Raw genomic sequence first — 72,089 nt, forward strand, 5'->3', positions numbered from 1 at the left:
CTATTTATCATGATTGATTTATGGTAAAACAATGAGAGCACTTTATAGGGTATAACAAATTTCACTAAGCACTCAGACAGCCCTGCAAAATGCGTACTTACTACATAGTGATTAGTGAGTGACTTCGGACACAGCCGATGTTTGTAATGATCTCTTTCTTTATATGTTGACTCTGAGATACACTGGCCACCTTTCCAGGATGCACCAGGCTTCTCGCCAAGTTTCAGCTATAAGGATGAGAAGGACAGATTGTAAACGGAGAAATGATTCACACTTTATTAGGATTTAGACAGAAAACAGCCCTGTGTATAAAAAACACCCGGGACCACATTGTTGGGGAGGTGCTGCTTCAGGTCTTGGTGATAAAAAAAACAAGTGCAATTTATTTTCTGAATCCAATAGTTGGAAGGTTTATCAGACACTAAAACACGGTAACAAGACAATTAACACATTTCCTGTGCTGCTTCCAAACCAACATCACAGGGATAAACACTGGAAAGTGAAGTCCAACACACTGACTCTAACACCCGACCGGTCAAAGGAATGTCTGCAGATTATTTGTTGCATTGTGGGCAAAGCTGAGATTGATATAACTGTTTGACCAGAGGACCCTACGTTTTTTTATTGGATTTCCAGACCCTCTACATCAGCGTCCACCACTCCATTATCAGACTGACCCCGTTTGTTCTGAGCTATATCAGCCCCCCCGTGACCACCGGTCGCTCTCGCCTGTAAACTCGCCGGTATCTCGTCCAGATGACACCGTTCTCTGATAAAGACAGTTTCTTTTTTTTCCACGGAGGTCTGTGAACTGCACTTAGCTCAGCTGCTCACCTGGGACTAAGCCTTCAGAGAGCTCACCAGAGCCGCTCCACCTGACGGCACGGCAGCAGCCGCGATCAAACGGGGAACCAAACAACCGGGGGGTGGGGGGGCGAGAATTGTCAACTTACTCGGCTCATTAAAAAAAAAAACCTCTCAGCAGCCGCGGTATTGTCTCGACTCATTTGGAGGAAGAGCAGGAGAAGTTACCCCAAAGTTGGTGCGGCAGAGTTATTATTATTCATTAAAGTCAGTCTTTCAGCAGCAGCCAGTCAGACCAACGCTTTATTGATTACCATTTGCATTGCAGCTTTAAAACAAGAGGAGAGGATACAGCAGTTTAATGGGACGGGGGGGGGGGGGGGGGGGGGATTATAAAGCCAAAGAGCATCTGACACTCCTGAAGCAGAACAATTGTATGCGACACGTCTGAATGTGATTCACAGCTCATCGGAAATCCTCTCAAATACGACATGTAGCTGCCGGCTGTGCAGGAGATGTGCTATGTTGTCGAAATGAGAGTGGGAGGACAACAAAAGACAAAGACAGAGGACAGTATGTGGCATGTTCTGTTCGGGGGGGAATATGTTTTCTCATGAGACATATGGCTGCACCAGCTGGAGCTCTTATATTGTTGCTATGATAAGTGGCTTTATTCTCGGTTCACTTCCTTTCGTTTCTCAGTTTTATTGGATTGCTCCCTTGCTCCCCCCCCCCCCCCCAATCTTTATTTCTGCCATTTCTCTTTATTGCTGCCAGGAAATTTAGTTGACTTGTCTCGTGCTTGCACTCACACGAACACACACGGGCACGATCGTTAACCAAATTCTAAACAGGAATTATTCATCGTTCATTACAATAAGATTAACATCCGAAGACCTATTTCTGTGTTTTAAATCCTTTTCCCAGTGAATTTTAAAAGAGTTTCGACGACTATAAAACATTAAAGCTTCCCGTGTGGGTGCTTTCTTTGTCCTGTCCCCACTTCAGGACACACCAGTGTCTAGTGACATCTTTTATGACGGCGATGAGCAGGGGAACAACATGAGTCTACTGTACAACAGCCTGCGATAAAACATTTAAATATATTTTATGATAAAGATACTGTCTTTTCCCAAAAAATACCTAGTTTGAAATAACATGAAATTTGTTAGAATCAAATCAAACCCAACCCACAAAACTTAGCCCTAAATTAACGTGTCGTAACATCTCACTTGAATGACTAACACACAGAACTATGATTTATGTGTTTTAAGTTTTCTATCCAAAGTATTCAAAAATATTTCAACGGATTACTTCCATAAACTGTAGATAAAGATGGACGATGACAGCTGCCAAATCAAATGATCTTAATCGCCCCCTGGTGGCGAGCAGCAGCATAGGTCATAAACCCTGCCTCCTCCATGTTAGTAGGCAGGACAAGGACCAAATTAGAAAGTTACATAATTTTTTCTCAAAGATTGTCTCTGTCATTTTAGAGAGTTTTTAGTCTTAGAGTGTTAGTTTGGTATTAAATAGTCGACCATGTGATTCAGCACTACTTCAAAATGGCAGCTCCACTCCACGATCCCCACTGCCCATACTTTGACTCCAAATAACGTCAAAAGTTTAAGATGGCGGCATCTGTATCTGGAATTCTTTAGCTTGGTTTATGTACAATGGGAAGTGGAGACACGTCGGCCATCTTCAGTTAGAGTCTATGATTACTGCTCAAACTCCTAAGTCAGGATTTTGTGTCCAGTTTTCTCCATTTGGTGTTAAAGAGAACAAATGTTAACACTCTGCCTTTGATCACACAGCACAGTCTGCTACACTTTCACACTTTAAACTGTGTGAAATTTGGTGAGATTATTAGAGATCAAATATTGACTGTTTTCCCACCAATGTTCAAACAGCGGTGTGAAATCTGAGTGCGGTCAGAAGTCAAGGCAAGCTTTTCTCTAATCTCTAAATTGTTTCCCCCTCTACTTACGGCTTCTTCTGACACACGGACCAGAGAGAGACAAGTATGACACAATATCTACGCACAAAAAAAACAACTGATATTGATGAAAACTTGAAATGTTTATAAATCCAAGAACAAATATGAATAAAGGAACAATAATAATTCATTGCATTCATGTCTTCTACTTAGCACTGCCTTTAGTCTGGCTTAGACTAGTTGTAGCCCCACAAATCTGTGTAGAGCCTTTTCTACGAGGTCCTGAGAGAGAGGACACAAAAGGCTGAATAAAGAGTCAACACAGACTCGGCCTCGGTAAAAAAAAACACACTAAATACATTCCTGCAGAAACACTCGACCACACATCTCTATAAAAAACATCCTCCAAATCCAAACATCATTGACTTTTGTGTCATTTTCACAAATCTGTCCTGTTGACAGATAAAAAAGTATTTTTAAAAGATCAATTGTTGAATACGGCACCAACAGGGATACGAAGTTGATTTCTTAGACTTTTGAATGCAACATTCAAGTTCTTCCACAAAAAGACCTAAACCAAACCATCCGAATACCAGAGCTATTGAGAAATATAGAGATATTTATTGAGAGATTTTCTAAATTTCTTGATAGACTAAAAATAAAAAGGTAAAAAAAGACAATGAAAAATATAGATTAGATTAAAACCAAAGTGAATCTCCATCTTATTCCGTTCCGGCCCCGTGTCTGAGATGGTGCCAGGTTACTTCAGATGGTGGTTTGTCTGCTGAAGAGGTCGAGCGTCACGGCAGAGAGGAAAGCCGGGATGCTCTTCTGGTGATGCAGGTGAAGCGCCACCATCTCTCCCAGAGTCTTGGAGAACTCGGTCTCCATGAGCTGCATGCTTCCATTGGGGCCCTGCACACAGAAACACAATAACATTAACACACATGCAATAAAAAAAACAACACACAATATTGAATAATGAGATCTGGGTTCTTCCACCACATCCATCTCCGGGGAGAAACTTTCAAAGTGAAGTAAGATCATTTAAAAGTTGTTATTGTCTACTGGGGATACGTCAAGAGTGTGTGTGCATTGTGTGTGTGTGAGTGCATTCACAGCAGGGTGAAGGTGTCTAAATCTGTGTGGATTAATTAAAAGGAATGAGGAGCAGCTCGGGGCGATGGAGTGAAGGAGAGAGGGATGAGGGAAACGAGGGATAAAGTAATTAAAGCATCACAGGCGGGGAAGGAAGGTAGCGAGGAACAGAGTCCCACGGCATGCTGGGAAGATATTGAGACATCCGAGAAATGTCCTGTGTCCATGTGTGGAGGAAACACAGATCATTGTTTGACAATTTTATCATGTGAAGGCTCATAAAATGTGAAGGGACAACACTGAGGAAAAAGTATCAAGATAAATGAAAGAGCGGGAGACGAAAAGGGAACGGGTTTGGAAAAGAAAGATTTAATACTGTAATACATCATTTAACACATGAACACTTACTGAAGGTCCAACCTCGAAAATGTTATATCATAAAGCCTGATTGTTGATTCTACCTAAACTCAGCAGAAGCAGCGGAGTTGCTGGTATGTTTCAGTTTGATGCAAGTAAAAAAAAGAGAAAGTAAATCCCACTAGATAAACTAATTAGTGTGCTTCCTCACACACAACAGGCGGAGGTGAACTCAGCTGTTCACTTGTGTGTGATCAGCCACAAATCTCTGATGGGTGAGAGGAGACGATAACTGAACTAATGACATTTGCTAGCTGACTGCACAATGCTAAACCGGGGCTAAATGCAGCATGGAGGGCGCCTGGGGGACGGAAAGAAAAGATTGGCTTGCTACTTCACTGTTCTTCAGGGACATGTACAGAACAGCATTAGTTTTAATCTAGCAAGTTGCAATTTAACGTAGGCTTTAAATGATATTTAGCAGAAAAGGGGGCTAAGGACAACTCTTGTCATCAGAGAACTGCAAGCATGTGAAAATTGAGCCTAAGTGACAGGTGAGAACACTTGTGTGAACATGTACACAACCTGGACACAACGACGAGGGCTTCCTGCGAGGATGGTAAAAACTTTAGGTTTATAAGAAACTCTGGTGGGACAAATAAGAAGATGACAGGCCGCCACAGTCCAGGTCATTAATGGAAAACACTGAGGGATGAAAACATGCAACAGCTGGATTTGTTATGGTTATGTGGTTAGAGTCTTAGACTACCAGGCCACCAGGACACTGGGATTAAAGATTAAATGTCTATATTGTCTTTCATTGGGTCATTATCAACCACAAAATAGTTTTATTAAAACAGAAGTCACCTCCTCCGTACTAGATGCATTCATAGTGAGGTGGTTAAAATAATCTTCTCGCATGAGGCTGGTATTATTATTTCCCCTCCATAATTAAAAGCGTCTCCATTAATCTAATTCCTCAGTTTGAGCATGAGCGACTTCAGGGACTTTCTCGGTGCATCTTTTTGTATATTTTAATAGCACTTAATGGACCAACTTTGACTGAGTCAAAGGACTGAGGATTCAGCCTCAGGGCAATATGGATATGTGTACCAACATGACTTCAGTGCACAAACTAACAGAATCAAACCAGACACATTCAGCACAGAGAACCAGCTCACGCACGCACATTAAGTCCATTTACAACACAGAAACAAGTGTCCAATTAGCAGACAGGTCTGTTAGGACATCACACAATCTCATGGATCTGGTCACGTGGTCTTGATTTCATTCTTACTGCTAAGGCCTGGACACTGAAGGGAGGCGCTCCGAAAGGTTGTAATCACACCATCTTTCTCCTGACTGCTTCTCAACTAACCGCCTCTCTCTGTGGCTTCTCTTCCCTGACGCTCCCTGGTGTTTTCCTTCCCTGCATGTCTGTCTGAAAGCTCTGCCATATCCTCAGGGTGCTGTTCTCTTCACATGCTCACACACCAACACGTGTGCACATGGATCTAGAAACCGCGGGAGCTCTGGGAACATGGAACACATACATCAAAGGAAGAGCAATGACACCAGTTACCATGGAGACATGGAGTTGTCTGAAACACCTTCTGCCAAAGTTTGTCGTCAGAACAGACTGGATGTGTGAGTGGGCGCGTGTTTGTGTGTGTGTCTGTGAGAAAGAGACACAGCGGACGAGCTTATGAAGGCCTGTGGAAGCTGAGGACGCCCACAGTGAGTCAAAAGGAAAAACTGAGATAACAACCTTAAGAACTGACATGCAAATCAGGAGTATATTCTTTTATTATCTATATGTTTTTAGTTGTTGGCGTCTTCCTGACTGAGGCCTTACATCTATTAAACTGCAGGGTTCAAAGTAGTTAATTGACAGACTAAGAGTCTGCAGCCGTGCTGGTGGAGGCTCGACCTATGCACAGCAGTGCCTGGAGCTGAATGCTAACATACAAGCTAACCTATGTTGACAATGCCATGACACCATTAGTGAAGCCAAGACTCTAACATCTGGTAATTAGCTCTGAACACAGAGGCTGATGAGGGTGCAATCCCTTTAGCTAGAATCTGGTCTTGAACCAAAGCACTGGTCAAATAAAAATGCTCTCTACCAAATTACAGGGCGGTCTATTCAATACATGTTGGTTGTTATCAGTTAGGGTGTAAGAGGTGGACCATGCACCCAACCAGCATAGTCAATAAAACTGTGGGATATATTGGATTTAAATGTCAAAGACCCGATGAAACAAAGAGCACACACTCGGATGAGATATATTCCTGAAAAGACATTTCAAACCGAGGCTGTTCTTCCCTGTGTGGAAGGGACTGAGAGCAAAATAACCAATGACAGCATAAGAACTTAATCATCTGGTGACACTTGATGTGCAAAGCCTTCACACAAACATCCCACACGGTGAAGGTTGTGACTCAGCTCGTCATCTTTTTCCACCAGCGCTCCTCTTCGTCCAAACCGAGCACCGAGCGCCTTTCTGGTTTCTCCGTATAATTATCTTTTCTCTCAAACATATCATTATCTCCAGGCGAGAGTTTACTGCCATTTGCAGTCGCATGGCACCAAATTTAGACCAAATATCAATGTAGATATGAATGTTTGTGGAGATTCTTCTGAGCTATGGATTTTTCTGAATGTGCTTTTTTTTTTCTCTTTCATTTTTGAGGTAGATCAATATCAGTGTCAAGGTGAGCTTTCAATATGTTTTTTTTTACAGTAATTGAAGCTGTCACACACTTACTGCTTAAATAACATGTTTTTGTTGAAAGTAGAAATATGCCCCATTGTGACAAGGCTTGAATTATTCTACTAAAATGATTAGAACGGTGGCATTTAGATGCAGTGGTTAGCACAGTGGCCTCTAAGTTTCAAACCCAGTTCAGCTAAGGCCTTTAAGTGTGGAGTTGACATCCCCCCCCCCCCCCCCCATGTCTATGTGGGTTTTCTCTGGATTCTACCAAAAAATACATGCAGATTATGGTCAGGTTCATTGGAGACTCTAAAGTGACTGTAGGTGTGAATATGAACTGTGAGTGGTTGTCTGTAGAGATGATCATTCTTTTACACTCAAACCCAGTTGACTTATTAAATAACCAGGTTACTCTTAAATTTAAGTTAATTGAATGTACAAATATCAGCATTTAATTGGATATAATTAATGAAAAATAAGAAATGGAAATTAGCATGCTTGCTGTGGCCCTACCTGGCTGCCACTCAAAATCTATTTGTAACCAAATTGGCTAATCTGCCTATTGGAACATTTTGCGACTCTGTTTGTGTATTTGCAGGTTGGGCAGATGTTTTTATCCAAATTGACAAAGAACAAAAAGGGACACCACAGAGCCTTTGAAGTACAATTCAATAAGACAAAGTGAAGCAAATGTAAATGTGCATAGCAAGTGCTAGTTAGGCTTGTTAAGTGGTTAGAGGTGTTAGGAGAGCAGGTGCTCTCGGGAGAGATGAGTCTTCAAGAGGTTCTTGATAATAGAGGGGGACACCCCTGCTCTGATAGCATTTGGTCGCTTGTTCCACCATCAAGGATCCACAAACAGTCTGAGCTGTGATTGCTTTGTGTTCAGGGAGGGCACACATCTGTGCAGGGAGGGCACACATCTTCCCCCAGCATACAGATGGAGTGGTTCCGCCATTTCAACTCGTTAGCACTGTTAAGGTCTGACTTACTCACCCATCAGTAGTTTGTGATTAAAATTAATCATCTTGTTTTATTGGATGGTTCCTCTAAAAAGTTTTATAGGAGGATGAAAGGCCTTTTCTTATTGTTATAAGGGAATTCTTAATTTTCCTTTTTTATGTGCCCCACAGGGTCACATGTTCAACATTGCTTGTTAAATTTTTGTTATAATTTTTTTCTCTCGCTTTTTCAAAAGATGTTAAAAGAAGGTCAGGGGAGTATTTTATTTTTTTTATCATCTTTATTCAAATACTGACCTTATCAATGGTTACTTGCATATTCTCAAATCCCTCAGAAGTATTTCAAACAATGTTTGACCTTTATTAAAAACAACTAGATTCTATTTACATAGAAGTGGATTGAGGATTTCCCTCATCCAGCAGCTGGATGCAGATTTCATAATTTCCTCCTCCAGACACAAGAAAACTTCACTAACCAGGGGTAAGAACCCAACTTACACACAATGTAAGAAGGAGCGGCCTCAACAATTGAGAGAAGTGCTATCCGATTCCTCCCCTCTTTTCATATGTCCATCCAATTAAAGGAAATCAATACTTTCTGGCTTGGGATGCAGGGAGGGGTTTGACAGTGACCTCATCCAACCGAGGAGTTGCATGCTGCCTGAATGACAATCACACACCTCTCCCGATGCAGACAGGGTCAAAGAAAAGGTGCACACCCACGGCCTTAGACAGTTAAGACAGTAACACATGTAAGACAAAAAAGAAACAAATGAAAGAGGCCTTTGTTTCCCTGTAAACATAAAGATAAGGAACAACTCTCCAGCGTGTTGCCTTTCTTTCTGACCTTGAAACAAGCTTTCCCTCTACATTTGGTGTGAGGTGTTTTGTAGTCTACGTGGGTAGACCGTCAACAAGCGAGTCCAAAATCTGAGGCGATTTCCAAAGTGAATGGAAAGGGAGAAGGGCTGGTATTGGGGTGAAAACCCTATTTTTAAGGAGTTGATGGGCTACTGGTTGAAATTGACAGGTTGAGGAAGTTGGGAACTTCTGAGGAGTTGGCTAATGTGTTTTTGGTTTGATCACAGACTGGAAGCCAAAGCGGAAGCCAAAGCATCTCAATTGCCATCTGGTCACTGGCTGAAGTATAGGTGATAAGTGCTGCCTCCTCCATGTTATCGGATGGGACATGAACCAAACTAACTTTTTGCATCTAAGAGTGTAAGAATAAGTAAAGCAAGACAGTTTGTGTTACGTCTAGAGTCTCTGAATGGAGTAGCACATCAGAACACAATGTCATTATCTGTCAAAGGGTTCAATGATCAGCCACCTTTAGTTATCTGCGGATATTGGTTCTACATGATGCAAAAATTTGGAGACAATTTCTCTATGCGCTGGTAAAATGGCTTTAATGGCTTGCCCATGCTGGCAGTTCTATTTGTAGGGGACAGAAACCACACACTTCAAAACCATGAACCATTTGAAGGTTAGTAACATAAAAGAAAGTGATGAGTTTTAAAAAAGGTAGCTCGCACTAAGGCAGAGAGAGAACTGGACCATTTAGCAACTCAATCACCACTCAGTCAGTTGACGGTAACGGAGACATTGAAAAGGCAGCAACACTCCAGCAAGGACATGAACCCACACTATTCTACCAGGGTGTAAATATCTCGGCTCACACGCATTAAAAGCAAACAATGACACATGTTGTTGGCCTTATGAAGGACGACATCTGAGCTCCAACTAGTTTTTTCAATGCCAGAATATATTTCTTCTACTGAAGAATGGCAAACGTATAAATCAAATCAGTGATTGGTACCTTTATGAGCGATCGTGATCGGCTCCATAACGTCCGACCGTGGTTCCTTTAAAGCCTCGATCAGACTGATAAAGATAAAACTTCTGCACTCACAAGACAGGCTTATAATTATTCAATAGAAAATTCTCTCTAAGTTTATTTTCTCCTTGCAGAGTCTCTCCTGACAGCAGTGCTTAATGAAAGCTTTACTGTCCTGAGAGACATGACATGCTGCTCCGCGCAGGTCTTTTGCAGCTGCACTGTGTGTGCATGCGTTGATATGACAGATGGCTCTATATTGAGGTGGTGACATGCAGTTCACAGATCAGTTGACCTCGGTCTCTGCTCTCCACCACTAATGAAGAGCCCTTTCTTCTCTGTCTTGTTCTCTTCCTATCACTGCTGCATAGATTTCTATCCAATTCATCTCCGTGCAGTGACAGAGTGGAATTGGAAAAATATAAAATAATTCAATTCTCATTTGCACCTTTGCCTCAAACCAGATTCCACCTTTACCCCCCTCTGCTCCCGCCAATCCATTCATACATTCATTATTCACACCCAAATCACCGTCCCACCATAGCAGCATCATAAACAATAAACAAGTCCATGAGACAGCGGAGCTGCTGATTGGTGGGGGTGAAAAAAAGCAGAAGGCACATTAATTGAATAATCAGAAATATGCAGATGAATAGCTTTCAATTTAAATGCAGATTTTGGCATTTTTCTGCGCTTGGGAGGAGGATGAGAGAGAGAGAGAGAGAGAGAGAGAGAGAGAGAGAGAGAGAGAGAGAGAGAGAGAGAGAGAGAGGCAGAAAACCGGAGGAGTGCTTCTCCAAAGAATAAATCCACAGCTATTCCATCCATATTTATATTCTAATGAGCTTTTTGTTTAAAATGTTGTTCATGTGTCTGAGGGATAAGTAACTAATGACTACATACTGTACATCTGCCAGAGTGGGACAATCAGCACCTTACGGAAACAACTGATCAACCTGATTCTCACTTGCATAAATACATAAAACATTGAATTAGCTACAGTTGTGAGAATAAGACTCCTTCATACACACACACACAAAAACTTTCTACACTGTTGTGAACTTTTCTGAAGAGTTTGAACAATTATACAATCGGCATAAATGATATGAAATAATTCAATGATGAAATTAAACTAGAATGGGAGAACGCAGGAGGTTATGACCCCCCCGTCCATTAGTTTGTTGATTGGTTGGTTTCTTTCTTTAAATGACCGTCGGTAGGATTAGGCAAAAAATACTGAACATAGGATGGGACAAGATCTCCACCACAGACCAACACAAAAGTCCCTATGCACATTCAGGGGAATATAAATGATTTATTTTCCAAGATCCCTGCATTATTCCCTGGGCAATTGGTGAAAATACCTAAAATGTGAAGAATCTTGCAATGTTCAAGCAAGTGGATGGATTCCAGTTTGTCTGGATCAGTGCCATAATTTAATGGGTTCTGTCTCGGCCAACGTTTCATCCTTCCAACAAGTTTCTTGGAAAACAGCTCAAAAGTTTTGCGTAATCCGGCTGAAAATCCAACCAACCAACGGACGGGGGGGACTACCTTCTTGTTGGAGGAAACAACTGTTAAATCCATTGTTCCTCGTGTTCCTTTATAACTGGTATTTTATCATATTTTCTTTTTTCACTGAGAGGAAAACTCTGCCCTGGGGGGGGGGGTCTCCTTTGACGGGTGACTGACAGGCCATTAAACAGCTAGCTAGACTTGAGATGAACAAGATGTAATGACCTCTGTGTAGTATTGAACAAAGCCTGGAACTTACAGAAGAAGAAAGGTCTATCGGGCTGAATATTTCCCCATTAGAACTCCAAGCAATGTATTCCAAGCGAGGGAAGAGAAGAGGTATTTATATGCAATATGAATTTCAGCCAGAACCCAGAACATTATATGCAGTATGCATGTCAGACAGGACTGAAAACAAAACAAATTGGGCTGGTGAACGAGATCTAGTCGGTGGAATTTTAAGAAGCTAAGCAACAGGCGAGTCTTTTTCCAAATAAACTGAATTGGCAGTGACAATGTGTTTGTTAATTCATTGTTACAGATTTGGCGAGACGTGTAATGCTGCAAATTGGCTTCACAAAACTAATACATCCCCCTCTTTGCCACACACACACACACACACACACACACACACACACACACACACACACACACACACACACACACACACACACACACACACACACACACACACACACACACACACACACACACACACACACACACACACACACCTCGCTTAGTCATTTATTCATTCATTTAAATGTAACACAAACGTGTCCTATAGTTCTCAGGTGAACTAACCTTGTATGGACATTTACCTAAAGGGAACTTACCACAGTTAGGTTGAACATGTTGAGGCTAATCTGGTATTTATGGTCCAAGGTTATTAAAAGCTCCCCCGGTTCATTTAAACACAGTTTATGGGAATAGCAATTAACTGTTAACTTCACAGTGCAAACGATGATGTAGGTTAGGTCTATAATTAATCATGTTTATATTGAAAGCTCAATTTGAAAGAGTGAAATGTACAAATAGCGGGAGACACAATTTTTAATTACAAGTTTACTTTATTAACAATGGCTTAATAAGGTTGCATTAGGGGGGGCATACTAATTTGAGGGCAGCCAAGAGTTGTATGGTTTTGTAGTATGGTCAGTCCACAGAATTAACTTGTGCGACAGTTGTTATGAGGACAGTTGTCATTAGAGTTGACAAAGTTGAAGATCGCAGATAAAATATTGTTTAAACTTGTTAAATAGAGATATTAACTTTTTCCTCTCAGACAAGTTGATATTTATTTCGACATTTCTCAAACTGAAAAACAAATCAACAACCGCAAAGCCGACTGCATCAATGTACACATAGAAAATAAATTTCAATCATAACCCTGACTCATAACTTGGGACGTCACCTGCCAGCTGTCTATTTGTCCTGTCTCCACCTTAGAGCCTTTACCACCATGCATAAGGAAGACAGCCTTGTAAGTGGTGCAGGTTTTATATTGTTATTATCATTACTTCTATTACTTTTATTATCATTTGTTCAAGTAATTTGATCATTTTATCGTACTTTTGCATTCACCAAGGAAAACAAATCTTTGATCCACATTTTTAAAACCAAGAACTTAAACGATAATGTGCACTTTAAACTATTTCACCTTAAAAGGAAACAACAGAGTGTAGCTCACTTATCGTGTTGCCAGGATAAATACTAAGAAGCCCTCTAAAGAACATTGAGACTTATCTGGGGACTTTCCGAATCGATTCCAGAGATCAGGGCTGATAGCGAACTCTATTTGTCAGTACACAGCCCCAACAGACCCCTCATCTGTATATAATACGCCAGTATTATTGTTAAACACCAAACTCAACTTGTCAATAGCAAAACATTGGACTGACGGTGCTGAGTATTAAATGAACTTGAAGACAACACTACTGGTCTTCTTCTCAGGAATATTCATGACCTCAGGTGGACGTGCGAGCGGTTCTGATGTATCATGTTACCATGGAGACAACAGGCATATGTTCTCAGCATCGACCAGAGGAGCTAGTGAGGCCGACAAGTGCATTCACAGACGGACACACACACACACACGCCCCGAGGGCGAGCGGGACAGGAAACTGTCAGGAGAGATCAGAGTCAACATCCTCTCCTTTCTCTGGGACTTCAGCTGCAAGATTTCTCTCCGAAGCTTTAAGTACACAAAGTCATATCCAGTTAATTTATTCACTCTTGTATTCCCAACAGCCCTTGTGCTTGCTGTTTATTAGTGCTTCGCTCATGTTTATCTTCGTAGCTATCAGCGATAGATCAGTGAGTGTTTTGTTTCGCTCAGTGAGCAAAGTGAAACTCAGTCCCATACAGACTTGTTTCCTTTCCAAAAATATTTCAAACACCCACTCGAGGATCCTTTTTTGTTTCACATTCATTTTATCGCTCTCAACTCTGACTTCTGCTCACGATCAAGAGCTCATGCAGGTGGGGTTTAAGGACGGGATCTTAATAGTATCTCAGTATTAATAAAAGACCTGTTTTGCCCGGGGAATTGTACGAGACAAATAGAGAGTACACAAATATCCATCCACAATCTCACAAGCAATAGTTCAGCAATATCTTGATTTTTCTATGATTGCATTGTCCTCGTGTCTGAATAATGACCTTGTCTGATCAGACCTGGCTAAAAATAGGTGTACCACCGTGCTACAGCGGGAGAATGATCTTCCCCGAATGACAAGTGTGAGCACATTATTCCTGAATGAAGCCCGACACATAATATGTGGTAAATAAAAACCAACAAATAGGCCGTACACGTTGAATGAATACTGAAGGGGGCACTTATTTAAGTGGTACTATGAATCTTTTTCATTTATCCAACATGCCAACATTTTTGAATCCTGATTAAGGGCTTTTCACTGAATAGTGAGTGTTATTATAAAGTTATGATTCGATTTCATTTGAGATTCTTTATGAATTACGCAAATGAGAGATGCTGGCTTTTTCCATTTTTTTTCAGATAATTCACATCCTGACATCTTTTACGGGCAAGTTAAAACTCTGGTTATGTGGCTTGTTGTTATCGATGGGTCAGTGCCCCTAAGGATGAATATTCGCTCTATTGAGAGTAAGCCCTTATGTTAAAAAGGATTTCCCATTTCTAAACAAATCTATGGCTTACAGCCCTCCAATTGAACTGTGCACTTAAGTTTTTACCACTTCTAAATTGCAGACAACTAAATTAGTTGTTCTAATTCGTTTTATTCCACTTTTAATCTTGCCTCACCCTCTTATCAGCCTTTATGTCTGAATTCAGTGACTTGTTTTATCCTACATCATAAGGTTTAGCAGGTTTATTATGGCATGTGATTTCAATATGTGTTTAATGTTATCCAGCGTGTGTCTGGTCCAAGACACATAGTTCAAATATCAACTCTAGAAAGAGCTGCTGCTCACTGATCATAACCTTTTTATTCAACCTGTCTTTCAACATAGATTCGCTGCTCAGTCAACATTTAAAAAGCTCTCGCGTATTAAATCACATCACTGCTGAAACATTTTCTGCAGCTTTTGAACCAAGGGTAGAGTTGAACTCTCATCCACACGTAGACCGTTTAGTTCAGTCGTTTCCCTCACACTGCTCCTCAGTTTTGAATGAAGAGGCTCCTATTAAAAAGGCGATATAAAACCTCTGTTAACTCATGCCACTGGTTAAATGAATCTATTTGTTGTTTCCGCTGTAAATGTCAGAGGGCAGACTGTTGGAATCCACTGAGCTTTATGTTCGCCGGCTTTATTAAAGAGACCTTTTAACTGAGCGAAACATGGAAAAAGTTTAAAGGGCTTCTTATTTTTGCCAATTTTATTTCCACTAGTAATCACAAACCCAAAGTCCTGTGTGACTTTAATAACACAGACTTGCCCGTAGTGATCTGCCTGATTTGTCGAATTAGCACCGAAGTATTTCCTATCATTCTTTGTTAATAAGATCAGAAGTGCTAATGCCAGCATTGCCCCTGCGTCTACTCCCCTTTCTACTCATCCAAATTGGCCATCAACTTTCAGGCCATTTCCAAACAAGGCAGGACCTAACTGAGCTGGTGGGCAGAATCAAATCTTCCTGTTTATCTACATCTGAGCGGAAAAATGCTCCAGTCTATAGGGCCATGCCTTTCTCTTCTACAAACAACTCCCTGCAATTTGATGGGTCTCACCTTATTTGTGTTATGCAGTTGTTCGGCCTCTTCTGTAAAAAAGCAAACCCTGATCCAAATGTCTACAGGCCCAGATCCAAGCTGCATTTTATTTCCCCAAAAAAAAAAAAAAGGTCCTTGCCAAACAGCTGCTCACTGCTGTGTTGACTGCACACAACAATTTAGATACATTCCAGGCAGGGTTCCTTCTGAGGCACTCCACCAAAACTGCTCTTCTCAGAGTCTCCAATGACATAATGATGTGTTCTGATGTGGGTGAGCGTTCCACTTTGGTGCTGCTGGATCTTAGCGCTGCTTTATTTTGTTTTTACACTGTGGATCACAGAATCAGGACTGAAAGGCTTGCACAGTGGGTGGGTGTCTGTAGAAGTGTCCTGGACAGGTTTTCCTCCCATCTCTCGGAGAGGAGTTTTATCTTTGTTACTGCAGCTCTCTCCTGTGGTGTACCTCAGGGTTCTGTCTTGGGTCCTCTCCTATTTGCTTGATATTTGCCTACCATTGGTAACATTATAACAAAATCAGAGGTTTATCCTTTTGCTTTTATGTTGATGACATTCAACTGTAGGTCTCTAAAGCCTGATAACACCTACAAAATCTGTTTTGTCACTACTTGAGCTGGAGATTATTATTGGTAGTTCTGTGCATTCCTAGCTGGACTATGGTAATTCCTTTTTCACTTGTCTTGGCAAATCATGTCTGAACTGTGTACAAATGATCCAGAGCGCTGCTGCAGGTCATATTCATTGGTTTATCACACATCACACCAATTTGAAAATTCTTCACATTAGTTTCCCAAAAGGTTGTGGTACTTGTTCTCCAATACAGAGCCTTTCATGAGCCTTTCTGAGTATATCTGTGACCTTCTCATCCCTATATGGGGACAGTGCCTTTGCAGTAGTAGCCCAACTAATTATGGAACTCTTTGCCATTCGGTCATTAGTCAGCAGAAGCTCTAAAAAAATCAAATCAAAGGTTGATAATTGTTTCTTTTCTAACTTTAAACTTGTGTCTTATGATTTATAGCCCTTGTATTTATTATATGTTTTTATTTGCAGGTTTTTGCTTTGTTGATGTCACTGCACCTGCTGCTACTATTTGGAATATGTGTAATACAGGAAGCACAATTGTTTTGTCAATGAAAGAAGCCAAATGCTACCACAGCCCAGAGGATAAACAGGATGGTCCTCATCTTTAAAATCAGCTGTATTGATATTTTCACACCTTGCTGAGTGCTGTCAGTAGTGCTGTCAGTAGTGCTGTTCTGGACAATGGATGTGCTGTAACTGCCATTCTCAATAAAATGAGCTCCCATTCCACTTTACTTAATAATCAATTTAAAAAAAAGGTTAAAGAAGAAAACACAACACCTTTATCAGTCCTCATCATTTTAAGTGGCCGCCTCACTGCCTGCTACAAATACCACTGTCAACACTCTAATGACTTCAGATCTGATTGGTTGGAAAAAAAGAGAGAGGAAAAGATAACAGGCTTATCAGGGTGAGAAAAAGTGACACCAGACAGCTTTCTGGCCACTGGCCCAGCTCGGCTCCCGACTGCTACCATGGCTCGGGTTTTATTGGCTCTGCAGCCACCAGCTGATGAGTTGTGCTTCACAGTTATTTTAAAATCAGGCTGTAACAGACATACAACTTAACAATTCAAGCAGTAATGGCTTACAATCTGTCTTACACATACACACATGCTCACAGGCTAACACACATTTGTGTGGCGTTAATCATTCCCAAGTGGCTGATGAAACTGAGACAGGTCATTTATAGTTGGCAGTGTTCATATACTGTACTAAATTAACTGCCCTTGTCTCCTCCCAATCTCACACATAGAAACAAATGATTTTGCTTTTTCTGAGGGCACGTCTTCATTGCTGCCATTTTTTTAAACGCTCTGTCTGCTCTGTGCACGCGTCACCTACCCTCCAACCATTTCTATATACATTCTATCCTTTCCCTCCATCTCTCCCTGGTGAGAGCATTGACAGTTAATTGTGAGTATATTTTAATGAGCTGGCCCTGAGACTATCTTCTCCTATCATTAGGAAAGGAAGACAGGGTACCAGTGTCAAGAACGTGAAGGAAGCAAAAGGAGGGATGGGATGGAAGGAAGGAAAAGGGAAGGAGAAGAAAAGTGACTCAATCAGGACCATGAGGTTTTAGTGACTGCTGGGGAGAGCAGAGCTCTGTGCCTGTGTTTGTTTATTTGTTAATGAGCTAATCAATACTAGAGGAGTGTAAACCCAGCGGTGGATCTGCTTCTGCTTACAGACACACAACTCGTAACACTTGTTTGTCTACAATATTCCTCTCTTGTGTTTCAATGGGTCTGACTCAACTAAACTTGCTCAACTGAAGTTTAAAGTTCTCTCACACACACACACACACACACACACACACACACACACACACACACACACACACACACACACACACACACACACACACACACACACACACACACACACACACACACACACACACACACACACACACACACACACACACACACAAAATATGTTTAATTTAAACTACTGCATGTTTAAAAAATATCACTTTTCTAAAACCTTAGATGAAATTAAAAGATACAAATAAACAAACCGTTATTTCTTGATTTGTGGCAAACAAATCAGTGTTCATTAAAAAATATGGCAAACAACATCTCTATACTGTCAGTCTGACTTTTTGGACTTTGTGTTTATCTGAATCTTTAAATGAGCAAATGTTAATATTTCCAAATGCAAGCCGCTCCTCCCTCTCCTCGAAACTTCTGGAAGAAAAAATCAAATAACAGCGAAGGTGTTTATCTCGCTGATTAGCAGAGACTCATAAATACCTAATCACTGATGCTAATCAGCCTTCTCACCTAGGGGTGAGCTAAAAATATAAATTACACACATGCCTGGCTTCACCTAAACACACAGTGTCTGTGTTTCCCCCTATCAAAATAATTCTGGCAGCACAGCCTTTTTAACATAACATTGCATTAATCCATTATTAATTGAGAAACACCATTTCTCCACATAGACTCGCTATGACTGAGCAGCTTCTGCACTGCACTGGTTCTTGTTTGCGATACTATAAAAAGAACCACACAGTTAGAGTCGACTCTGACACTCACAACTTTTGATCTCCCACTACTCAAAGATGGGCTGTTCACAGAAACACACAGTTGAGCCTCTGACTCGCTCCTAGAAGACTGATCAAAAACAGACAGCATGGCATTGCCAATTTAACGAGATTCCTTTTGACTTTAAAGTGAAAAAACGTATCTAAAAAGTGTATGTTTTCTTATAATAAATGATGTGGAGGTGTATGTCTCCATTAACCAGGAGACAAACTTTATGCAGCAATAAAATAAACAGTCTATATATATTCGCCATATGATCATTTAGATGCATAGAAACATTCAAACACTTTTTTTAAATTTTTGATTTTGTGTGTTAACTTCCATTACAGATGTTTTACATACATTATCTACAACTGAAATCACCTGATTAAAAGCATGTTAAAAAGCGAGTGTGAATACAGATGAAGAAATCATGTAAAGGGACAGCGCGACATAATGAATGCATGAGGAAAAAAGAGAGCAGGTTAAACAGCTTACACTGTGGGAGGGGGATTTGGGAGCCTCTGCTAGAGGGGGATATTAGCGGGATTATCTGGCAACCCTGTTGCTGAGGTGAATAACATTGGAATCCTATTTGTAAAGACGTCTATGCTTCCTGTCCACAATCCCTCATTTCCTCTCCACTTACTCCTGCCTCATCCTACAATTAGTCCACTTTATATTCTCATAGCCCAGATTACACTCACACACATGCCCAAAGATACATGTATATTTTATGCATGTTCACGTGTTCCTCTTAAGTGTGGTGGTTCTGTATGTGTGCCTGTGTGCGTGCGTGCGTGCATGTGCGCGGGGTAAGTGTCATATTCCATTAGTAGTACAGGCCTCCCTGCTCCCATAGGCCACCAGGCGTGTGTGTCATACACACTCAGACAGTGGAGAACACCCTGAATACTAATACCGGAGGTGTTAGCATCTTTGTTGTGTGTGAATGTGTGTGTATGTGTGTGTCTTTGTACATCTGTATGCATGTGCACCCAGCGGAGTGGGGGGTGAGGGGTGGGAGGTGCTGTGTGGTGTGACGGAGAGTGTTAAGATTGGAGTATGTGTGCAGTTATGCGCACTGTGTGGGTATTACGACCGTGTGTGTGTGTGCATGTGTTGCATGGACGCAGTCTGAGGTTAATAAATATTGACAGTGAATTATCTCTTCTGGCAGGGTAGCAGTGGGTTCGATGGAGCAGATTGGACACACCAGCAAGAGAAAAATACATGTGGGACACACATGCACATTGCTTTCTCTCATGTTATTCCCTATTCCACCTGCATTCAAGTGAGCCCTTGAGCAAAGCGGTGACCAGTTGCAATTGTCTACTACCTGACTACAACAGCCAGCTTGCCCTAAAGGTGTCTATTATCTTGCCAGTATAGATTCTCCCTGGTTTCTTTCCTTGCCCGAGGCCCACTATCCTAACACAACACAGCAAAAACATGGTGATCAGCTACTGCGACGCACTCACTCTCTGCGATGCGAGTGCGTCGCAGTGGGGGCGAGATAAATAACAAGAAGCAGATTAAGGGAGAGAAAGTGTGGCAGAACGGGATGGAGAGACAAAGAGGTAAGTGCAAAGGGAGCAGGATGCTTTCACTGTAAAGCTACTTAAGAAAAGGATTTGCTCAACAGCTAAGGGACAGAAATACAGTTTTTATTTAGCCCATTAAATGAGTGTATAGGGAGTGGTGATCGATTAATGCAGCCCAACCCCGTGACATTGCCCAGTCATCACTCTCTTGCGCACACACACACACACACACACACACACACACACACACACACACACACACACACACACACACACACACACACACACACACACACACACACACACACACACACACACACACACACACACACACACACACACACACAGAGAGAGAGACCACAACCATCTCTTCACACATTCAATACACACAGCAGGGAAGAGTCTCTGTCGGCCCAGTGTTCCTCTCACTGCATGGCCGGGTTGGGCACAGAGCTGTAACGTTGCGTAACGGTACATAAACATGATCGTGGGAGGGGGGACAGTAAAAAAAAGGGGATGGGGGGGGGGGGGGGGGGAGAAAAAACACCCTGCAAGGTCAAATTTGCACTTCCTGAAGCATTTGTGTGAGAGCTCAGGGAGGCAGCACTCACACGGATGCTGCAGCCTGTAGCAGCTCTGAAGTTTACAGTGTTCTCTCTTTGAACTTCTGTGTTTATGATCAGTGTGTATGTGCTTACAGAAATACACACTGCCAGTGGCTCACAGCTATCTGCAACCTGACAGCTGATCCCACTGTGAATGTAGGTAGAGGTGCATGTAAAGCTAGAACTACAGTGAATTCCTTCCAGGAGCCTGGACATCCTGCATTTTCGTTGAAACTATGTATATATGACTTGACTTGAGGAAGGTCGGGGCCATATTGGACTTTACTGACCAGCCCCTGCAGAGCGAGTGTGTGCTTCTACCTTCAGAACATGAGTTTCCACCCATAAGACAACCAAAAAATTTGCACAAATTACGCCATGAGCACATATTTTGCTTGCACACTGGACTTTGTCTCCTTATGCAAGATCCATTACCCTCAGTATTTAAATGTGTTTTTGTCCCTGTCTACTGTTGGGTATTTGTTTTTATATAAGTATTTATGATGGTTTGCTCAAGATTTGTTTAATTTCAAATTACAAAGAAAATAAAAACATAGCATTATGTCCCCCCCCAAACCAGACCTGTGCCATCAAATTTAAGAAAGTAATATTGCACGACTGCCAGAGAGGAGAATCATAAATATAATTATCTGCTTCCATCTTTTCGTACAATTGTCAAGAAGGGCTGCCAAGTTGCACAGAATTTCAGAGCAGACCCTTGAGGAGAGAACGTTATCTTCTCTAGATTGATGTATTGCATAACCCCTTTGATTCAATGGGAATACTTGGAGGGGAGAGGATATTTCCATCTGACTAGAAAGGGTCGCCTGGCCAACAAAGACCAGAAGGCCAGCGTGGTGCACTAATGGTTGTTTAGGTGTACGACACCAAAGAAAGCAATGAGAGGGGATGGATCCAATTGTTCTTTTATTTAGGTTTGTATGTATTTTAAAAAATTTCCTGAGATTGGATCATAAATTGGATCAAATTTAGTGCATTTGTGTCGACAATGCTCTAGCCTTATTTAAAGTATACGCACCTTTTTGAAGAGCAGGGAGTCGTCCATGTGCTCTGAATACACTGAGGTGAGTCTGTATTGGTTCTCAGTGGTGATATCGATCTGGTAGCCGGTCAGGACGTAGCAGACCGTGCGGAACTCCTGGATCTTTCTCTGAAACACCTCCTTCAGCCTCTGGTTCCGGAGCTCCGAGCTCTCCATCTGTTTACGTAAATCTGCCACACAAACAGTGGTTGGACGAAAAAGCGTCAGTCAGATGTTCACACACACCGAATGGGAAAGTTCACAGCACTCTTCATGTTAATGTACATATGTGTAAAAACGGATTATGTGCAAGATTCTGCTACATGTGTAAGATTTCCCCATGGAGCTCCACATGTACACATTCATCCCTCAGAGCGCATTCAGCAGGGATGGACGACTCCATATCAAATATCCACTCCCTGCAGCACTCCATCTGCTCACTCAGGGTCTACAAAACACCGTAATGCTCAGAGTGTAGTGGTGACTAAAGCTGTCAGCCACGGATTCTAGCTGGGAGCAGAGAGAGCCAGGATGGGGCTTGACTTTCATTTGTTGAAAATCAATTTGCGATAATTACTTTAATTTGAAGGCCCTGATTTTGAGGAGGCAGGGAAATGAGTTTGTCCGTGAAAAAAAAAAAAGAGTCATTATGGAGGGAATTATTTACAATGTTAACGCTGCGGCAAGTGTTAAAAAGGGAAACACATGCCTGAGCAACTGTGCATGAACATAATGTATCCTCGGTAATGGTGAAATGAAGGAGAACAGAACAACCGCAAACCGGCAAATGATTCCATAATGTTACTGTTCACACTGTGACTGTTCCCACAACCTATGATTAAAGTAATTATCCTGGTTCTTTCATTTTATGATCTCTAAATAGTTTTTTATGCTCAGATTTTCAGTTTTGTCTTTCTCTGTGTGTTTTGAAAGGTTGAAGGTTTGTTTGTGTGCAACTGGAACATTTGACCAAAGTTTCTGAGAGCTGAGGCAAATTTTTATCTCCACAGTGAAGGGCAAGCTGCTGTTTCATGTTCCAGACCGTTTCCTGTTGTTTTTCAAAAGGTCTCTGACCAGAACAATCTCCTGCGTTCTTCATACTCTAAAGGCAAACTCCAGAAAACATCCGAACCCAATGTTCCAGACATGGCCATCATCAGAAGTCAAGAAGATTTGTTTGTCATTTCAAGGATTTCAGTCACAAATACTGGTGCTTAGTTCGGAGGCTTTTAACACCAGGACAAAGAAAGGAGGACAGATTTAGTCTCAATCAACAATTGTCCTCAGTGTTGTTTTCTGCATGTAAATCACAGTAAATGTGGCCTTTTCCCCACCATTTGAAAAACTCTTTGATCAGGGCTGATATCAGGCTGACTCCTGAAAAGCTTTTTACATTGATTAAAAGTCATTTCAGTGGCTCAAATGCCTCTAGTTGGATAAAAACTATACTTAAACCAGTGACTTCTCCATTACATTGTTCCATTACACAAACCTTTCATTTACCTGTCAGAGCAGTTAATTGTGACGTTTTGGTGGTGCATTTTCATAGGACAGGCCTCTAGCCCTGCAATGATTGATTATTATTTCAAATCATCCCTCTTCTTTTCATATTTCACCCATTATATTTTGTCTGTCAATATGAAACAAATAGATTGGCTCGAAAGTCTGTCAGGGCGTCTGTCTGCGAGTCTCCTGGGTAACCGGGCTCCTCTGGAGTGTCAGTCAACGATGATAAATACTGTTTCAAGACTTCGGAATTGTGACAAAACTGTCACTTGATGACAGCTATCAAGCTGCCCTGATAGAGGCTGTTAATTCTCGAGTGACGGCAGGAACAAAAGGGCCAAGGAGCGTTATTGCCTTTACAATCACCAACAAGAACCTGTCCGTCCATGCTAATGTGTGTGTTGCTCTGCTAAATCAAAGTACAGGGTTAGAAGTCTTTTAAACCACTGTCAAGTTTTGAGAAAGTCAGCGACTTCCGACTTTTGCCCTTAATTGGTCTCTACGGGTCCGAGCACTGTCTCTTGAAAGCTGTCAAGAACATTCCACTGCTGAGGGAGCTTCGTATTTTTAGATTTTTGCCTTTTCTCTGTGCAACTTGAGCTGCTCCTCAAGTTTGTATTTGTATCCGCTTAGAAATACCATATTAAAGCAATAATTGCACCATTCTAATACATTATCTGTGCAGCTTGTCCTTTGAGCGTGGAGCAAATCCCATTTGACGCTGAGAGAAAGATGTAACACACCCTGAACAGGTCGCCATGTAGGGACAACATAGGAAAACAACAACCTTTTACACTCATTCACACATGAAGGCAATTTACAGGCGTCAAATGTGTTTGAACCATGGGAGGAAGTTGGAGTAGCTCGAAAAAAATCTGGTTCAACCCCAGAACTGTCTGAGGAAAAAGTGCTAACCACTTTACCACTGTACCGCAGGCCATATTTGTTAAAAAATATTTTTAGAAGTCATTAAATATAAAGTTAAACTATAGAAATAAAAAATGTCATCAGCATTTCGATGTTCTTTATCCTGTCTACCCAGGAAACTCAACACATGTGTAATGATGATTTCTATATTCAATCTTAAAAGGGAGAAAGGACAAAAGGACAATTATTCTACAGAAGAAAAAAAATCACAAACACACTCATTTAAATTGAATTAAAGATTATCAAACTCAACATGAGTTCTCAGTTAACATTAAAAAGGTTGAGACCACAACCATCTTCACACTCTGCATCTTGAATAGTTATGAGGCCATCGCTGTGGCCAGATCTGTCCAGACGTATAAAGCTGCCAAGGTACAATGTAAACTACTATGATAGTTCCCTCTAGAGCAGCTCCAGGAGCACATTCTGCCACGATGAGACACACACGGTGAAAACAATACCAGCCACACCGTCTAACTGGTAATAAGAACTTGAATGAATAAGTAAAGTGTTTTCACATCTGGAAAAAAGAAATCTCTTAGCATGAAGATGAAAAAAGAGATGGGTTATAGAAGTGAAAGTAGGGGTGGAGAATAATCTGGGACGATTATTCCGTGAGTGATATGGTTTACTTCCTGGCTCCATCATGAATACTGACAAAATGTTTTACTGAAATGAAATGGAGCCCTGGAGCAGGGAGACAGGTGAATTGAATGTTCAACCTCAATATGTTCAGTAATGTTTTCACTTCTCACTGCAGAAGAACCCTCAGGATGCTTCCAAGAAGGAAGAAAAAAGAAAAAGGAAAAACGACTTAATTCACAAAATGCAGTCATGTGTAAAGCTTGGAATAAGACTTCATAACAACAGCTAAATCCACTGGATTCATTTAATTTTAAAGTATAATGGAAGGATTTTTATTCTGGTGTAAAATTTAACTATATCTAAGACTAATTCCTGTCATTTCACGATAATTAAATTGCAGTTGTATTGGCTTAACGTTTTCATGAAAACTTGAACTCGGAAAACACAGGAACATCTATTTCATATGTTTTGCTGATTAAGAGGAGAGTGTTTGACTTGTGAAATTAAATGTGGAAAACTGAATTTTCTTTTTACTCATAATGTTCCATTTGACATTTCTCTGGATGAAAATCTAGTGTCATAATCACAAAGACTCAATTACCCACAATCCCTTGTTAGGCAAGGGATTGTGGGTAATTAAGTTCTTCTTTTCCAGAAGGGATAATATTCAAAAGATGTATTTCAGAAATGTAACTTTTCAAACAAATTTGATGGTGAGGTTCGCCCATTACGAACAGTGGGGTTGATAATTCATTTAGTCAAATATAGTACATGAAGTAAAACCTTTCTACATAAACTATCTCTGAGACATTAGAATCATCCCTGTGTTATTCATCTGTGATACTTTTCCAGTCATTGCACTTCTCTGACCCTGGTCTGAGGATAAGAACAGATATCACACATTAGGTCTGCATTACTTGCTGCAGCTTAGATTGAGCACAGCGGAAAGAAACTTAATCATTTCACCTGAAAAAGACAGAAAAACTGAAAGAGAAATGGGTCAGAAGCTCACTGGCAAAATTGAAACGCTGGGTAAGATGAGAAGAGAGAAGACAAGAGTGAAAGGAGGTGAAAACGTGAAAATGAAGCATGGGAGGTGGAAGACATGAGAGAGACTAGTTAGAGAGAGAGAGAGAGTGAATGAGTCAGACTGAGACAGAGGAAGAGAGCGTGCACTGTGGTCCTCGGGAAGACAAATTAGCCGACAGATTCCCAGCACTGAACTGCCCTGAACTCCAATTAAATATTTAACCCTGCCATAACGACACGTCCTCCCTCTAACTGTCTGTCATATAATCACATCCAAGAGGTGAAACACCTTGTGGCCTTAAATACCAATGAAGCCATGTTCTATGTTTAGGAACCCAGCCACCAGAGGGAGCAGGTTTCACTCCTGATATAAATTTTCAAAAAGTAGAAATATCATCAAATTACTTCTTTAAAGAAAACTTTGACCGTCTTCTAACCTGACATGAACAGATTTGGTAGATCACAGGCATAATGTGAGATATCTTATCAAATCATATTTAAAAACAGCAAGAAACGCTGCGGAAACTGTAGCTGTGGCTCATTACAGCTCAAATTGAGCTTGTTCATGTGCATGTTTCCCTCATTATTACACTTTTGTGTTGGTTGAGATTTATGGCCTCCACCAAGGAAAAACGACTGAACTCTTTATTAACTTTGCGAGAATGACACGAGGGTGCATTTGTTGACATTTTCCCCAATTTCCCATGAAATAATGCATGCGACAGACATATCTCTGCACCTGATATCTATGATTTGGTGCCATTTGCTGCAGCTTGATTGAATTTAAGGGACCGTTGGGCCTGGTCGGAGGTATATGTGCTCTGACTGCCGTTCTACTTTCTCCTGTAATATCTGCTCTGCAGTTAAACTCACCCGCAGCCCCTTTGTTCAGCTCCATTAAAAATAAATTTACCAGTAATATAAATGTTACGGACAATGGAAAAGTCAATGCCACTATCCAACCCTGCTTCATTTATCATGAAGCCATTACAGGTTAAATGTACCAGTTGAGTATGAGGGAACATGCCGGTGTGGGTTGTAACTCTTACCCAGCACCTCCTTCGATGGCGGTAAACTGAGGCCGATGCTGCTGCCGTGCAACCTGGAGTCGTCTTGAGAATGGGCCAAGGCGCCTCCCTCCTGCAGCGAGCGCACAAGTTCCCTGAGGTGTGTCACTTCCTCCTGAAGAGCCTCCACTTCCTGCTGGCGTTGTTGCTTGGCAACAGCAGTGGGGTTCATTGTGAGGTGAAGAACTCTGGTTTTGACAGGATCATAGTCTCCCTGAGACAAAAAGAGACAGAAAGACAAATATCGGACATCCATTTGGTTGTACAGTTTTGAGTTCCTGAACTCAAAATACAATCTTCTTGTCCAAACTCTAATTAAAATAAAAGCAAACTTCTGAAAGAATATAATAATAGTGTGTGCTTTTAGCCAGCAGTGTCTAAAAATCTATTCTCAACCAAAAGCTCTTAAGTAATCATGCTCCAAAACTGAGTCAAATTATATGTTCAAACCAGCATTAGCTGACGTAAGGCAGGTTGACAAATGTCTGTCAGAACTCGGAATGGTTTAGTGTGTGAGTGTTACCGTTTACACCAGACATTTCACAAGAAAAGTTTTGGTTTAATAGTGTAGATCGGTAAAGCACAGCCTCGCTATTAAATCCAGATGGTGCCACCGTCAACAGACAAAGTTTGCAAGTTAAAGTTGTAAGCTTCCCTCTCCTGCTTCAGAAAAGTAACTTCATTTTCAACTTCTACAGATATTTATTTAGTGTCACGTCCGACTGCTCTGCTTTACATCGCCTGCCAAAATCGACTCTACAGAGGCGACAGGATAATACAGTGAAGCTATAAGCGTCAGGCTGCCAACTTGCTTTATTTCCCAGAATGCTCTTTGCGGTGACAAACTGTACGCGGCACATGAAGCACATCTGATCTTGTTCTTTAATGTAAATAGAACTGTCAGAATAAGACGTTAGCTAGCGTCAACATTTCCATTTTATTTGAAGCATGGATTCATTTCCTGTTGTCTCTGAAACTTGGAAACATGATGTACGATGCTTTATCATGCAAGCGATGAAATAGTTTTACTAAATGTTTCATAAGCTCTGAAGTTCAACATATTTTATAAAAACTGTCCCAGTGACACGCAGAAGTGTTTAATAAATGTTTCATGGTATATTGATGCCATAAATTGAGACCAATGAGATTTAACTGTGGGAGTGTATCAATCAAACGGACTAACACAACATTACATAACATATAAGGAGTGGGAAATACAGATGGATGTTAGCAACAAGAAAACTCTCTGAATTGGAAGCTAATACCAAAGGAAAAATGAGACGGAGGTTTCCAGAAAACATGATTTACTTCTTTTATGATTTTGTTTTCTTCCGAGTCTATACGGCCCGGGTAAATCTGAGCCCATCTTGGCTTAATACCAATATAAGAAGCTAAACACAAACTGGAACACGAATACACACACACCTATCCGAGCTCTTGATTACTGGCTAAATTAGATTCCATATGCCCCCGAGCGGTGGTTGCAAAATAAACTACAGACGTGGGGAGAGCAAGCAGCAGTCAAGGAGAAAGGGGGATACGGGAGATGGGAAATGTGAACGACACAGAAGAGAACACAGTGAAAAACAGAGGGTGGATGGCTATCGTTGCCTTCAGGGTAGGGAAAGAGCAACGGAGACGGGAGGCAAAAAAGCGCCTCACACGCTTATAAATAATGCTTTGTATAATTTAAACGGAACAGAGGGATTGAGCTTTCCAAAATGAGGAGTAGAGAACGTGTGTATATTTATATCAAACCATTTCAACTGGACCGCACAGCCAAATAAAATCCAGATTTATTTTTCTCGCAGCATAAATCTTTTAGAAGTTCAGCATCGGAGTTTACTCGAGGACGCGTCAGGATGTGTGTTGTGATCAGCGGCGAGACAAAATGTTAGGGAGAGCCAGATATTGTGAGACAGATATGTAGATTAGAGCTGTAAACCCTGGCACAGACACAGAGTAGAGTCCTAAAAACGCAGCCAATAGCTACGTTCTGTCAAGAAGTGAAAACTCTTTCAAACAAGCGTCTGTGAAATTTGGTCCGGCTAATGAAAATTATCATTATTTGGCGGAGGGATTCATATTTCACTTTTGGGAAGCCTGGACTGAGCCAAGGGGCGATGCTTTAATTGACTGCTCAGCCACAAAAACAAAAAGAAGATTTATATCTATTTGGAATCCGAGCACATCGCTTTCAGAGCGAGCCAAGAAATGGCATAATCATTTATTAATTGATGAACCCTCGTCATGAACCGAGCTGAATGAGAAGTTGGAAGAAGGCCTTCCTCTACATCCAATTTTACTTTGTGTGTAGAAGATGACGGACGACAAATAAGTGAATTGATAAATTGATCCGCTGACATTGAAAAACACGAAATTGAAAGACTCACACAGGGGATGATCAATTATAAGATGGAGAAAGTCTAATTACCTCTCACTGCACCTTTACCGTAAGTCATTTGAGAAAGTGCTGCATTATATAGTGATAAATCATAATTTAGTTCACTGCTGCATCAACAGCTAACAAATGCCAACTTTCAAAGTGGATGTAAGCAAACTGCTTATTAGAGTGTTTCAGCTGGCCTATTTTAGTGTGTGTGTACATTTACATTCATCTATGGCCCGTTCTTCCACAGTATTTACAGTGAAGCGAGGTGGAGTGCCATTCCATGTGCCTGAGGCCAAATATCTCTTATTCATAGAACAACAATAAAGACGTGTCTCATACCATGGAGCAGTCTGTTTTGAAAGAAAAGAGCAAGAGGCCGGGAAAGGGAACCACAGAGCAAGAGATCAAGAGGATGAGATAGAGAGAGAGAGAGAGAGAGAGAGAGAGAAGGAGAGTATATAAGGAGGGCCGATCGAAATCCAGGCAACAATATCTGCCTTTAACGTGGCTGAGCAAATCGCTCTCAAACATCCACCTCTGTACTCCACACAGCACAGACCACAGGGGACACATGAGTCACTGATGGAGCAGGTGACAAAGTAATGGTGAGTGAGTGTGAGTGTGCATGAGCGTGAGAGCAGAGGGGCACCATCAAAAAGTAAAGGAAAACCAAACACACACAGACACACACACACCCTTAAACTACTGAACTGATAAAGCAAGGTTGACTGGAGACACAGAGCAGACACTGGAGCGGCAAACCTCTTTCACTGAGTCATATTATCAAAAACAGAATGGAGCTAATTTCTTGACTGGCTTTTAAAGCCTCTCTTTTTTTTTTTTATAAATTGTCTGTCGCGGTTGCATTTACAGGATCAGTTCAAATTACAATTACATGGCACTTGTTCATTTCTGGAGGTCAAACGACGTTCTCTTCTATTACTGAGCCATAATCTTAAATAATGACCAGAAAGGTGCATGTGCAGATAAGATAATGTCAAGTTGACCTTTGACATCTTGGAAAAATGTCATCACTATTTATCCCATTTTTATCCAATTAGACATTTGTCTGAAAATACCATAATTAGCACATGCACCTTGAATAATAGCTGACATTGACCTTTGACCATCTTATCTAACTGCGTCCCATTAATTACTTATTTGTCCTGCCAGGGTTTCATCATGAAACTCTCACATATAATGTCTCCAACTCTTTTAGTGCCATCGCTTCATTGTAGAAGTGTGTAGAGTTCTGCCAAACATACTCTCTCTCTCTCTCTCTCTCTCTCTCTCTCTCTCTCTCTCTCTCTCTCTCTCTCTCTCTCTCTCTCTCTCTCTCTCTCTCTCTCTCTCTCTCCCTCCATCAGCAGCACCGGGAGGAATTCCACCACGTCTGTAGGTTGTCAAAACATAACATTTAAAAAGTTTGACCATCCTTGCAGGCATCAAGACCCAGTCAGTTTCATATGTAGCTGTGTGCGTTCCCAAGAGGGGCGTGCAGCTCTCGGCGGGCAGGCAGATGTAGGTTTGTACCCGTCACTCATGCTCAGTTGTGCATGAGGGCAAACTGCGTGCTCTGCACCAACTCCATTAACATGTTAACGAATCAACTGTGGCCTTACCGATCGGAAAAGTGCATCAAGCAATGCACTGCAAGAAAGAACATAGTAGTCACTTACTTGTGTGATGTCAAGTTTTTAACAATCACAAGTAGAAACGCTGCACAGGCCTTTTTGGATATGGGCTGGCTATGAAAGACACAGCAGTTGTTTAGCAGAAACTTTACCCCTCGTCTCTAAGGCATTGAGAAACCCATGGATTTATATGGGTAGTTAGACTCAAGAGTTTGTTTCCAGCTAGCTGCAGCGCAGATGTCCTGACAGAGTCACATAAACAGCCCGGGCAGGTCCCTGGAAGGTAGACATAAGCCAAATGGAACCTGAACTCTCTAGATGGAGTTAGGAGTAGTAGCTGGAGTGGAGCAGCATCCGCTACACACTGAGAAATGTATGTTTGCTAATGGTCTTATCACTGAAAGGGACACAAGTATCTGGTGTCCTTTGCTGAAATCCTTAGTTAAGCTTAGATACACATGCAAAGCACAAACTGTGATGATGTTGTTTTAAAGAGCAGAAAGAAATCACCACAGCTCAGCATGGGCTGATCATGTCTCGGACAAAAGCAGAAAAATGCTGCAAGGTCCCCTTCAGATTCCCTTGTGTAAAATAAACTGCCTAATGGCAAGTTGCATGGAAATATCACTAAAGCTGCTTTCATGCACTGAACTCCGCAGTTCCTCCGTATCGTCTCCAGAGTGAGTCCAATTCTCCGGATTTTACAGGCAGGACATGTCTGAACTGGGCTTATCATGTCACTGCAGCCGGCACCAAGGATTTCTTACACTACATCTTTGCTGAGCACTCTCGTGTCCTTGTCTTCGGTCCGTTGTGTGAGCGATCACAAAGCGATTGCTGAATCCTAAAAGGTACTAAAAGGGTCTGGAGACATTTCAGTGTCTCTGTGCCTTGTGTAAAACAGCAGACAAGGGGATGCTCTCCTAACACTCCCCCTCCGTGGTTCAGGGCCAGCTGGTAGAGACGGGGAGATTTTTTAGACCATGTAGCATTAGCATGAGAATCTCTAGTAGGTTCCGCCACACAGAGACTTGAGCCTCTGGGGTTGTTAATGGATACACAAGAGGAGGAGGAGGTGGTGCCCAGAGAGCATGAAGGCAGCACACATTCTCCATGGGACACTGAGCTCCAAGGTCTTAGCATCGCATCTTTACACCATGGAGATGAGAGCAGTGACGAAGACTCGCTCAGGAACAAGTGGAGTGTGAAAACTGCCACCCTCCTCTCCATCAGACAGGTCAGTCACATTGAAGCACCTCACCTGTATAAACCACTGGAGTGACCTTCCTTGTGTGTTTGAGCTGGCAATTGTACTCCAATTTATGTTTTGTCGTTTTACCAGCCACAGAAACGTTTCCTACATTTGGTGTAATTAACAGGAAATAGCTGTAGTTTACATGTACGGACGTATTACGACTTTGAAAAGATGTAGAAGAGGAGATTTTTACAATGTTCACATTTTAGCGAAAAACATTTTCCAGGATGAAAGAATCCATACAAAGTCTTGAAGAAGAAGCAAAACTTACTTCCATGATCATTAAAACCTGTTCCACTATAACTGTCATAACTAACATTTATCTCTCAAATTGCTTCTTACACTGAGCAGGCTGGATGAGGATGAGGCACTCTACTCTGATGTCTTGAATCATTTCGCTGATTTATTCAAATAAAAACCGAGCGGCACTGCCATCATCTCTTCTGCTCAAAATGCAGAGAGCGGTTTTTCGTGTTATTGAGAAAGTCCCTATCAAAAACAACCTTGACGTGCCGTACCTGTAACGGAGAGGGGGAGGGGGAAGACAGAGGATGGTGGGAAAGACGCTCAGTTAACGGGATATAATGAAAAGTCATAGTATAGTAACCCAATGGTGATAAAGGATTGGTTCACATAGGTTTAGTCCAACTTGATTTGTCCAATGATTCTACACTGGACACTTTTAACCACACAACTTGTGGAGGAGACTTTGGCTCCCACTTGCTGGACTGGTGCCTTTTTGGAAATCCTCCATTCACAGTACACAACACCCTCAAGACTGGGCTTTTATATGACCAAATAATTTGAATAAAAAAAAAAAGATACCTAGTTTACTTTTGTTGAAAAAGTCATAAGATGTAATTGGACAAAACAGTGAAACTATCATGAGCTGATAAAAAAAAACATCAATATCAGTGCCAGCCCAGGCAGATTTTAATGGATTTTTATCAGCTAAAATAACACTGATCAAAATGTGCTCTTTTCATCCCTGTACTCTGCTGTGTTTTGTCCTCCTCAGACTATTGGTGTTGCAGCTACTCTCCTTTACAAAAAAAAGCCAGACTCTACTGTGCAGCAGGCTGAATAGACCAGTGGAAATTACCATATGTGAATGGGAAATGTGGGTACAGCAGTGAGGGACTACGAGTTCAGACATTAAGATTGGAAAAACAAAGAGATTCACTGAGCTCTAACCCCAATAGCCATTAGCAAGGCAGTGTAAAAGATATTTCAGCAAACAGCTTCTGGTGTTTAACTGGTGCTGACTCTTGCTTCTGCTGGTTAATGCGATAAACGTCTCCAGCTGTAGCAACTTCATAAGTATTCATTCTGTGCATAGCTTGATGACAGGTTGAAATTAAAGTTGACTGTTGCTGGTTTTTGTGTTTTCTGCACACTGCTGTACATAATATATATTACCAATAACAGTCATAATAGCATTTTCATTATTTATCGATATATTACCTTATAAGTGTCGGATAAATCATAAATAAATTATGATTTTCTAATGATTTCATTAAATGTCAAGTGCACGTCTTGATCACATGTTGAGTCATCACAATAAAATCCAAGCACAGACAGGGTTGTCTCAATAAAGTTGGTTTATCAAAGTGTTCCTGCCACTAGGTGTTGTTTTGTGGTTGTGTTGGCTGGGGTGTCAACTGCTGGCAGTCAGCCTGATCTGTCCATCTGCCCGACAGTATGAGGAGCAAAATTATCTTGGCTTTACTTTCCACATTGCCATAAAATCCCACACTCCCCATTAACTTTTTGGTTTAGGCTCACTGCTAAAGCCAAAAAGGAGAACAAAACCTGCCTGTTGGCCTCAAGGGTTCGCTTACAGGACTTAAATATATAGTTGTGTTTTCAGGTTTATTCATTGCTTAAATTGTTTTCAGTATCCAACACTACGACACAAGATAGAACTTTTATATCGTTAAAACTGCCACAACTATTCAAGCCTCCATGTTTCACTACTAGGGGTGGGTAGTGAATACTAATAAAAATAATAAACTAGCCCCGGGGGCTAAATTATTAAATACCGTAGTATCAATAAGCTCCGACGTTACGGGTTCTGCTCTCGGAAATTAAGAAATTAGGAAAATAGATTTTCTATTTATTACGGTGCACGTTTTATTTCACCAACTCTGCTTCTGATTAAGGCATTAATCTATGATGCATTCTTCCTGTTCCCCATCCAACTCCATTTCTCTCTCTCTCTCTCTCCACGTATATAATGTACAGTATGTTTCCAGCCAGAGGCAACACAGGGAGGAGTTAACTAAGGTATAAGAACATGGGTTGATTATTCAAAATGAACATTAACTAGCTGATCTTTAAACATCTTAAAAAATTCTGAAAAAGAACCAATATGTTTACCATTGAAGTACTGCCTGAATAAGCAGTATTCTAAAGAGTAGTAGCGTTAAATCTTAGAATACAATACTACCACAGCTTACATAAGGAATGGAAGAAAAACTTTACTTGGCTTCAAGAATGTCATATTCAGGATGGAATTGCAATAACATCTCATCTAGCACTATGTCTCTTTCAATTTAAAAATAATGTCTAAACATAATGTTGCTATGGCTGCATGTTATGGCCTTGCCCAAGCAAGCACATGTGCAACAGAGAGTCGACATTGATGCAACCTCTTGCAACGGCAACAATTATCTTTGTCTAGACACGTGACGTGACAGCAAGAGCACAAAGACAGAGCACAGCAGTGTCTCCCACCATTGTAGCTGTATGAAAAGAAAGCAACGAGAGGGGAGGTTGTAGGTTTTGGATTGTTAAGAAACAACTGATGATTCTCACTTGTTACGAGTAAACATCAAAATTGCTTCAATTCAATTGTATTTTCCTGAAAGCTTGATGATGTTGTCATGTCTAACCAGAAAGAAAACAGGGTCCAAACCACAGAGGGGCTGCTTAAAATAAGAAGCAGAGTACACGTGGTAGAGGGAAGAACAGCTCTTGACAGGCTCTGAGAAGCCGGCCTGCAAACAAGCATTTTCCTTGTTAATAACAAGATTGAATTGAATTGAGCAGGCTCTCGGAGACGGCCTTGTCAGACACATGTGGAACAGTTTCACAATTTCACCTCGAACCACTCATCAAAATTCAATAAAACAATCACCCAGCACATTCTGTTCAAATCTCAAATCGTCTCTGTTTATGTTTTGCTACTCAAATGATAACTGGTATAATGCCTTTATATTTACTGCTCTGACCAATGAAAGGTGATGCACAGGATACAATGGGTTTACTATTCTGTCATCATCAATAATGAATGTTTGGAATAAACTGTAGATCCCAGGAGCTCTGCAAATAGAAAGACTAAGGCTTCGCAGTTTCAAGAAGAAGTCAGCAGGCTGCCGGGCCTTTTCCTGTCATGCCCCATTAGGAACAACCTCCCTGCTGACATCAGACTGTCTGCCTCCGTTGAGGCGTTTAAATCCAAACTTAAAATTCATCTTTCTGCCTTAACTTTCACTTATTGGCTTATCGGTTAATTACTTAAGGCCTGTAATACATTACGCCTTGTAGAACTGTACAGGCCATGGTGTCCTGCTTACAACAGCACTCTAAACTTTCTGATAATTACGGCATATCTCTAACCCTCTGTTTGTTTAGTCCCTTAAGCACATGAGCATCCAGACTGTGTGACCATCTCTCCCTCTCTATCCCCTATTTTCTACTCTCTGTGCTAAAACCATTGGTCGTCCTGGGACCTCTCTCCCTCCGTATGGCTGTTAGTGCCGCATTCCAGATGTTTTGCATCAGGATCTTTGTCCTCCAGGAGTCCTAGTCTCCTCATCATCTCTCTCCGCTGCTGTGTGTTTCTGTCCTTCCTCCCAGATGTGAGAATGATGCGATTGATTTTGCCTGTGATCAATGTCTGGAGAATTAGGTTTGAACATTGTCCTTTCACACATCAACAACAGGAGATTTTCTGTGTGAATCACATTCACACCCTCTGAAATTACTCTGATTTGTTTTGTTAAAATGCATCAACACACCCACCGGCCCACAGTGAAGTCTGCAGATAAAGACCAGCTCAATTAAAACTTCAGACATTACACAGACTTTAAGGGGGTTGGCATTGGTAGGATCTGTTTAATGCCCTGGTCAACAGATTCAGACAATAGCGTTTAATGATAATGTCAAGAAAAGTCAATAGTTGTAGTCCATGTGTGAGAGTCTGTCCTATTTACAGGTCTTTATGGTGGAGGGGGGCTTGTGTGGCTCAGTGGCCATCTGTTGACAAGTGCTTGTTGTCCTCCCAGATTTCTGCTTCTTCAAATAAATACACCTTCAAATAAATACACCTTCAGCCTGCATCTTTCTCAAGGAGAGGAATCACTAGGTAGCATGATAAACAACAATCATGCATCAGAGAGGATTAAGGAAAAAAAACAGCAGCTTAAAGAATAATATACTTTAAAAGAAGACCGAGACCTGGATCTCGACAATTCTTAATAAAGCAGCTTCCTGAACAATATCAGGGCTCATCTCAGTGGCTCTTAGACACAGGATGTCAGGAGGAGCTGAAGGAGATGTCCGTTCGCTCAGCTCGTTTCTCTGATGACTTAATATCCTGCAGTGGGTTAAAGGTTATATCTATATGAGGCTGTAACGTTATATAAAGTGAAGGTCATATGACTTGAAACTGTAAGAAAGCCGCAGGCAAAGAAATATTTGGATGTCTGGCCATCTGTTAGACAGCAGGAGCTTATGCAAAACTCTGGATCCCTCTATTGTTCTTGTCACTTTACCATTGAGATCGAAAGTGAGCCAACATCACGATGCTGGAAAACCTCAGTTAAACCCAAAGAAAGCTGGCTAACGTACTATAAACTGGCTTTGTGATCCAGGCCCCTGGTGAGAGGCAGAGACCTTCCACCACAGAAAGCAACCAACTAACCAGTTATACAAGATGCTCATCACTGCTGTGCTGCTTTCAGATACTGCGGACATTCTCCTGGAAGTATTCAGAGGGACTGTATTCAGAAAATGTCCTAGTGAGCCCATATTAGAATACACTGAAAATGTCAGGAGAATTTACAGTGAGCGAGTTGATCACGTTTCTAACACTGGTCGGATGTGAAAATGTAAAGAAAACAAATGAATACAAATGTTTAGACTGAAAAAGAGGCGTCATACACGTAGAACACACCAAAGAAGTTGTCAACTTGGAAAGATGAGATATGATAAGAACAGACTCCAGCATCTATGTGCTGTAAAATTTAAATATGTAATTTTCATTCTGGAATTTATACATCATGTCCTGCCACCTGCATTTTCTATGTTTCACCTGAATGCTCCAAAGATCAGATAATCTCCTGCTGCGTTCTTCATATGTGAAGCACAAAATCTGGCGAATTCACCGGATTTTCCATTGTTCGTGTTTGAAATCTGCTTTAGAATGAAAACTACAGAAATCACAACAATATGATAAAACGAGGCATTTTCTTAAAAGGATATTTTAACAAAAATGTAAAAAAAATGTACGTATGCATTTATGTTCTTGAAATATACTGTAGGTGTGTAAGAAAGATGTAGGAAAACCCAAATTTCCCAGGAGAGCTTCCTGACAGACTGCTGGTGGGGATTATTGAGCCCGATTCCATGAAGAGCAGCCTCATTACATTGGTAATCTGAGTGGTTGACAGTCACACTAGTCAGTATGATCTAAATATATAGACAGGGCGGAAATGATGGCTTTATGCCACGGGAATCTGAAGTGCAAGTTGATATAATGAAAATCCCCGCTGTCACTTTATTCAAGCATTCAATGTAAGTCACTCATGCTTATGCATTCAGCCATTCATTTCTCCTTTCAAATGCTCCTCATTCAGTCACTCATCTCTCCACTCCGTCTGATGTAGGGGTCTCTTGCTGTGCATCAGACCGTGGAGGAGTCATAAAAGTTAACTCCTAAGAACTGACCTGATCCATTGACCAAGCAACCTTGAAACCCACACCCACACACACACACACACACACACACTCAGTTGTCAATTGCTTTAAAAGTGGTGGTCATGCTTGAGAACACATGGATTTCATTCACCTCACGGCTAAATGGAACCAACACGCTTGCCCACACACGTTTCATTAAAGTGCCCTGGTAGACTTACTTTGGCACAGTGTGAGTCAGGGGAGTTAGAGGACCTGACTGAGATCACACACACACCCACACCCACACACACACAGAGCCAATTTAAAAAGGAGAAGGGATCAGGTCTAACTGAGGGAGTTCGTCGAATAGCTCTGCCAGATGAAAGTAGCTGGATTAGATGCACACGTCCGCATGTGTGTTTGTGTGTCCGAGTTATGTTAAGGCGGCTACCTGCCACAATTCATTTCATCCAGTTTAATTTACAGCAGACACTGGGGAATGTCTACATATATTGTCACAATACCCGGCTCCCCACAACGGTTATGCTCATTCGAATCCCTCCATCCAATAAAGCAGGGCTTTAAATCAGCCTGAGTTTCTACTACTTTTCCATTGGACGCTGCTGGAGTCACACCTGGGTCCAATTGCTTTTGAAAAACTGTCAGATATGGGTAGCGTTTGGGTGAATCAATCTGCGGTGTCATACCGGCTGGGCTCCTGCCCTTGGGTTTATTAAATTGGTTCCTTTGTGCCAGATGAGTAAATCCATCACAGAAAAACAGTTGGAGGGAAGTTTTGGTGCCTTACCTGCAGGTTGTGTCTCTCCAGTCTCATCTCCAGAATGTTGTTCTGCTCCTCCAACCGCTGCCGCTCCGACTCTAAATCTTCAATTTTTTGTCTGGAAAAAAATGCATCCACACATGCTCCCTTACTTCTAATGAATATCTACAAGGTACAATTAGTGACTATGCAGATTATCGACTCAATAGGTTAATCCTTGATCTCTAGATGTATATAGTGAGCGAGTTAACCTTTGACTTGATGGTATTTGTGTGTGTGTGCCAACTACCTGAGTATGTTGACCTCCTCTTTGGTGGCAAGAGAGCTGCTGTCAACCACAGAGGTCGGCTGCTTTTTCAGACACTCCAGCTCTAGCTCCACCTGAGACAGACAGACGAGAAGATGGGCTCGGAGCATTAATGTCAGACCACCTCTGGCCATGTGCCTGGCACAAACCTTTCGCCTGAAGATAAATCTTGAGGACTCTATTCCAGCGCGCTGCTATCTTTTCCAGGAAGACATCCAGACAAACAGATATACGCCATCAGTCTTCCAACTCATTTTTCATTTCAGAATGTCCCGGCTCTTTTCCCCAAGCACTTGTTTTTAGTCTGTGGATGTCTTAGTTAGTTTCTCTCGGATCTCACTCTCCCCTCTGCAATTATCCCTCATTTCCATTTGCACACCCATTTTCCTCTCTTTCTGACAGCATCTGTCTGTCTCTCAGCTCATCCTCTCTCTCCCAGTCTTCCCAAGACGAATAAGTAATTACTGCTACACCAGACAGGTGGATTTCACGCGTCAATACTCATTGCTATGGCTATGTTGACGTCTCCTTGGCAACAAGGAGCCAAGGAAAAAAATCACAGTGTGTGTAAGAGAGTCACACCTGCCAACTCTTTACGTTATCCTGGATTTATATCATAGAACATAGCATACACTAACTTCCACAACACGTATATAAGAAAAAGAAAACTTAACACAAACTGGCCCATTAAATCTGGCAAAATTCAAATGTCACTCAAAGACTTAAGTATATGGTCATCGTAACCTGGCAATTACCCAGTGTGCTTCAATAGCAATTTGTGTCACTTCAGTCAGGATGTAACAAGAGGGAATAGGGACAGTAATGCATGAAAGCAAGCTGTTCTGTTGCTGTTAAATATGAAAAGGTCTGACGGACCATTTTCACAGTTGGTCTCCGTGTATAAGTCATATATTGGTCAGCATGTGCGTCACAGAGCTGTTTAAGCATCTCTAAATCACAGTCAGGCAAAGTACACCTGACAGGATAACAATCACAATTTAAGAGACACGTGAGACAGCTGAAATTCTCAGGGCAGAACTGTTGTCTCCCTCTTCTGGCGGTGAGAGTGATTACACCAACACTGGTGATGCATGCTTGTGACGCCTGCCTCGAGTTCCGCATACATTTTATCTGGAGCATCAGAAAGATTTTTTGGACCATTCCGAGGCTCAGGGTTCTGTAGCCGGTTCCATCCCAGTTGCTTTGGTTGCTCCCCTCTTGGCAAACCAGTAATTGCTGGCTGTCATAAAACCCATCGCTGCAGCTGTGCCAGTGCAAGAGTTTCAGATTAAACGATACAACGCATTCACACACACACACACACAACAAGTGTACGTGAATGGGCATGTGATCTGTTTGCAGGTGTGTTTGTCTGGATGGAGACTTTTTAGTGTGGACGAAGCCAAAGAGAGATTTACCTGGTGCTGATGGCTAATCAACATTGTGTGAAACAAAAAATGCTAATGGTAGAGGCTGCAATGTCTGTGATCATTTGGTTAATAATTCGGTAGTAATTAAGGTTTCTATAGCATTAATAAGTATTATATATTTAAATTTGTGGTAGTTGTTTCTTGTTTTTAGTTACTGGTGGAGTACGAATGGAAGTTCGGGTCAAACACATCAAACAAGTAAAGAAAGCCATATGTATTCATCTGTTTTATTACAGACTAAAGCACTACCAGTTATAAGAGTGGGGGGTTGTGTGATCATATATACTAACCGTTTGTAGCTGCAGTTTGATTGTCATCGTCTCTTCCTGTGCTTTGCTCAGCTGGGCCTGAACAGACAAAACAACACAAGGGGTGAGGAAGGGAGGGAGGAAGGAAGGGAAGGAGGCACCGATACAAAAGACAAGCATGAAAAATGACTTGTTGTGCTACTGATTTACAGTATTGACAGAACCGGTGCAGGCGAGCAGATCAGAAAGAGGTGCCAGTATATTTCAACCAAAGTGTGCTACTCATTCATTTTCAAACACTGACACGTCGGCCTTCTTCTCATCATTCCAGCGTTGCTCGTAATGTCCCAGTGCTTCACAAGAGCGGCTTTCATCAGTTTTCAGTGCAGTGACTGTCAACTCGTTCACTTGAGCCATTAGTTATGAGCAAAGTCGACAACGTGTTTCCAAACTGACTAAACTTCGGGGACTCTGAGGTCGCGTTCACACCGACCCTTGTTTAATCCAGATCTTCTCACTCTTTTTCAGTTTAGTGTGAACCAAACTAACAGGTGTGAAAGGTCCAGACCAACGAAACAAAATTTTGTCCAACCAAAAAGCTGGTGTAGGTGTGAAAATGAGTGATATAAACTCAAATATATATCATTAAATACAAGTTTATTTCTCTAATAACAAACTTGTCTCAGTGGAGGACAAACGAGAGCACTGGGAATACATGTGTTGTGTCATGGATGTGTGCACACGCACCTCCATCTCTGCATTGTGGCTCTGTGTCTTCTGCAGTATGTCCTCTGCCTCTCTGAGTCGCTTGCTGAGTTGAGGCGAATACTCGGTAGGCGCCAGCTCGCTGTCATAAGACTCCAGTATCGCCCGCATTCCATCACGCTCCTGTAACACAAAACACACACACATTAACATAACACTACAAAATCCTATTCCTACTGCATACTTGCAAACACATTTTCAAAAAGAAAGTAAGTCATGAGATTACAGAATTTAGTCAAGAAATATGTGATGTGTGTGAATAAAGTGGGAGAATCAAAGCTCTTTGATGTGTTATCTTTGTATTATGTTTGGTGCTTTGCTGTGTTTATATGACAGGCAAATGTAAATAAGAGAGTGTGAGGGAGCTGCGAATTTCTTTTCCAAGCTTTGACAGGAGAAGCTTGTTGTGGTCACGCTCATTTGTATTTCTCCTCATGTAATAAATCAACATCAAATGTCCTTGTAGACTAAAGATAAAGAATAAATTGTGACAGAGAAATCTTGCAAATGAAGCCTAAATTATGCTTCTTTATCTAGCTTGTATAATGTGAGATACTGGAATGTCCTCGACACTGTAATCTGCCCAGTACATCGACACTCCCAAGTAGCTAGTACTCTTAAAGAAGGGAGGATCAAAACCTCTTCAAGTCGACATCTTCACAAATGTCACTCACGCTGACGCAACATCTCCAAGTAGCTCCCGAGTCTTTGTTGGTCTGCGTCTTTATGTTTGACATTCTCACGCGCAAAAACAGGCTCGAAATGGTGTGTGTGTGTGTGTGTGTGTGTGTGTGTGTGTGTGTGTGTGTGTGTGTGTGTGTGTGTGTGTGTGTGGTCACCAACTGAAGTTAACTGCCGGTTGTCTCCTGACTGAAACTGAACTAAAATGACATTTTCCAGTAAAAACTGTTAAATTGTTAAATTTAAACCTCAGACATCAGAGAAGTCGTCAAATCAACTGATCTAAATCAACTGTTTGTGCCCAATTGCACTCTGAGGTTGCCATGGTGATCTAAAGCACTTAGCTTCTGCTGAGGAGACATGGATTCAGCTGAGAGACACTTCTCGAACGCAGGCTTACCACGAGTCAAGGACCATAACTCCAATCACTTAAATTTTAATGCTGTGCGAGACGGAAGACTCAGCTGACTGCAGTTTTATAAATTATTTGTTTGTGGTGTCAAGTGTAAAAAAAAATAAAAAAATAAAAGGTTGTTTTTTTGTTTTAATCTGAAAATCCAGTTCTTAATTTGTGCTGCAGTCTGTGGGGAAGCTGGATGATACGTCTGTCATTCAGGCTCACGGAGTGAAAAAAAAGTCTGCTTGCTTAGATAGTCGTCTCTCATAGCCTCCGCAGCGCTGTGTCAGCTCCGGAGAAGACTGCAGCCATTATCTTTCTGCTATAGGGGGAAAAAACATTCTGGCTTGTTGGTGTTTTTTTCTAAGACCATGATGCAGCAATGGTGCCACAGCAAGATAGTGGGGGGGGGGCTTGTTTTGGTGGACCACTTGCATGTGGGCAGAAGAAATGGCCAAGTCCCTTCAAAGAAGATGCCACAAAAATCAGTAAAAGGGTGCAAGTCGACTGTGTGATTGCACAACACAAATCTTTGTCATTTTCAGCATGTAGGTTTCTAGCTCGGAGGTAAAATGGTAGCAGGCAGATGGCAGAAGGGGAAGAGACAGACCCACACACTACCACCAGGGTGTAAGACTTCTTAGACAGCGCTATCGAAGGCAAGTATGTTTTCTATCTGGCAAAAAAAGAGAGAACGAGGGAAATCGGTGGCTACGAAGAGGAAGAAGGATGACCAGAAAACTGGTACAGGGAAAAAACAGACAATGACTGCGTTTATATGTGTACTAGTATCCCGGTTGTTATCGGGGTTTTGAAATATGACCACTTTTGTGCTGAAGCATGTCAACGTCTGGTGCATGCATAGATCTTATTGCCGTTTCTGACCACTGCCAATTACCTACGCAGGCGTGGCTTCATGAACGGTTCAACTGGGACACAGCCAGTGAAAGGATGCCCTACTCAGACAGAAATCTGCTTTTCATCACGACAACCCGATCCCACCAGTCACAGCTGCGTATCTTCATCTACTGAAATACTTGTATTTATCGAGGATATGAGAACCCAGATTTCTCACTGCTCCACATAAACACCATATCCTGCATTTGATCAAAACTAGGAAAAGACTCTTGAACGTCTCATATTGCTGAGAAAAATCATTCAATCATGAATGAATGAAGTTGCAACTAGTTGCCCCCAAAAAAGAAGTGAGCAGAATATGTATATTAATATATTTTTTTGCTCAGAAGAACTAGTGGGACTACACCCAAGGATTAATTACAACATTTAATTCATGTGTTACACAGTAAATCTGCGACTGGTTGCTAGGTAACAGAATAAATGAGAACAATCTAATCTGTTTAAAAACTGGCAAACAGCCCGTTTGCTAATTCAAATTCCCCGTCAGTCAAGACCGTTGAAACGATGCGTCTCCTCCCCTCCCGTCACCGCACGGCTACTCTCTGTATTATGGAGCTAAGAAGTCCGCATTTTGTGGCACTCAGGCTTTTAATAAACACCTCGCAAACAACCGGGCTGCTGAGAAGGGGGGGCCTTGGATTGTGAGGGTTATGAAAAGCTCAGTAGTCACTTGTTAAACGGGGCTAACTTGGAGAAATTTGACATTCAGGTTCAAGTCAGGTAATAAACACGAGACCAGAAATGCCCCGTGATTAACTGTATATTGTTTCCTAAGTAGTGCGGCGTGGGTTAGAATGATTCTAAAGCACCTTGTAATTCATGGAAGTAAAAATGATATGAATAATGAGCTGCGATTGCTCTGTCAGATTAGCTCATGAGGTAGCATCAGAAAACAAACCGAGATTTCCCTAATCAGATCCCGCCTGTGATTAGCCAGATCAAAACCAACATAATCCATTTTAGGATGACTGAGTCAGGTGCCTTAAAAAAAACACTAAAATCCAAATCAACCTTAATTCAACGTTATGTCTTTTGGCGCTGCAGCGGCTTCATTTGTCATGCAACATTACACCGCTGCGTTAGAGAGTGTGTATCCTTGTGAGAACCTTGGAGAGGAGAGAAGACGATAAAAAGGCAAAACAGAGCAGGGAACAGGGGTAAAAACGAAAAGGTAAAAAAAACACGTTTAGAGGTCAGTGTGTGCGCGTTCGCTGCCTCTCCTAAACAGCAGGACTGCAGGCTATTTACTGTCTATTAACGTGCAATGAAAATCACTCAATCTAAATCAAAAATCTGTCAGCTCCTCTCTGATAAAACTCTCATTTTGAAAACAATCATGCAGCAGGAAGACAGAGATGATAAAACTATCATTACAGCTTTCGTCATCTATTTTTTTTTTTCTTTCAAATTGCTTTTATGTCAGCTGTTTTTATCGAGTTCATGGAGATGCGACTGTGCCTCTAATGGATCAGCGAGTCTGTCAGGAACAGAACATCCGAGTGGGGCAGCCGTCGAATGAAGGAGACAGCCTCGTGTCAGAGTGGGGAGGATTCATTTCACTGGAAACGCTGGAAGATCCTGGAGTGCGGGTGAAATGAAAATGATTCTCCTCTCCACTTCTGTGAGAACTTTTGTCAACGTGCAGCTGAACAAGGCACTAAATCATCACCGGTTTGTGAACCAGTGAGTTGCTACAGTCACTTCCCACAGGCGAAGGGGGGGATATGTAAATATATGAATCTTACTGTGTTGACGAGAGTTTTTGACAAACAATCCATAGTGATTTCTCAAATGAAACCTTTATATTCCACTGTTTCAAGCTTTTCAAATCTGAGGATTTGGTCAAATAGGAGGAGGAGGAGATACACAGAGAACTTCTCCGACTCCGGTTAGCCACTGAACATGCCGACCATTCATTGATAAGGAAAAAAAAAAAAACACATTTCATATTTGATGAATATTTCAGAAATTATGACTGATTACATGTGCACTAGTATTCCAGTTGTTAATTGGGTTTTTGATCCATTTTTGTGTTTAAGCAGGTCAAGGATACTTAACCTCGAAACCTGGTGGAAGGATGTGGTATCGATCAGGAAAGAACCCATTAAAGTTTGGTGCAGATTGGATCAGGGGTGATCTTTTTTAAATTATGGGATAGTGAGTTTCTCAGACAGTAATTCAGGGACCTTGATGGAGAAAAAAAAAAAAATCTGGCAGGTTTAAGAGACTGATATTTATGAGTGTTTACAATTTAGTGTAGATCCAAATAAAATTCTGGCTCTGGTAAATTTGAATGTGGTTTTATAAAAGGGGCCTGCTGGGGGAGAAACGAGCTCCACTGAGTGCCATTGTGCTTTCCTCGGTTTTATTTCCCGTTAGGGTCTGAGCACCAAATTAATTCAGTTTTTGTTATTGCATAGCTTTTATTTTACTTCAGACAGAAGGCATCACTATTGATAGCCGGCTACATTTGGTACATAATGATAATAAATTGTAAAATTGACTGGATGTGGCTTTGCAATATCCATTAGTTTGCTGTAGGTTTCTTAGAGATATACAAAAGGAGCAAGAATAAAAATGATAAATAAAAGACAAAACATACTCGGGCAGCTGAAGCAATGGTTGGGTGAGAAGCGTCAGTGTATTCAAACAATATTCAGTTAGTTTAATATAACTTTAGGAATGTGTGGCCAGTGAGAAACAAGATGCTCCAACAATCGTTCCTGGGCAAATTCAAGTCAATGTTTTAAAAAGCAAAGAATTCATAAACAACTGAAATGGATAATCCTTCAAATACATTGTGACTGGATAAATACAAACAACAATTATTCCCACACTCTGACTGCCTGGTAAAGTGCAGATGGTCGACTGCAGCCTCTGCCAAAGCAATCTCAGGCCAAGTCATATTTCCAGCTGTACTTAGTTATAGTGGTGGCTGAGTGTGTGTGTGTCCAAGTGTGATTTGTGTACTAAGAGACTGGGCATGTTGACCTAGGGAATTACACACACCGAGAAATCAATATTGCAGGGAGGTCAAGCGGGGGGGGGGTGGGCAAGAGAGACAGCTACAGCAGTCACATGTCATTCATCAACCAATCACAGAGGGGTAAAGGGAAGATCATTAATTCTGCACTGGCCTTGAGAGTCGAGTGTCTGGCCGAGTGTTTGAAGTGAAACTCTGAAAAGGGTTGTGTCGTGAAGGGACAGTGCGAGCAGCTGATGTGTGTGTGTGTGTTTTTGTGTGTTTGATGGTCAGGCACCTTTGTTAGTAACAGTATTCTCTTCTGGAGCCGACGGACCAGAGCGTCCTGGGTCTCCCTCTTCTTCTGCTCCTCCAGAGTTTTGCTGCGCTGCTGGGACATCTCAGCACGGAGCTCCGCCTGCAAGCGCTCCACACTCCTCACACTGACAGACAGGGATACATTAAAAAAACAGAGTGTATATAAATATGGACAACATGACAGCTCCCGAGCGATGCAAAATTATCTGGTTCGCCCCCTGGTGGAAGGCTGCAGGTTATGGTTTCTACTTTGACCAATCTCGTTTGAGCAGGCTTTGGTTGCTCGCAGGTACATGGCCAGGTGGAGAGTGAGAGAGGCTGAACACATCGATCAAAATGCATTCAGCTATTGGCTTATTAATTTATCTGCATTCAAATGTACATAGGATTTATAGCGAAAAGCCAAAATGTTGTCTGGACCTAAAACACAAGCAAAAAAGTTTTGCTGTTTGCGTTTTGTGTGGAGAAACAAGTCAGACTGTTAATAATGAACAGCCCCAAAGTAATAGCTAGTTAGTTCTAAGATGACAGCCGATGGGCTCCGAGATGGATGGATGGGTCAAAAAGAAAAACAGTTTTTCATCAAATTACACGTCAGTGGTTTTAATTTGATACTTGATGCTATAAAAACAGGGTGAACATAACAGCTGAATTGGCACAGCTCCAAAACGACGGCACATGTATGCAAGATATTTTACCTTAATTCTTACAATTTACAACAGGAGGAAGTGGAAATGTATATTTACAGTCTGTGGTGGAAAGCAAGAGACTGAGTGTGTGTGCAGATTCATAACGAGGGAGCGAAGAGGCTGATTAGTGCTTAATGTTCAGACAATCTGTGAAAAGCAATTCAAATTTTGTGTAATACTCCCCAACAGACAAGTTACCTTCCCAACACCAAATAATTCCTCCACTAAGTGGTCAAAAATTATTTGCAGCAGTGATTTTGCCAAGTCTGATCAATAGGACAATAATTATACCAGGGGACAATAATTACAGCACAGGCTCCCTTCTCCATCCCCTCCCGTGCCCGCCCGTCTCCCATTCTGCTGTTTCTAATATTTCATAATGAGCCCAATACGCTCGGCAGAAAAGAGACGCTTGTTAGCTAATGAAAGCTTTCTTAGCTGCAGCAGGAATATACGCGAGCACGCGGGCAGATCTCCCTACAGACATCACCTCTTCCTAAACAGGACAAGTTTAATTAGCGAATTCCCTCACTCTCACACATACATACTCACACACCAGTGGTTACTGTCGGGAGTGCTATCAGAATCAGGACCAGTTTAATTAACTTTGTGACAATTAAGGACTTCTCAGAGATACGCTCCAATAGATATATGGAGGGGGGGGAGAAGCATACAGGCACACAGGATTAGAGGAAAAGGGTTGAAGGCAGAGAGAGGACGAGTGTGTGTGTTTTACCGGCTGTTGAGTGTGTAGTTCTGCTCTTTCAGAGCAATTTCTCTCTGCTGGATCTGAATCACCTCCCTGGAAAGATCGTCTGGTTTCCTACGACAGACACAACACAACACAGAAGAGTCAGTATACACATGTACGAAAACACACACACACACACACACACACACACACACACACACACACACACACACACACACACACACACACACACACACACACACACACACACACACACACACACACACACACACACACACACACACACACACACACACACACACGATCTATACATCAGAGGAAGGCGAGAGAATAACAGAAAATGACAGCGTTTCCATATCCTTTTGTTAGTTGGCCAGTGGGGAGCTGGGAAATAAAATAACATGAGCAGCAGAGGGAGAGATGAAGGGAGGATAATGAGCTAAATACTGGTCACAGTTCCACAAAACAAACTCACTCCATGGGAGAGATTGAAAGATTACAAAACACACAAACGGAAGGCGACAACGCAGAGGGTCACGTACTCTGACAGAGAAGCGCCACATGACCTCCAAACGCTCAATCCCGTGTGGAACCTAAAATAAAGTGCAGTTTTCTGCTCATCTATTGAGAAACAGTGATGCGTTAAGCTCCTGTTTAGTCCCCGGCTTCTACAGTCTGCATGTCAAGTGTCCTGAGGTGAGAGACTGAAGCGCACGGCTGCAGGACGTACGATAGTGGAGAGCCATATATAGAAGCAATGAATGAATGTGTGTGAATAGCTGAATGTGACTTGCGTTGTAAAGCACATTGAGTGTTATTTAGACCAGAAAAGCACTCAGAGATGCAATGCAGTCAATTTAACACCTAAACTAGAACGGCACCCGTTAGAGCACACTCCTCCACCAAGGCCCCCCAGTCCCCTTAAATTCAACCCAGCCTCTTAACAACGCAGATCAATCATAATCTATATTGCAGAAGAATGATAGGTTGATAAAAAACAGTCAAATTATAATGACCAAGAACGGTATTTATTCACAACATTAAAAAAACACACATGAGAATAAAGCTACACTAAAAAGAAATAGATAGACATATCAGTTATTCGCTACTAATCTTTGAATTTTTTCAACAAGATCCATGAATTATTCCCTGGGAAATTGGTGAAAATGTAAAAAAAAAAACAGGCATCTGTGAGATATAAAAAAGATAAGAAAGTGATAAAAAAAATTCCTGAAACTGCAGCAAAGTTTTCCTTTTACAAAGTTCGATGCAAAATCTGCCCAGTATTTTTGTTTAATGCTGAAAAATAAGCCAACAGACAGAAAAGGGTGAACACATCCTCCGTGGACGTAAAAACGATGCAGCTCGACGTGATGAAGTTATTGCAACAAGTGAAAAATAAAGTATGTATGACAGTAAATAAATGAAGCGTCTGACCAATCTTCAGCTTCCAGTCAGAGACAGTCGGTGGTGTCCTGAGAGCTGAGGCGGTATTCTGCTCCAACATTCGGCAGTTTGCTGACTCATATGACAAATTAGGAATAGGGGGAGGAAACGGCTGAGCAGTCAAGGTGAACGTCGGGGTTGGAAAACCCAGAGAGTGCCGTGTGAAAATTTGGGTGGCGTGGATTTATCACCACTTCCGTTTAGCTAGGTGGAGCCTGAGGTGTGGAAATAATCTCATGATTAAAATATGACTTCATGAATCATAGGATGGAATAACTGCAGTAGCCAAAGTAGGTAATTGCCCTGAGCACAGAGGGATTAGCCTTCTCCTTAGCTTATACGAGAGGATGGGTTTTCTGTGTTCTGCTGGGGTTTTTTTGCACAGACCATGAACCAGACATCTCTGTTGGCTGGCGTTGGAAATAACAGGTTGTGTATATTGTTTGGTGAGACGTCTTAAACAACCACAAGGTGCGGTGCTGTGTAGAGTAAATGGGCTGTCAGGGGTAGTGCACGGCTGCTGCGAGTCCAGTTCTGAGCACGTAGACTTAAGTGAGTAGAGGGAAGTGGTTCTAACAGCAGTTTACTCCAGAGTCTTGTTAAACTGTTGTTGGTTCAACTCTGGACAAAAATTGGTGATCAGACACATGAGAAACCGAACAAACCCCAACTCCTCCTCCTGCTGCTTGTTTTCAGACAAACAAGGGACCGTTTGTTCATTTGAAACTTAAAGGTCTGAAAACACCTGTGAGCAAATCTCTTGTTAGATATAATGTTAATATTTATATATATCAAATAAATCACATAATAGACAATTGTGCTGAAATTATACTATAGAGATCATAATTAGTTGGGGGGCTGCAAGTAATAATCATTATCTATAAATATGTTAATTATTGTTGATTATTGGATTGATTGTGCAAAACATAATCCCAAATTTGATTTGATTTGTTTTCATGTGGTTTTTATTACCCAGAAATCATTGCTGCATTTCAGTGCAGCCCATCTAGACCATGACTCCCCGGCAGAAAGATAAAGATATTTTAATAAAAGATAAATTGTTAAAATATAATATATATGTATACCATGTTTTTTCCAAAATGCTAGACAAGTTGTATTAATTAGAGAAATGTGGGAGCTGATTAGGAAAAACAGAAACAGAATCATAACACACAAACACCTCAAACTGTTTTCCACTGCATGAACTTGCTGGTATGATCCTAATTAGCTCCATCTTTGCATTAAAACTATTCCTCCAGCAGAGATGAACTCATGGACACAAACGGACCAAACCATCTCATTTCGGTCTTTAGCCGGTGAAAACATTTGCGAGAAGGAAACACATTCCCAGAAAATCCCTCCACATATTGTCCCCTGCAACATTGTTCCGCAGAACAGCTTAATTTTAAGAAAATATTTTCATTCTGTTTTCTGACCAATTTCAATTGTCAACCACATGGGTACACACACAAACAAGCACAATGTTATCAGACTGTGAAACAGAAGGAAAGGAAACAAACACCAGCAACCAGCCAACTGCTGGCAGACCCGAGCTGCGGCTGTGAGGCTCGTCTGCTCCACCGGGGAGCCACATTGATTGTTGTTGGACCGGGTGAACTTCTGTCCAAAAGTTATTTTCCTCTGTCAACACAGCATCGAATTCTGGGTCTGCATGAGACAGACTCCTCAACTGGAGCACCACATGTGTTTCCACCTCATTAACAACTGCTCCACTGTGGAGATTATTTTCTCAACACTAATGACCACCACAAAATGGTTGGTAATAGAAAAAGCTAAAATATGTAAATTCAATCAAAAGTAAAGTACGATGAAGTTGCAGTTTCTCCTCTGCATCACAGTTACCTGCCAGGAAAAATAAAACCACCTTATAACGGAATGTACATTATGTTACTTCAGCCGTTGGGGGTCTCTCCTAGTTTGATGACATCGTGAAGCAGCGTGGAATCATGGGAGATGTCGCTTCGCCACCATTGCAGATAAAAATCTACCAGTTGCGATTTCGGCACAAACAACGTTCACGGAAAAGAAAAAATATATATCGCTTACATAGCGAACAGCAATGAACAATCACGATCCATCACCAGTGGCCAATACAAACAGTGGAGGGAACAGACAGCCCACTGGGTAACTGTGTCATTTGCCCTCAACGTTATAACAGATGTGGTCAAAGTTAAGGGTAAAGCTGATATGACGCAATTAAAAAGGTGAAATTAAACATTCTATTACCTTGAATAAAATTCAAGGGATTTCTCTGGGTTTGAATTGTTCCATATTATATCTTTGAGAAAATGATGTTAATTAAGTAAAAACACCTTTGACGAGCTTCTAGATGTTAATTAACCTTGCATTAACCTTTACTTTAACCTTTACTTTGAAAGATCACACATATAGCTGCTTGTTTTGTGTGAACCAGTTTGGTTGTTTTTCTGAATCACCAGCTCCCACCAGCCAATGACACGGCAGTCTGACTACCTGACATTTAAGAATGATTTCAAATTTCAACTCAATCTACCCAGAACGACAGCGAGATGATGGACAGCCCCACTCATATATTATATTATATAAAAGGTTAGTATTAGGATGCCTGTGATCCTCTCAGGTCTTTTGATAACTGTAAATTTAACAAATTCTGTCAGGTCCCATAACGCATTACATAAGACTAAAATGAAGTCTTGCATGAGGAAAGATTTGATTTTATTCCATAATTTACAGAATACTGTCTACCTTCCTCTTTCTGCCCTGTAGGAAAGTCAAACACATTTTAAACACACACACACACACACACACACAAACACAAACGCACGCACGCACGCACGCTGTGTGTTCCATTTAAAATTCTGTAAACATCACAGCCAGACTTAATCATAGAGAAAATGATGTGTGTGTGTGAATGCATGCATCCATGCATGCATGCAGTGGACAAGGCTGCAGTTTGTATAATCTGCCAGATCTGCTCCACTGCTCACAAGGAAACATGCAATCATTCTCTCATTACTTTTGACTGGATGCTTTGAGACACACTCAGCGCACACATTAGCAGGTACAAAACAGACACACACACACCTACACACGCTGGTGGAATCCTTCCACAGAGACGACACACATTCATTTGATGTGACAACAGCGCCACCGAGTGGCACTTTGGAAAATATACACTCGTCCACCTCCCATACAGTCACACACTCAGACATATGATGTCCCACCTTATGTTGAGTCCAGTAGATTGTCCCAGGTTTTCCCAGGCGTGAAGCTTCTCAGCCAGTCGCTAAGAATGGAATGAAACATCAGGTTACATGACATCTGAACTTTTGTTTAAAGAAAGTAGACACAGCAAAGACTGTTCAAACTTGAATTTAAAAAAGGTCAGTGAAAAATACTAAATATAAGCTTAACCCATTAAAGACAATCTGCTAATAACAAAAATAGATGAAGAGTCAGCTAATATTATCCCAAAAGTCTGGAGTATAAGTAAATGGGTATGGGCACAAAGTGAAATGCACAATGCAATCTCACAGCCACACACAAGTTACCTCTTTGTCCAGTTCCACATTGACAAGCTCTTCTTTAGTTTTCTCCATCCTCTCCAGCTTCCTCCTCAGCCCCTCCACCTCCTCTTTCAGCAGGCTGCAGTTCTCCCTGCTCTCCCTTCACAGAGTGAACACACCAAAGACAAAACTGACTTCAAAGTTTGGGATTCAGCGTCAGATGTAGGAATTGAGTGCTTGTGATTGCCTGGCGACAATTTTAAAATACGATTTCAGATTAAGTGAGATCACAGTGACTGTATCTGTGCACATGTAGATAATTCATGTACATAATCAAAGCAGGGAAGTGTAGAAAGGAATAAAATATATTGCATTAATGGGATCACTCCACATCCTCAGATCGCAGTGTCTCTCTAGAGGCAGATCAAATGTCCTTCAGTGATAAAGGTCACAGAGGAAATCAGTGTTAGTTTTGTCTAATTCATCTGAAAATGACCTTTTTCTGAAAGCAGGTTTGTACAAACGGAGAGAAACACAGCTTTTGTAATTCTGCATTTGATCTGTCATGTCGTTTCTTACATACTCTTCTTAGTCATCTTTTCACATTGCTTGTATACGCACGGTGAAAACATTAATCCTAAACCACACAAAAATGTTGAGCACTGGAGGATTGCACTGGCCAGCAGTCCTTGAAAACTGTATCTTTGTGGAAGGCATTAAAGATTTAAACATGGATTCCACCTGAGAAAGGCATTATCTTCTCTGAGGCGCTTCAGCTCCTTCTCCATATCTGGAAGCCTGGCCACCTCCAGCTTTACAGTCTTCACAATCGCAATGTCTTGCTCCTGGAAGGTGAGACGTCTCTCCAGCTCCTGCCACAAGTGAGGAGAGAAGTCAGGAACTTGTCCAAAATCAAGGACAACAGTACATAAATATTCATGACACCGCAAAATATTCTTTGCATTTTTGTTACACATAAAAGAAACCTCTCAGGTGTGCAGATAAAAAGAAAAACATTTTCAAGCATGATTTGCTTCCGCGGCTACAAATCCATCACAGGGGAAGCACTCGTGTGTCACTGCGTACCTTAATCTTGATGATGTGCTCTGAGCAAGAGGACTCGGCAGCTTGGAGACTTTGGCAAAGCTGAGAGACTTCCTGATACTTCCTGATTATAGAAGCAATCAGATAAGAGTGCTTGGTCAATATTAATCTTATGCAGCGCAGCTCACTGAGCACTGGCATGAAACAAAGCTCGGTGAGTGGTCGTCTCTCTATGCATCTTTACCTGCGCTGTAAATCCAGCTGTTCTTGAAGTTCCTGGTTTTCCAGGGTTTGAGTAGAAATTGTTGAGTCTTTGTTTTGATTCTTCTGCTTCAGCTCTCTGATCTCATCCTTCAAAGAGCTGATGGCCTGGGAACAGATTACAGAAGTGAGCCGACATAAGATAACAGACGTGACCAAAGTAGCAAAGTAAGTGTGAGTCTGTGCGTGTGTTTACCTGGTTGGCAGTGTTGAGTCTAGAATCTCGCTCCTCCAGCTTCTTGTTCAGGCCCTCCAGGTTCTTACGGACAGAGCGATTTGCTTCCACTTGTTCGGATAGGTTCTTGGCTGCATCAATCTCTCTTTCCTCCAACTTCTTAATTCGCCCCAAGAGGTCCTGGTTCCGGTCAACCTCATGCTTTAATGTAAGAGTTAGAGAAAGGTGTTTATCACAATTTCTGCTCTGACGCTTGCAGTTCATGCAGAGTTACTGCCAGTTTCAGTAAGTTAAATATAAGACATTTTAAGACCATAATTCAAGACCTATATCAAATATGACAGATATATATCAAGAGTCCCAGAATCACTTACACTTCCCTTTTACTGAAGATAATGTAAAGTAGTCAAGTTAAAATAGCCCAAAAAGCCATTCTGTCTCTAAGGCTACAAGCAGACAGTAGGTGTCCATAAGCCCTCCCACAGCCAAGCAAGTGATTTGAGATTCATTCTGCCCAGGGCGATAGACAGCTATCAGTTCCATGTTGGTCTTGTTTGTAGCTTTATTACAGCAAACTAATCTGTATCATCGAGAAAAAACTACAAAACATGGAGACAGTACAAACTATGCAAACAAAACCTCTCTTAAAAAAATAGTTCCGATTTTAAACCACGATGGAAGTAGCTTTAAATGAGCTTTATCATAATTAAGACCTTCCAAACCATATTCAAGACCTAATTCTAAGGCTTAGTTTGTTATTTCGATTTTTTAAGAACCTGCAGGAAACCCTTTTTTTCCTGGGTAACAGTGTGTGAAAAGAATCCTGTATTCTGATTCACTCTATATGCATTGGTCTTATATACTCATGTAAGGATGTGTGACCTGCACCTCATGGTCTCGTGCACTGTCAGAAGCAACCTTCTCCAGTTCAAATCGAGCTCGCTTGTGACTCAGCTCCATCTGCTTCTTCTCCTGGTCCAACTGACGGTAGCGATTCTTTGAGTGAACCCTCTCTGCCGCTTCCAAAAGCTGCAAGGGGAAGAGAAGTCAGTCGGTGCAGAGGTTGCATGTTAATACTGCCTCCACACGGCGTACGGATGATGCTGTCAGTTCTGGTATACCTCCATGCTGCGTTTGTACTGACTCTGCAGGATCCCGCTCCCCGCTGGGCGATCCGACAGCCTCGGGGGATGTTCAGGGCAGCTGATGAAGGAATTGAAGGACTTCAAGGTCGTTAACACTGTGGTGTCGTCTTCGAGATCCATTGTGAGAGTCGCTGGTGGTTACTGTGCACGTAGAGAAGGTTCAGAGTAAGAGCAAGACACAGTAAAGTTACAGTGATGCAAACAAAACGTAGATATTCACTCAGAAGATACAATGATGATGTTACTGAGGCCGAGGTCAAGCCTGAGATACTTTGTCTCGTTAAAACGTCCAGTGTGTAAGATTCTAGTGTGTTTCATCTAAATTGTACAATTTGTTGTTTACTTTACCCTCGAATGGGCCCTTTATATTTAAAAACTTTATAACTGAATGTATTTTTAAAGCGCATGAATATAAGCAAAATAATCACAGTGATCAGCAAAGTGTGGCCAACAAAAAAATGTATCTCACCACATACAGGTGAGCTTGTCTTTAACTATAAGTTAGGACCACCCGTACGTGCGTGACCCAACGTTACCAGTCACTGTGATCATAACAAATAACATCAACAAACAATAAATAACAACACCAGACCATAACAAGTTTAAGATCATTTCTACAATAACTAATTCCAAGTGGCTAACACGGTTACACACAGGGCTGGGCAATAAAACAATATCAATAATTATCACAGCATCATTTTCATCAATAGCAAGAGAATAAAGGTTCAACATATCAATATTATGAGTGAGGAGGTGTAACACTTAACTGATCCACCTCAGAATAATAAAATGTTTTGCTGTTTATCAAGTGGTTGCTGATAAACAGTTTAAAACCACAAACTTCACTAAGGAACTAAACTCAGTCTTTAAACTTAATATAAACAATAATTTGACATGTGTCGTGATGATTATCGATGTCGACCCATGTGATAAAGTTCACCTTGAATTTAAAAGCCCTGTCTTTAACTCATGTGATGTGTTGCCCCACGTCAGATTCACCAGACCACCACCACAACAACAACAACAGATAACGTTCAATGAGAGACAGCTGAAGCTAACAGCTAAAAACAGCAGCTAACATCCAGCCGCTTAGTTCAGTTGTTATCACATCATTCAGGCAGCTTCTCGTTCGTGTCCGTGTGTGTTCAACTGTTGTTTTAGCATCGTTGTTATTACACGAACTTCCGGGAGTTTAAATCCAGAGTGTGAGCGTCTGCAGCGAACTCAGAAGGGAAGGCTAACAAGCTAACAACAACACAACAAGCTAACATGTGGTTAGCATGGGGCTCGCGTGTTGTGTTCGAGTCCCCACCTCAGAGCTGAGGGTTAGTGAAGAGGAGGAGGAGGAGCAGGTTGAGATGAAGATGAAGTTATCTCACCTCTGTTAGCCTGTTAGCCTGTTAGCTTGATCTCACACTGCACCGGTGTGAACTCCCTCCAGTTTAAATCGAGTCAGACTCACGTGTTATCGCGAGACTTTGACTTATCGCGGGAGTGGCAGCTGTGAACAGAACTGTCAAACTGTCCAAATTCTATAATGATAATAATAATATGAAAACAATAATATTTGGTTTAAAAATGTAGGAATAAAAACAATTGATGATTATCTTTTCACAATATTTACAGCCCAAGCATTGTTTCCTAAACTTAAAAAAAAAAATATTTCCGGCATATTTGATCGAGATCATACTGTACGACAAATATCTGAAACTTAAAAAAGCCCCATCTTTCTACAAACTATACTTTAAATCCATATTTACCACTTGTGTGTTTATAAGTTTTTTCTTCGTGTTTGCGTCTGTTTGGTTTATTTATTTATTTTTTGTATATGCGTGTTTGTGTATTATATTGTGTACTTTGTATTTTCCTTTTGTTACCAATCACTAAGTCGTTTGATCTTTTGTTATTATTTTTTTTATATATATATTTTTTACATTGGGACTAGTTAAAGACGTGAGCCATCCCTTATAGACCCATTTAGATAGATAGTTTTATCTTATCTAATCTTATCTCATCTTATCTTATCTTATCTTATCTTAAATATTATGAAGACAAACAAACATTTTACCAAAGCTATCAAAAGTACTAGCAACATTGTCATCACCTCTGCTGTCAGCTTTACAGATAATACAAATTTAAATTTAAAACAAATTATCAGTGTTTTTCAATCTCCTATGTTATTTGTACGTGTTATTTCATTGATATCAAAAGTTGTGATTGCAGAGTTTGTCTCACAGAGGGCAGCATTGCTAAACCCATCCGTCTAGATTTTTTACTGCTGGATGATTCCACTAAGTAGTTTTTTAGACACTGATCCAGTGGTCGGCAGCAGGCAGCCATTGGTTCTTCATTATATGAGTCTTACATGTGAGGAAACACATGAGGATGATGTAGTCACATGCAAGACCGATCTGATGACATTCATTTGGCACAAGCTGAAAACACATGAGCCCAGTTGAGACGCTGGTGGCAAAGTTTTAAAGATACTGAACAATGGGGTGATAGCATTAATACCATGGTGACCATATGGATGTCGTCAGCCAGAAGCATTACAATCTGTGTTTAATCATCAAAATGCTTCAAGTTATCAGGCTCCTGATCTGAATGTGATCGTGCAACAAACAGCAACAGTGACATTAAACATGATAAGAAACAATGAATCTCAGTATTCTGCAAAAATACTTAATTTACTCCCACGAGAGAATCCATCATCAGCATATGACAGCCGCAGTGCAGCGCCTGAGGACCGACTGCAGCTTTGTGACAACTGCTGGGGTCTGAGACAAAGCCCAACACTATTCCTTATGTCTGCGATGCATTCGTGTCTTTAGACGTGGGGGAAATAGACGGAGGGACTCAGAGGAAACACGAAAAAACACAGGGAGAGAGAAGGGACTCATAAAAGGACTGAAGCCGATGAGAGGGTTAAACACTGAGCTGCAAGATTGGGGTAAGATGTCCCTGGTTTTTGTAGACAAAAGAGACTTCAGAGGATTGAGGCCCCCTGGAAATTTAACAAATCGTCCAAGGCCCACACCCACATTTATACATTAGCAGGACTGTAGCACAACATTGAAGAATAATCATCATAAATAGCTGTGATCTTGATATTGCTCAAAATAACCTTGATTACCATTTTTGGCCATAATCCTGCAGCATTAGAATCTGAATAACAACAGTAGATATCATACTTTATTGGACATATTTTAATATATTAATTTAATTTCGATTTTTTTCCACCCCAGAAATAAAAGAATACATATTTTGATGAATTGCTAAATACTTCCAAAGCCCAGTAGGGGGCAGTGTGGCTGAGTGTGTGGGTCAACATTTTAGTACGTCACACACATATGAGCGCTAAGTGAACAATGCAGGTCAAAGTTCACCAAACTTGAACTCCACACGAAAACACGCTGGATTCGCTGCACTCGCCTTTTTGCTAATGTGTGACCAGGCCATTAATTATCTTATCTGTCTTTGGCAAATGCAGATTGATGATTTTTTATCCAGGGCAGTTTGCAGCAGTTGAACAGTTTAATCAGCATTAAATCACTAAATTCCCACGTTAAATAACCGGTGGAGAGCAGCAGCAGAAGAGGTCAGAGCTGTCACCTTTTCTCACCAGTATTTATGTGAGAAAAGTGGTGTAAAATATGAAATTAGAGCTAGGGGGAGCAACGAGGGCAGTTTATTTTTTTTTCAAACTTGGATGCAGGAGGGTGGAGGGGTGTGAATTCATGTGAAAAGGTCACACAGAAGACGTGTCCTCTTCAGATTGACATAACAGCTACCTGTCACTGTCTCTCTCCTTCTCCTTCTTCCACCCCCCAAGAGTATTGCGCTTATTTCCGTCCACTGTCCTCAGTTCCTCTGCACCTCCCTTCCCTCTCCTCTCCTTTTCTTGGACCCCCTATCTCCCTCGCTTACTGGCTACTAACACTCTATCTTCTGTGTCTTTCTTTATCTGTCACGGTGTGACTCACTCGCTCTCTCTCGGGTATTCCGTGGCTCTCCTCGCCATCCCAACCTGCCCTCGCCATCCTGAGGTCGGGCTGGAATTCATGCAGCGATCTCTGGAAGATGACGTAAATGCACGAGGAAAAAAACCAGACACATAAAAATGCACGTACACATGTGCACAAACACACACACACACACACACACACAAGAACCATAAGAAATAAATCAGCAGAAGTGCCCGCAGATGTGCCCTTCATTGCCATCTGCTGTGAAAAGCGTAAAAGCAGTTCACAAAACACCATATTACATTCAGTGGCCTCTCCGCTCACAGCATGTAAACATCACAGCAAACATGAATGCTCCAGCTTTATGTAAATCATACAAGATTAGTCGGCTGACATCTAAAATGCACATTTTATTTTGTCTTGTTGGCAGCAGAGTCGACATGTTTGTAATTAACTGCAGAATGGTGACAACTAATAGATGCGATTCATCCATTAAACAGGCTTTTAGCATCAGGAGTCATCTGAGGCGATGTCGTAAATTCATTTAACGCACATAATCACTGCAGTTTAATAAGTGTTTTACACATTTTCTCATCGCTTCAGTGCATTTGAACAGACTTTATGTTTCTAGATTAGGCTCATCATCACGTCTTGTGTAGCTGTAAACTTCCAGGCTTCTCGTTTGTCAACATTATTCTTGATTTTTGAGTGAAAGACGACCTCATAATGGAGAAAATGCCTCTCCTGCGGCGTGAGGACCTGAAATAGAAATGAAGTGAGTCTCTCACGGCAGACAGAGAGAGTTCACAGCAAGGTAGCACAGGGTGTCGCCTCAGCAGCTATTGTAACTGTAAATCTACGAGGGGGAGACGGAGGAAGAAAAATGGTCAATTAAGGGGAAAAAAGGATATTAGCGAGATGAGAAAGAGCAGAAGGCAGAAGGAGAGAAATGACAATTTGTAGTCGTCATGGGTCCATAAAGTGGGAGGCGGTGAAGGATGAGAAAAAAGGACAGAAAATTGAAGAGGAAAACAGAGACATGGACAGATAACAACGTTAGAGATCAAATGAAGCAAAGGTTAAAGAGTCAATCAATAAAGTAGTGATTTTATACTTGTGTAATGAAGGAGGACAGAGGAGGAGCCAGGAGCGATTTCAGTCTTCCCGTGTTCCCGTGCCCCAGGTAATACTTTAACAATATTAGCTTATGGGTGACATGCACACTCATGCACACTCATGCACACTCATGCACACTCGTGCACACTGAGAAAGGCGAATGCAAAAAACTGGTATCAGGCTTTGGAATCTGGAGGTGAAGTGGCACATTGCAACCAACCACAGACTTTATGTAAAGATGGATGACATGACATCTCCCCAAAAGTAGAGCCAAAGTGTGTTGATCACCCCCTGGTGGCTGGCTGCAGTATGAAACCCACCTCGTCCATGTAAGTGGATGCGACATGGACCAAACTAAAGTGAACTTATCTATAAGATGTTTTCTGTCATTTTAAGTCGTTCTGATCACACTAGTGTCTGTTCAACAAAAAATCTAACTTAGTTTCATCATACAAAAATGAAAACATAATTTTAATTATATTCCATTCCTGCCCATGCTGCCCCCTACATCATACACAATGGAGCATGAACAATACATAGCTTTCACTTATTAATTTATTCATTAATAAAATAAGAAACAACTCAGCGGGTAGAAGACGTCTGTGTCACAGGATTTTTTGAATTCTTCCTCCCTGGGGTTTCCCAAAATCCACAGTATTTGTACAATCCGCAGGGAAACTCTCCAGGAAGCAGATCTATTTTCAGCCCAGAAGTGTATACAAAGCCATTTTAGAAAAGTACATTACGATGTTCATGTGTGTAGTGCGAGCATTATATTTTTATGAACTGTGGTGACTCACCTCTTCCGCAACCAATAATCCACCCATCAGCGTTCCACGGGGAGTCCCTTGCTATGTTATGAAAGATAGGGGCTTTGTGGTTGTGTTGGTGTGTGTGTGTGTAGTCGCTTGTGTGCAGTTGTCTGTCCGCTCATGTGAGTCATCGGCGGGAACACAGTGCACAAATGCGTTTTTCCCGTAGGGTGGCTTGATCAGGACATTAAGGCATTGGAGAATAAGAATGAAAATGAAACAGCGGTGGGAGAGGAAGAAGGTGGATGGTGGTAACAAGGAGGTGGGATGGAGGGAGGACAGAGATGGAGGTAGAGAAGGGCGGAGGAGGTGGAGGAGATGCAGGGACATCATGAAGGGAGCGAGGAAGCTGTGGAGAAAGAGCTGCAACACAAACAGCCTCATAAACAGAAGCACAGAATTCGTCCTGCATGGAGAGGTGTGTGTGGGGACTGTGATGCACTGATACTCGGTTACATTATTGGATTTTAAAGGCTGATAGGAATGCCAATATCTACAGAGTCAATAATGTATGATATCATCATCAATCACCTCAGGGTAACTTACTTCGGGTCAGATAGCAGCTGTTTATGATGTCGTGGTCCAGTGCGTAATTTACTCCCATGTTCAGTTCTAACCGGGTTTCCACATTTATTCTGCAGGAAAACATTCATGAGTTGTTCTGTTCTGTCTATGAAACATTGGAGATAAATCAGTCACATGGTTCCAGAGTCATAAACACACCTCTGCTTATAGATACTGTTCAGGCTCCAGTAACATACAGAACTGTAATATCACAGAGTGAAGATCATGTCAACATGTATAAATACAACAAACACCCACTGTGTTCGCTCCATAGCCTTTAAATATCAAAATGAATGTGCAACTTATATATGTGCATCTTTGTTACAGTTGTAGCTGCAGACCACCCTGACCACCATAAATTGAATGAAGAAAATAAATGTTTTAATATAAAATATACACATAAAAGCACATATTTAATAATTTAATAATGATATTAATGATAATAAAAGATACAATTTGTTATGGATACATTTGTTATAGTTGTGTTTGTTTGTTTATTGTTCGACTGTTTTTCACTTTATTTAACTGTTTTGGTATCTTACATGTTGTTGAATGTGATATATTAATGTTGTCGTTCAGTATGTGTGTAGTGTCAATCAATCAATCAAATTTTATTTGTATAGCCCATATTCACAAATCACAATTTGTCTCATAGGGCTTTAACATGGTGTGTCAATGTTTAGTCCCTGTCCTATACAAAAAACTATCAATAGAATACAAAATATGTCTGTTTTTTACAGGTCAACCATTAAATCAGTGAGGCTCCAATTTACAGCCCCATTAAATCAACATGACTACGTCTGACTGCATGATGTGTGTAACCCATACACAAATTGGCCTCGGTGTAATTGGTTTCATTATGTGTTTGTAACTCTTTTAGACAAAGTCCAGACGGCTGTGTCAGCCATGTGCTGCAGCTGATGTGGAGCGAATGACTCTCCACTGGCATCAACAAACTTGTTTACACAAGAATAGAGAATCCGCAGGGCCATCTACAGAACAGTAGATGCAGACTGTGGGATCAGCAGTCTCACTCCCTTTATCCATTTTTATTTGTCTGCACTTCGCCGAGCTGGAACACTGAATACGTATCGAGGCAGACAGGAAATGAAGGCTCGACGCGGAACAAAGAGCAAGGAGCAACCCAGGGACATGGTGGTTGTGTGGTTTGCAGCTCAGGCTACTATTCACTGTTTACATTCAACCAGCACGTTATTGATGGTGGAGTAAAGACAAGGTCGTTGGCACTGAAACGATCCCAAGATGCTAATTGGGAGAACGCAAATGTCCGAGTCAGTTGTCTTTGGAGTTTTTATTTCACAGTGAGCGAGTGATGCCCCTTCTAACGTGCGATGGATGCAAACTTGAAAAGGCAAAAAGAATCCAAATATCTCGAGATGAAAAAGAGGAGCTGTACGTGTCGAAGAAGCAGAAGAAGATGCAAACAGATTTGAGAGCTTTTGGGAATAAGAACCAAAGCTGCTGTCGATGTGCTGTCAACAAAAACACAGTGGAATTTATACTTTATGTCCTGCCTTCCTTCACCTGAACACCCCGGAGATTTAGCATTTTGTAGACGTTGCATTCTTCGTGTGTGAAATGCAAAGACTGGATAATGTCCATAGAAGGCATAGTTGGGTAACAGAACCGCCACGAGACCTCAGCATATGTTCAAGCCCCCATTGTCCTGACTCCGCTCTGAGAGGCAAACAGGCGACCGCCATTTTCTGCCTTTGTGCTCTGGCACAGAGGAAAAGAAATAACATCGAGAACAGCATTGCGAAAAAAAAATAAAGAGCTGTTACGTAACCAAGTGCACAAACATGGTTAGAAAGAATTCCAACCTCGTTGATGCAGGGAGTCAAAGAGAAGGAATGTGTGGTGAGATTCTCTGAGAAGATATTATTACAACAATAACCCTTTTGATCAGACTGTCATATAACACAAGATGTTTTACATCCAGCTCCATATATACAATATGTGGTGTCAGTAAACTCCACAGATGCTGTCATGTCACTGACTATTTATGGCTCCTGCTTTTTCAGGATATTGCTTTATTTTTCTCCTGGAGTCTCAGGTCAACACATTTACAGCCACAGTCTGGTGGGATGTTTGTTTCTAAGTGTGCCGGTGGTATTGTGCACAGGTCAACTGAGCTACACCCGCGATTTGAGTAATGACCGAATGCACTTTAGTTTGACCCTCAGCATTGATCCATGAAGTCTAACACCTCCAGAAGTCAGTTTCACACTTGGCATTTGTATCGTTAAGGGCTCAAGGAAGTGCAGTGTTCAATTTGGTGCATTTCGGACGTATGATATGTTCAATAATAGTAAACTTTGAATAAACAGGGAAACAGTGCTTTGCAGTGGAGGAGGGGCAGCGTGCCTTCACAGGAAGTCTGGGGAACGAGCAGAACATCTGCATCTTCTTCTTCTTCTTCTTCTTCTTCTTCTTCTTCTTCGTCTTCTTCTGCCTCCTCAGCAAGTGGCGACCAATGGGCCAAAACTGTCCCACCAGCAATAATATCTGTCTCGCCAGATCATTTGGATAATTTTATTATAAACATTTCACCACATCGGACTGTTGCATGTGCCAATCTCCAACATGGCAACAACATTGAATCCCTTTCTGTTTAGCAATTTGCTTTCAAAGTAAAAGCACAGCATTCATTTTGTTGCTGCAATGATTTGGACAATTTAGAGTGAGCAGAGCTCTTATTTAGAAAAGTTGTGAACTTGAAGATTGTGCCGACTGCTTAACAGGCCCTTGAAATAGCCCATGAAAAAACAACACCAGTTAAATAAATCATTCAAACTTAGCTACACACATGAACAGTAATAAAGCAAATTTCCTTAAAGAAAAACATACCTGGTCTGTTGGACACTGCGTTAGTTAGTCTAACACTAAAGGAGAAGATAAGGTACAGACAGTTTGTCGTATTTGACTCGTCTTTTTTCCTCAATACATGAAACAAACATCACCGTGAATCTTCTCTCCCTGTGATTCACCTAACTCTCTCTTCCCTCTTTGTTCTGAATACTGATGTTAAAACACAGATCCTTGAGTGAAGCCTCAGAAATTGCTTGGGCTGTGTTCTCTGATCTGCGACTTCACTTCTATGGGAAATGACTCCTCTGTCCGTGACCTTTGCGGATCCGACAGCTTCGGCTGGATTAAGTCGGATCGAGGCTGACATCTGCGAGAGACTCATAACAGGAGAGAGGAGTGAGTTAATGTGGGAGGCCCCCCCCCCGCCGCCGCCGCCGCCGCCCCCGCAGCCACCTCTTGCAGGCATTCAGTCCATCAGTCAACATTTCTGGCCTATTGATTTTCTCTTTCTTGCTCCTCCTTCATCCATGACGAAGACCGAAGACCTTCAGCAGGTTCGTCTTTCTGCAGAAACTTTATACATGGGGGGGGGGGGGACCCAATGAAAAAGCTTCGCTGAGTGAGTGATGATAATGGAACTGGATGCACAGGAAAACACAAGGATCCACCAGCTGTTCCAACAATTTATTACAAAGGAATCGATATGTGTCCGGACGGCTCAAATCTATTTCAAATCACGGCAGTAAACAGAAGAGTAAATCAAAGAGAGAAATTAAGAGTCTTATTATTCTGCCAACTTACATCAGTAGCGATGCCATTATGAGCTCAGTGATTTATTCCCTGTGCTGAAACACATGCATATCTTAAGACAGCAGGGAACAAGGCGTAATAAGAAGTCAATGAATCGTGAACGAAGTAAATGGTCATATAAATGAAAAGAGGACAGAACGGAATTCATGCCTCATCCCAGACCAAATACTCCTCAGCATGATTGTCTAGTCCTTCTAGTAAGACTACAAAAGAAGAATTAAATGGCCTGACAGCTTCAATTATTTTAAACAGGGGGGTTTGAATATTAATAGAATATTTATTTCACCCCCAACAACGTGTATCTGGTCAAGAAAAATAAACTTAACACACTATTACAACAAAATGTATAAATATCAGTGTTGACAAACCAACAAACACATGGAAACACGGAGGTAATGAGCTATTCTGGATTTACACTTCATAACCTTAAGACCTAATTCAGGAAAATTTGTATTTCTGCTCATCCCTGCTTGCTCTGCATGTTTTTAGTCTCCATACCATCGGTCTTTTATGGGAAATAACAAGTCTGATGGGACACGCTCCTGTGTTCCTTCCTCTAACTATATTATTCATCATCATTTTGCATATAAACTTAATCGTAATATATATATACACTCTGTATGATGTTGGATTTATTCATACATGTGTGGACAGATGTGAAAACTTCATCATAATAGTGGGATGAAGAGGAGTGGTGGTCCATAGGTCAGCGGGTTTTTGGTGCGATAAATAAGCAAAAATTGTAGCCCTGCAGTAAGTGAGTCATTTGTTTCTATTATTAATATTATTGTTGTTGTTGTTGGCTCATTTTCAGCCCACGCCTGCCTCTTTGATTGACTTCAATGTGTGTGTGTGTGTGTGTGTGTGTGTGTGTGTGTGTGTGTGTGTGTGTGTGTGTGTGTGTGTGTGTGTGTGCGTGTGTGTGTGTGTGTGTATACTTTGTATCGTATGATATCATGAATTTAATTATGCACTAGCCTGGAAACCGTTTTGAGAGGATATTTGGGTCATTAGTTCAATGATAGAAACTGGAAAGCAAGTCCTAACTTATCTACATCTATATTCACGGCTCATATTCTTATAATATCACCATATTTGTCATTTTTATTTATAAGACTTGGACTTAAAAGGCATCACTGTCAGTCCAGCATCAAAACGTTTGATGGTTTTTTAAATTCTCCTCCAGTTTGTGAATATGAAAGCGAGAGAAAAAGGAAGAAAATAACTCAAAGAAATATAAAAAGAAAACCCTGTCTGATAGATTGACCTATCTCACATGAAAGGCCTCTAACATTAGCAGAGGGCTGTGTGTGTGTGTGTGTGTGTGTGTGTGTGTGTGTGTGTGTGTGTGTGTGTGTGTGTGTGTGTGTGTGTGTGTGTGTGTGTGTGTGTGTGTGTGTGTGTGTGTGTGTGTGTCTAAATGTGAATTTTATCTCCTGCAAATGTCTCCTGTTAAATGTTATGACGGTTTCTTTTTTTGGGCGGATTACATTTCCTTCCTTTTCCATTATCCCCTCTGATTATACACATGAACGACCTGATCCAGTGAAAGGTTCGGCTCGTCTTTGGTCCCCAGAACCTCAGATGATAAAAACTCAGGTCAATGAATAATAATATTTAATACACGAAACATCAATTCAGATACAAACAGTTTAAACACTGTTGGGTCACGTTGTGTGTGTCTGTGCGATGACACGTGTGAATGCTGGAAGTGAACAAAGTGCATTGACTACACTGAGAACTATACACTCACAACTGAGGTACTTTCCTTGCGTCTCCTCCATTACATTCCTGAGGAGCTGTAGTTAGTTAAGATCTTCAGGACAAAACAAATGAGCCACACATTAAATGATAAGGATTTAACTATAATCTTATCTGTTTATCCTTTGAGGGTCACAGGGGGAGCTGGAGCCAATGCCAGCTGATATTGAGCGAGAGGCGGGGGGGGGGGGGGCAGCTTGGACAACCTTACCCAACAACAACAACTAAATTTATAAAGACAGCTAAAGTGCGTATCTCCGCCAAGGTTTTAAAAGTCCCCTTTATAAATGGACTTTTATTTAGATCTACACCAAAATGCACAAATCACGATCCATGAATTATTCTCTGAGAATCAAATGAAAATGTTGCTAAATGGCTTATTTTTGCGTTGTTAAAGACGGTGGAAGTTTAGAGTTCTTTCGTGGGTAATGTGCAACCTCGCCACTAAATTTCATGGAAATCGATTCGGTATCAAGCAAGGACAGGCGCAAATATAAACTCTTGCCGAAGGGAATAAGCTCCATCTTGATAAAATCCTTTACGACAATAAATATAATGTAAATCACATTCACGATATTCACAAATTGATGCGTTGAAAAGTTAATAATGTTATACCACATTTACAAAGCTCTAATTTCCCGGTACCTAGGGGAACTAAAGCATTTCTTTCGAGCAGTGTTTGTTATTATAACATCAGGAATGTGAACATTGACTTGACAAACACCACTTGTTTACTATGACATCTGTGTGTCCTTCACCGCTGTCTGGATGTTCTTTGTATGTGTGCATGTACAGATGAGGTGTTTTACATTTGCATATATATATGGTAAATACAAAAAAAGGTTTATGATAACTATTACTTTATAATTTCTTGGCACAGGATGTGGGTGTGAATGCAACAAAAAGCAATTGTACGGCTTTATATCAGTTCCATTGGCAGACTACAGGGTCATATAGCATTGAAACGTGCATTAAATAGAATCTGTGGTGTTACAGGTATTTGCTCCATTGAAACTTTCATACAACACACGAAAACACATTGTGCTGAAGAAAAAAACATTGTACAGAATGTGTGAATAACCAGGGACCTACCAGCCTTGTAGGTAAAGAGAAAACCTGTCCTGAGCCAAACAGGAAGTGCGATTTTAAATTTTCTTTCAAACAAAGAATCTTTTCTGAGAGGCAGAGAAAGGAAAAGGTCGTATTTTTCCTTTTTCTCCTGTTCAACCACAGTCTGAACACTTCACCCTCAATGCCTGCAGAGATTGACGACAGTGTATAAATGTGTTTACTTCCCGAGTTCCTCTCCGACGAGCTGCGGCGGTTTGTTGAATTGTTTTATCCGTACGTGGTTTAATTTGCGGATTCGTCTTTATTTTTGTCAGGCTGATGACATTAGCGGCAAAAACAACAACAGGTCCTTGTCTCAGCGGCAGGAACAAACAGTCAGTGCTGCGCCGGGCGATAAATGGCGTCGCTCGTTCTACAGCGGCAGTGGATCTCGGACTATCTCCGCCGTGACCCACCGCCGAACAGAAGCTGATGGAAGTAATTTTTACCCGATCAATCAATAATCAAATGGGAAGCAACTAATGAAAAAATGTCTAAGCTGAATGCTTTTCCTGGTAACATGCTCCTCTGAGATGGATTTGCTGATGGAATACCTTTTGGGATTGGGGCCTGTATAGGTCAGCAGGGCTGGATTAAACATTTATGGGACCCTGGGGCACAAATTAGCTGTAAACCCCCCCCGGTGACCTCTGACCTGCACCTCCCAAACCCCCTGTCACCTTCCAAGTGCCCATTAAGACAGTGAGAGTGCACACAGCAGCAGAGCAAGCAGCAGAAACCATCACACCCCAGGTTTCCTGTCTTTATTGAGCACTTGAGGAATATGCACCATTTGAGCTCATGAATAATTAGAGGTGCTATCGTCACTATTTCTATATTAAAGGTTACAGTTTGTAAATTGTTTCTGGAACAATCTTTTTTTTAATCTTATTTGTTGAAATTCCTGATCGATAAATAAAGTCGTCCGAAAAGAAAAAGGATCGTAAAACAAGTCGATTTTGAGTAATAATAAAAACAGCCTCGTTGGAAGAGGTGACCCGACTCTGCAGCTGCTTTTGGGTCTGATGAGGGTTTTTACTTTCACCTCAGAAGTTAGTGCAGGACTTTAACTCTCCAATAGGAGAGTGAGTATCGGTTTTAAATTCATCAAGTGGACACAAACAAACGCTCCGAGTAAATGCCAATGTGGCTCTGTGTTGATTAATGTGTAAACCCAAACACTGTTTTTAACGTATACACCCGCTCTTCTGCTCCTGTAGTTATATCAAAGATCTTCTGGTTCCATGTCCTCTGTTCGTCCCCGAAAGAACTAGAGAGGTTTCTCTGTTTCTGCCCCGAAACTTTAGAAAAGTCTCCATGCCCAGATCAGCTCCTCCCCCTCCATCGATCATTTTAATCTCATTTAAACAGTTTCCTGTTTAATCTTGGTTTTAATTCAGTTCCAGTCTGTCTAATGATTCTGTTAAGGCCAATCACTATTTTACTTTATCTAAGTCTTTTTATCTACTATGCCCTTTACTGAATCGGCCCTTTTTTAACCTATCTTCGATAACTTTTACTGTATAAATCTCTTTTTAACTTATTATCTATGCTTTTTATCTTTTAACTAATGTGATTTTTTTGCATTTGACAGTATTTGACCTTTTAACTTATATCTTATATATCTTACATCTTCTTTACTCAGTTTTTCTTTTCTACTAATTGTATTTCTATCACTGAAGGCTACATCTAATCTTTCATCGAAGCTTGTGTTGTTTTCCTTTGCCGTGACTGTGAAGCACTTTGGCTCGACTCCTGTATAAATAAATCTGATTCGACCAGACTGTCGATGTTAGAGTTTTAATTTATGTCAGCGTTACTGTTGATGTTGATGTTTACAACTTGTTTCACTGCTACCAAATAAATTAAATCACATGTTAAACACAGCGGCTCATTGGGCTTTTAAGATTCATTCATAAGGCCGGACTCACCCTATTTAAAACTGTATCATTCAGTGCAAATTGGCCTTAGAATTTGTATAAATCAAATTACCATAAAGCACATGGCACGCAGTAAAATATTAATAGTCTAGTCGGTAGTCCGGCCTCGTGTCAGACGTCCCAGAGGTCACAGAGGTCAGCGGCTGCCATGAGTCTGGAGCTGATCTCTGAGCACACGGCTACGATGAGGACCGGGGCTCGGCAAAGAGTCGAGGGAAGCACTGGGAGTTTTGGAGCAGAAAAAATATCGAATGGATTTCCAGTTGATGGAGACAGTTTCTATTATAGAAGAGTTCAGAGTATATTACACGGGGTCACCTGTTCCATCAGCACCCCCGTCTGCTCCAGAGCCCGCAGAGTCGACTCAGTCACTTCCCTCCGAGATCAAGGTCCCAAAGGAAACAGAGGGTCTGAGCCCACCACATCATCTTTCCCAGAGTGCAACGCTCCGGGGGTCTGTTTGAGACTGACCCCATGAACTTTAAACCCACTCATCACTTCAATAATAATTCTGTACAGGACAGAAACAAATTACTGAACTTTGAACTCCCTACTTACTCTTAAAAAAGAGGAAAGAACAAGCTCATATTGTCTTTTGTTTTCTGAGATGTTTTTGGAGCTTTTTCAATTATTATCTCTCTTTCCTCTCAAGCGTTGCATTAAAAAATGAATGTGTTGCGCAATGATAATGTTTCTTAAAATCTTCTTTTTTGAAATACAGTTGAAAATGTGTCTATATTGTGTGCAAAGCACTTTGAGTTGCATTTCTTGTATGAAAGGTGCTATAAAAATGTATTATTATTATTAATATTATATTATTAATACCGTAGTCAGAGTTGAATAAAAATGTTATGCATTATGACATCTTGTAATATAATTAACTTTGTCACTTCTCCAATAAATATAAAAATGAAAAGGTAATACTTTAAATTACAGCCTGCTATACTGTAAGTACCAATAGTTATATGAAGGAACTGGGGAATAAGATGTTAAGTGATGGAATAAGTGGGTAACAATTCAGTAGTACTTATATAGTACTTATATTTTCTTTACATACGTATGGTCATGACCCACTGAGCAATAATCCAGATGTTTGTAAGTAAGTCAGAGATGATTTACACTTATCATTTACCTACAATGTACCTATTCTTACCTATTCTATTATCCCAGTAATGCACGTGTAGTTGTGGTACATTCTACTACACAATGAGAAGGGTACTTCACATTTTGGAAGAATGGACTGGAAGCGCTGACAGCACAACCTTTCAAGTCGCTAAAAGCCACTTTACAGATTTAGAAAGCGAGAATAAAAAAATAAGGCAAACCAAGGACATTTCTAAATAATAGTGG

At 41.3% G+C, this 72,089-nt stretch overlaps 1 protein-coding gene across 1 annotated transcript; it reads right to left on the minus strand.

The window, feature by feature from the left end:
* Positions 1–3,040: 3,040 nt before the first annotated feature.
* On the minus strand, positions 3,041–57,297 carry mad1l1 (mitotic arrest deficient 1 like 1). The gene is made up of 18 exons (XM_034599669.1): positions 57,209–57,297; positions 55,806–55,970; positions 55,573–55,713; positions 54,706–54,885; positions 54,493–54,617; positions 54,291–54,372; positions 53,946–54,076; positions 53,250–53,364; positions 52,923–52,984; positions 48,277–48,363; positions 46,832–46,976; positions 41,558–41,698; positions 40,853–40,909; positions 39,115–39,206; positions 38,853–38,943; positions 26,845–27,076; positions 21,746–21,939; positions 3,041–3,658 (listed from the first exon to the last, which is right to left on the minus strand). The coding sequence occupies exons 2-18, from the start codon at positions 55,947–55,949 to the stop codon at positions 3,509–3,511; spliced, it is 2,169 nt and encodes a 722-aa protein (XP_034455560.1). The 5' UTR covers positions 55,950–55,970; positions 57,209–57,297; the 3' UTR covers positions 3,041–3,508.
* Between the last annotated feature and the right edge of the window lie 14,792 nt (positions 57,298–72,089).

This window comes from Hippoglossus hippoglossus, chromosome 1, assembly GCF_009819705.1.
Source record: "Hippoglossus hippoglossus isolate fHipHip1 chromosome 1, fHipHip1.pri, whole genome shotgun sequence".
In the NCBI taxonomy this organism is placed as follows: domain Eukaryota; kingdom Metazoa; phylum Chordata; class Actinopteri; order Pleuronectiformes; family Pleuronectidae; genus Hippoglossus; species Hippoglossus hippoglossus.

Coding starts and splice junctions, on each gene's coding strand:
- mad1l1 (XM_034599669.1), bottom strand. CDS start 55,949: ATGGATCTCGAAGACGACACCACAGTGTTAACGACCTTGAAGTCCTTC. Junction 55,714..55,805: donor AGTACAAACGCAGCATGGAG/GTATACCAGAAC, acceptor TTCCCCTTGCAG/CTTTTGGAAGCGGCAGAGAG. Junction 27,077..38,852: donor TGGAGAGACACAACCTGCAG/GTAAGGCACCAA, acceptor TTTTTGTCTCAG/GGAGACTATGATCCTGTCAA.